Here is a 60,948-nt window from a genome sequence, read left to right on the forward strand (position 1 = left end):
TCACCTGAAAACAGGTGAGAGGAAGTGAGGGGGTACCTCACCTGAAAACAGGTGAGAGGAAGTGAGGGGGTACCTCACCTGAAAACAGGTGAGAGGAGGCGGGGGGGGGGGGGGATTGGGTACCTCACATGAAAACAGGTGAGAGGAGGCAGGAAGTATCTTACCTGAAAATAAGTGAGAGGAGGCAGGGTAACTCACCTGAAAACAGATAAGAGGAGGTGGGGGTACCTCACCTGATCATTCACAAAAGGCACAGGGGCTGCTTTCAAGCAGCTGGTTTTTTCTTAATTAAAATATAGAGGGGTATATTTTTCCTGTCATAGATGAAATATGCATTTTAGAAATTTAGGAAAATACAGAAAAAGAGAAGGAAGGGGGGAGAAACACTTAAAATCCCATCTCCCAGAAGCCACCTTTTTGATATATTTTCTTCCAGCCTTTTTTATGTGTTTTTAAATAGTCGCGTTCATACTGCACGCATGACGTTGTATCACTTTGTATTATGCATGATACTTTCCCCTTCACCCAACACTCTGAAGAGCTGTGATTTTGAGTGCCTGCCGATGACGGGTCTCGGTTTAATAATCATATCGGTTGGTTGTACGTCTAATACTTTTCGCTAACTTTTCCTCACCCACTCTCTTTTGAGGGTGCACAGTCCACAGATGGATACTGGGTGGGGAGACCTGGGTCCCCTGCTTTGGCCAGTCCAAGGCTGTGTGTCCTTAGGCAGGTCACGCCACCTCTCAGTGCCTCAGTTCCCTCCTTGTAGAATGGGGAGGAAAGCCTTGCCCTCTCTGTCTTGTGTAAACTTCATGTGAACAAAAGGACAGGAGGCGAGTGCTTGAGGAGCCATGTGCTATAGCGGGACAAGGAAGACGCTGTTGATAAGGCCCCCCTTGGGGCCTCCCTCTGGCTCTCTACCTACGTCATCCACTTCTATGACCCTGCAGAAAGAATATCAGACCAGTGTCCACAGACCTCGCCCAAAGCCCCAGCTCCTCTACTTCCTTGCTACAGGACCCCGAATAACTTGCTTTGCTTCTCTGAGCCCCAAGTGCCCTCATCTGGATAAAGGGGGGAATAAGGTCTACCTCACAAGGTTGTTGTGAGGATATGAGAGAATGTGGGCGTATGTTAGCTCCCCCAGGAGAAGGCAGGGGTCCAAGCTGGGAGGAGAAGAGCTTCTGAGTTCCTCCCTCTGCAGGGCCTGGAACCCTGAGCAGTCAACAACTTCCCAGGGCAGCTTCTTAGAGGCCACATCTTCTGGTCCGGGCCCCTGGCTCCCCCAGCACTGGACATCAAGAGATATGGTATCTATTGATTTATGGCGTGGTTATTGTCATCATTTTTTCCCACAAACAAGACACAAAGTGAAACTAGACCACCCCCCTTCTCCTGTGTGGATTTACTCCATCCCCTCATCAGAGAGGACCTGCAGCTTTGATCGAGCTGGGGGCTCCTTTCCATTACCTCCATCCCAGCCACCCCACCCCCAGCCCCGACCGGGCCACCTGGGAAACCCATTTCTGAAGCACTCTCAGCACTAGGTGATGCCTGAAAGTCGGCAATGGCACAGATATCCGAGCAGCATTCCAAGACACACCCAGCTCTTCGCCCACCATTGGGATACCCAAACAGACAGCTGGCAAAGGCAGGGGACTACGAAGCATGGGAGGCCCTGCCTAAGGAAGGGCCTGGAACAAGAGCCCTCCATGTTGCCTCTCTCTGCAGCCTACCTCAGCAATACCGAGCGCTTCCGTGAAAAGCCCATCGGCGTGGACCTACACTGAACATCAAGACCAACTCCCAATCAGCTCACAGTGGACCCCAAGGAACACGAATTGGTCTTGAGGCCCTCACAGGGAAGCCCTTAAAGCTCTGAGGGCAAGAAGAAGAGATGCCCACAGGGCAGTGCTAATCAAACTGTGGTCCAAGGACAAAAAACACCTGTATCCCTGGGGAGTCTGTTAGAAACCAAAATCGTGGTGCCCACTCCAGACCTACAGAGCCAGGATCCCGGGGGTGGGGCCCAGGAACCCACGTCAGCAAGCTCTCCGGGTGATCTGCAGGCATATTAAAGTTTGAGAAGTGCTGCCCTAGGGATCCCTTGATCCCAACCAAATCTTTTCTGCATTTAGATATGCGGATGTTTCCCACCCTGTCTCTTGACTTGTTGACGGCAAGGAAGAGTATAACAACATTTCAGAAAGGACAGAAAAGAAAAACATCACTCCCCACTCATCCCTCCAACAAAACAGTGATTTTCCTTGTCTGTGTATAAGTTCCTTCTAATCCTTTTCCACGTACAAGATACAGTTTTTCATGTCATCAGTTGCATATTTTTATAGAATACTCTTTCTCCTAACTTTACATCATAAGCATGTTTCCATGTTGCTCCTATACTCTTCATAGCTATCTATGAAGACAATGGCTATAAAACGTACCATTTAGTTCATATACATACTTACTCAGATTCCTATCGTTAACTACTTGGAATGCTTTCATTTTTCCTTATACATGTACCAAGAGGAAAAAGAAAGATAAAGACAGGTAAGAGAAACCCTTGTGCTCAAGGTGGGAGAATGAACTACGTTCATTAAATGGCACCCCTCCACCGAAGAGACACGTGCCTAAGAAGTTAATCATAACAAGGGGGGAAAACTGGTATTTCAGAGCGTCTCCCATTGCTTTACGCTGTTGAAGGATGCAAGAGGTGATCCTTGGTTAGCAGAGCACCTTAATGAGTGTTTGACTAGCCACAACTAACTTTTGAGATGGTGGATAGAAAGCTAAATTATCTGGCAAAAGAAATAAACAGACTTTCTTTTAGGGCTGGAAGCTAGCCGAGAAAAGGAAAAGCATGCAGAAGGAGAGGGCCTTAGAATTGGGTCACAAGCCAGGGCCAAAGGGAAAACATGCAGGGCAGGTGTGCTGGATTTCCTAGACAAGGGGCTGGTGGCCCGTGGTGAGTCACTGCCTGTGCTGTGTTCTGCTCTGGTCCCTTCATATTACCCCAAATCCTTAGTAAAGTCTGATACATCATGTGCTTTGTGTCGGTGGTGCGTGGGCAGAATGAAGACATCTGGGTGGTGGGTAATGAGTGAGTGAAATCTGGACAGGGACAGCAGTCCAGAACTACGCAGAATGGAAATCAGAACGAGCGACTAGAAGAAGTGTGACCCCGGAGGATGTGCAGAGGCTGATGTAAATAGTAGGACACTAGCTTTGCCAGCCCAGCATATCCATTCTTATAACATGTTTCATTTTTCCAGCTAGTTGCTCAAACGGCCACAGGTTCTTATTTAACTTAAAGACCAGTATCGTTCTGTGTCCCCTATAATTATCTGAGAATCCCAAAGGGGGCTGGTTCTGCTTCCAAACGCCAGAGGAAGAGGCCTGCAAAGCTGGCCGTTTCACTGGTGCACAGTCCTGCCACATGGCCTCACTATTGCAGGCAGGTCCCGCCATGCAGGATGGGTGACCACCCACAGTACCCTCGCCAGGCTGCGGCCAGCCCAAGAGGTGGCCGGGCCGAGCTCCCTGGGTCCACCTTCACATGCCCAGCTGCTCAGGCCCAGCACAGCCCCAAGGGTGGCTGTGTGCAGAGACCTCCCCCTCAACCCTTATGCCCTTGGTGGTCATCAACTAAGACCCCCTCCCTTCTGGGGGGACGTCTCCATCAGCATCCTAGAAGAAGAAATGGCACATCCAAAGCATTAGTTGAAAAGAGTTTAAATAAAAGGATATTTACAGAGATGGGGCAGGGTTAGGGGAAATAACAGGGGATGTTAAAACACCTAGAACAGGCCCCAGTGAGAATCCATTTCCATCTAGGTCTGACAAGGGGACAAGGAAGGAGACCCATACCAGTACTCTGTACTACAAGAACCCAGCAGGAGCTATTCCAACGGCAGAGGAGTTGTTTAGCAAGAGCCAAACCTGCTGCCAAAGTGCACCCAGTAGGAAGGGAGTTGGAGAAAGAAATACCTTGCCCTCTTGCCTCCTGCCCTCCAATGTCTTAGGTCCCCGATTGGCCAAGCACAAGCAAAACTAAAGGGCAGAGGAACTCGGTGATGCCATCCAGAAGAAGGCTTATTGCAGCACATGAAAAATACCCAGCACAACCCAGCCCTTTGGCACTCAGCATCCATCCATGAACTTGGCTTAGATGGGAAAAAATACCACGTCCCCAACACAGTGTGAACACAAAGGTCTACTAACCACCTCGTCCAGGGGTGATGCGATTCAGGCCCACTCTCACCGGGAACCTAAATTGTAGTCACTATTTGGCGAGTAAAGGGAATGATATCAGACACAGCCACTGGAGCTCCCCCTTCTGTAGCTGGTTACAAGGGCTAGCTAGGTCGATAACCAGAGTCTCAGTATTCCACCCGGCGTTCACTATGCCTTCTGCCTTCTGGAAATCCTTCAGCTATTGCAGTATTTTACCTGGTGGATTGACCCAAATATTCATTTGCAGAGGATCCAAATACTTTGTGCTCTGTCTTCATTGGGTTTCAGTGATTTCCTATGTGTGGATCCCAAAGACCACAAAGGGAGCTCGAAGGCTTCCGTGGGAAGCATTTAGAACTCTCGGGAGAGAAGAGCAGGTGTCTTAGGGAAGTTACACTCAAACGATGTCACTGAGAGGTTGTTAGAAATCAAAACCATGCCCCACAGACCTAGGGAAAGAGGATGTGGGTATGAGGAGTTCCAAGAGCGAATCCCTGGGTTCCAGGGATGGTCCTCCTTTCCCCCATTGTGTAGCAGCAAACCCATCGCCCCTTGGTAACATGGACAGATCATACTATCTGACAGCAGAGTGGACCCCTTCTCTGCCTACTGGTTCAAACGATGAGCCCCGCGAGACCACAGGACAATCTCAGCTTCCAATTTAACAGACCCAAAATTATCTTACCCACTGGAACATTTTTTTAACATGGTCACTAGGGACTTACAAACTCATCAACCCCAAAGTTACAAGGAGGGAAAACAAAAATGTCACAAGTGGGTTATTAGGTATAACAATACTAACGAAGAAATCCTTTTCATCTCCATCCCTCGTTCCTAGGTCAGTATCTTCTGGCTATGGGGAAAATGGCACCATAAACTGGCCTCTTATTTATGATTCTTTTTTCACAAGCATGAAAACTGCATATTTTATTCAAGGAAATCCCAGCTATTCTGAAATATAAAACATTTTAATGTATACATGGGAATATAAACATTAATAGTTTAAAATTTAAATTAATATTTGTTTTTCATTTTCATTTTTCATGAAAGAAATGACACCAGATTCAGAGAAAAAATAAAAAATGGCAGATTAAAAAGGAAACCCTGGAATTCCTTTCAAATGCTGAATTCAATTGAGAATGAACTGGCAATTATATCCTACACTATGCTACGAACTAGAGTTTTCACTTAATTTCCCCTTATCAAAAACAAGTCAGAAATCATCTCTCCATTTGCTTTAAGGTAGACAATGACCTTTGTAATCAATCCAAGGAGTAGTGACCTCTCCACTATCACTGCCATCCTCCTTTCCTCACCCCAGGAAGCTGTTTGATTTTGGTCACATGATTATGCATGTTGAAATGTTGGTATTTATTCATCTCCCATTTATTGATATTTCCAGAACATTTCAGGGATTTCCAGCCTTTTCTCTGCAGGGAGTAGTGTCTTGGCTCCCTTCTTTTTCTCCAGACCTAGAATGATTCCTTACACAATAACGGAGTCAGAAGCATTTATGAAGGAATAAAGGAATGAATGAGTCATCCTTCCAACCCTTCAAAATGGCCTTACCTCTTTATTTTCTGCCCTTACATGGGGGTTATAATTTTGTAATTGTCTGCTAAATCCATTCAAGATGAACAGTATGTGTTGCACAGAACGAAGCCCTAAGTTTTGACTTAAGATTATGCTACATCCCAGAGTATAGTACACATCCTCGGCCTATCCTAATTTTGGTCATTTCAACTGCTTCTGGATGATGAGGCTTGTGGCAAACCAGTGAATTTCCCGGGCATGAGCTCACTGCTCCATTTCCTTCACAAATGAGTTCTTTGATTGGAAGTAAGGTTTGTGATATACACTGAAATGAATGAAGCACCACAAATGGTGGGGAGGCAAGGAAGGCAAATTCATATCCAGAATATGTGTATCTGTTCCCATCTCCCTCCGTGATGGAAGGAGTCCAATGCAATGCACCTGCCACCAAGGCTGGCTTGTCTCCCATCACCCACCCCCAGGGATGGGTGCCATATCAGGAGCTCCACATTGGTATCATCCACTCTCAGACTGTGTACTCAGAAGTAATGGAAACTAGGTCAGCCTGAGTGAGGGGAAGCCCATGTGGTTGAGACTGTGTATGACCTCCATCCCTTCTCCTCCTTCTACCATGGCCATCTGGTTCATGGTCCACTTGAGCAAGCATTGGAATGGATAAGGTAAGAGGCTGACATCCCCAGGTTGGGTCATCTTGTCCACTGATAATAGAGCACCTCATCTGCAGTAGATGCCCCTTGTGGCATTTAGGTGGCACGTGGGTATCTGGGTAGCTGGGTAAGGGGTATGTTGGAGTTGCCTGTATGGATTTTGTATTATTTTTGCAAACATCCTATAAGTTTGAAGTTATTTCAAAATAAAAAGTTTATTTAAAAAAAAAATTCATCCCTTGGTTTCTTAAGCAAATCTAGTGCCGGGAACATTTCTGGCCCCACCTGCTCTGTGTGTGCCTCAGATTGCAGGCCCAGGTCCAGTGGGTTCTCCCTGCATCCCCAATCCCAGCAAGGACATTAAACGCACAGCAATGGCTGACATCAGCACACTCTGCTGCCAGTGAGGCCAAGTAGAGACCAATGTTGATTTTAAGTGACCTTTGCCCATGACCTCAGAGGTCTCTGGGAAAAGCTCTGCTGCATGCAGTAGGTGGTTAGCCATATTTACTTGAGGGCACTGAGGAAAAGAAGATGGCGCACACCTTGGGTTGAGCCAAAGGAAGACTCTCAAGACACACAATGTTTTGATGCTGAGTCAAGAGGAAAAGAGGTGGCCCTTGGAACACAGGCTCAAAGGACTTCAAAAAATCCAGGGACGGTTCTGAACTTCCAAATGCAGAGAACAAGTGGCTTGACTCAATCTTATCTAGACTGTAGAGGAGACCCTGATGACATCAGCGCTACACAGGATTACCACTGAAATCAGCAAAGCATTGGAAAATGTGGCCCTTGATTGCAGCTCCGGGAAACAAAGCCAGCTGTGAAAGGGCAGCTCAGCCTCTGAGCATGAGCGCGACCTTCTCCCCACCTTCTTTAAAAACTGCAAGCTGACTTAAACTGGGAAGGCATAGTCAGCCAAAGACGACACTCCCAGCCTCCCCTGCAGTGATCAAGTTCTCTCCAAAGAAAAGAAGTGTGGTGTGGGACACGAGGTGTGGGGATCAGGAAGGCTGCATAAAGGAACCTAACTCAGCTGGAAGGAGCGCCCCTCTGCCCCGCAACCCCCACATCTTGGTTTTTTCTTTCTGCCGCACATTCTGAAACTTGGATGTGCTGGCTCGAGCTCCAGCAGCCATTCTGGACCATGAGGAGACCTTGAGGATGAAAACCATGTGCTGAGGATGGCAGGGCAAAAGTAGCCTGGGTCCTTGGTGACACTGTGGGATTGCTGGACAAACGTGACAGCCTGGCCCCTAGACCGCTTTCAAGTGAGAGAAATAGGCCTCCTTGACGTTGCTGAGAAGAGAGGAGCACGTTCCATCCTTAGGGTAGGCACTGGCTGGCTCCCCGCCTGGAGCACTGCGCCCCAGATGCCCTCTGGCTCTCTTCTTCCTCCTTCAGCTCTCCAGCAGAAAAGCACCAAGAACCGAAGGCACTGGGCGGGCTCTGACCACCCTGTCTCCCACAGCACCCATGTCCCTGAATGCTCCAGGGAACTCATCACCATCTGCCGCGCCCCATCTTTTCCTTGTTTATTGTCTGCTTCCTAGAACGTAAGCTCCCTGAGGGCAGGGCTCTGGGCTCTTCTGTTCCCTGCTGCACATCCAGCGCCTAGAGCAGTACAGAGAAGGCACTGGGTAACGATGAGCCGAATGAACAAATGAATGGACAGCGTGAGCTGAGGCTCAGGCTCGGCACCCCCGGGCATCGGCATGGGGCCCAGCAGGCCCAAGGAAGGCCCCTGGGCACACTTTCCCCACGACCACCCAGGAACCAGGCCGGGGTCAGGGCTCCCGTCCACAGGGGGTGGTGAGGCGGCACGGCCGGGCCCAGGCTCCTGAGCCAGCATGCTTGCAAAGTGAGACGCACGAGTCCCGTGGCCCTTTGTGCCTGGACCCCCCAGAGCTCCAGTGTGTGCCCGGGCCCGGGGCGCTGCCCAAGTTTTACAACTGACAGCACAGCCACGGAGCCCTGGAAGCCAGCCTGCACCCCGTTTGCCCCCGTCCTTGGTCCCAGGGAAGGCGTGCCGTGTGGGGCACCGTTCTTCCTTCCCTGCCCTGGGAATGCCGGGAGGCGCTGGTGTCCGATGACAGATGCAGCCTCACCACTTAAAATGAGACGATCAATGAATGGCCATGTCCCAAGGAAGCTGACCCCAGTGGGGCGAGGACGCTACAGCCGAGAGCACGGAGACAGGACACGGTGGCTTTATTCATTACCCAAAGGGGAACCAGGCCCGAAGCCGGAGAGGGAGGCCGGGGCAGCCGCGGGGCTCAGGTGCTTCGTGCCCAGGGCAGCCGCGAGGGCCTCACGCCGGCAGGAGGGCGGGCAGCACTTTCCCAGCACACTGGCCAAAGCCGACGCGGTAGCCGTCCCCCTGGCAGTGCCCTGGAGCAGAGGAGGAAAGCGGTCAGCACCGAGTCGCTGGACCCGCGGTGCCGCTGAAATGACCAGCACGCCCTGTCCCGGAGCTGGGCAGAGCTGCAGGAGCTTGGGAGCAGCACTCGGTCCCGCCGCTGGCCCCACGAGGCGCTGCAGAGGCCCCCGCAGCTTTCCTGGCAGGGGCCCTCTTCCCTCGTGAGATTGGGTCCAAATCCCGGGACGCCGGTTAGCCCGAGCCAGGCTGCGGCCGTGAAAGCTGGGCTCCTCCACCCCCGGCTCCACGGCCGGGGACCCCGCCGGGCCTCGGTGCTCGTGTGGGAAGCGGGGCTAGTGTCAGCATGAGGTCACTAGGAGTAAACGCGCAGAACCCTCGAGAACAGCGCCTGGCCCGGAGTAAAGCGCCAACAGAGAAAAACGGAGGAATTTTGAGGAGTACGAGCCAGGCTGTAGAAATAGTAGTGGCAAAAATAGGTAGGTATTAATTCTGGGGGGTATCATCGGCTGCTGTCTGGGGCTCTACCTGCACGTTCTTGGCCACATCCATGTCCCTGAATCAATTACCAAGCACGCTAAGCACCCACTGTGTGGCTAGCACACAGTCAGACTGCAGAGAGAAGTGAGAGCTGGTCCGAGCTCTGAGGAAAGCTTGGACGGTCAGCCAGAACCCAGCGTCTGCGGGAGTCACCCACAGAGAGGCCCGGGGCTGGCTCTTCCTGCGCAGCCGGGGCTGGCTTCAGAGAGAGGGCCGTGGTGGGGTCGACGGCGGGGCGCTGAGCGTTTCCTCCGAGGAGCAAGCCTTCCACACCCGGGGCGTGGTGGGCTCCGCGCCCTTGCCTGCTGGAGGCAGCTGACTGCACCAGCGCAGAGCCAGCTTCTCTTCTGCAGGAGCTCAGCTAGGGGGCAAGGAAGCCTCGGAGGGGCGGGGTGGGGGGCTGTGTGTCACGGTCACGCACAGCGGAGGCTGGAGCTGGAGCCAGGATGGCCCCTGAGCCCAAGGCAGGCTGGCGGTGCAGGGGAGGAAGAGGGGGAGAGGGGAGGATCTGCGGCTTGCACCCCGAGTCCCTAAGACGATGGGGCACACAGCGGCTGAGAGGCACCCCGGCCTCGTGGGAAAGGCCCAGTGTCTGCTCAGCTGCTCCCGTGAGCCCCTTCTCAGTCAAGGGTCCCCGGGAAGGAGCTCGCGGCGACATCCCGGGCCACAAGGAGCCTGCACTCCTCTTACAGCTTTGCTCAGGTTAAAGGGAGACAACACAGGACACCAACGTCAGGACGGGGCGGAAGGACAGACAGCCTTAAGGCCAGAGGGTGCGCCCCGGGATGGGAAGGCCGAGCCCGCTGCCCGGGTGGGCCTCACCTGTGAGGATGACCTCATCCCCGTCCAGCAGAAACTTCCTGCTCTGCCCGTTGCCCAGCTCGATGGCCTTCGTCCCCCGCCAAGACAGCTCCAGCATGGAGCCGAAGCTCTCCGGCTCCTTCACAAGGGAAGAGGGAAAGGGAGGTGTCAGACTCAGTCCTGGCGAGCGCGTCAGCTCCGGCCTGGACGGTGCTCAGCAGGGCTGGGGCGCCTGACCCCCAGCAGCACACCCCCCCACCCAGCTTTGTTCAGCTCAGCCCTGGCCTGTGAGCCTTGGCTCATGCTTCAGTCCCCGGCACACCCCGGGGGCTGCGGCTCCTGATCTCCAGGTACGTTCAACCCCCTCCAATTGAGAAGGGACTTTCCCCCTAACGGGAGGTGCAGCGGGGACCTTGTAGGAAGTGGCAGGTCCATGCAAAGTCTTTCTCCCTTAAGGTTCTGGGACTACCGAGGGCTGACAGGGGAGAAGGAAATGGCCATAGCAGAGCGGCCACTTGACCCCAGGTGGGCGCAGTGTAAGAAGGTGACAGCCAAAAAACCACAGCCACGTTTCCCAGCAATTTCCCACGTGGCCTTCCGAGGCTACCCTGTTTAGACAGAGACACGAGCCTCCCTTTGTTCCAGTGGGTCTCTTTAGATTTGAATTTGAAAAAGATGCCTCTTCTGCACACCCGGAGACGGACGAAGCAGGAGGCGTGAGATACACCTGCCCATGCTGAAATCCCCTCCCAAGGGCAGCCGAGCGCCCTTCTGGGGGAGGACCCCATGGGCAGCCACCACGGCATGTCCTACTCACCGGCCCGCTGATGGTTCCAGAAGCCAGGAGGTCTCCGGGCCGGAGGTTGCAGCCATTGACAGAGTGGTGGGTGAGCTGCTGCAGCATCGTCCAGTACATGTACTAAGGCACAGGCCGGGCGGGAGAGGCAGGCGGGCTTACCCCAGCCGCCCCGCTGCCACGGGGCCCAGACCGTCCACGGCCCCCCCGCTAGCTCCCGGCTCCTCCGGCCAGCTCCCTCGGGGCCCTGACTGCAGTGGCCGCAGCGGCCACCTCCCCCATCACCTTCCCTTCAGGCCCACCTTCTCCAAGAAGCATGCCCTGGGCCCCCTGCTCGGTCCCTCCGCCTGCAGCAGGACCCTTTGTCTACAGGCGCACCTGCTCTGCCACCGCCCTTGAGCTGCAAGGTGCCCCAGTCTTTGTTCCCGGCATGGCAGAGGCTGCCGCGAGCAAAGCCCTCCCAGGCCGTGGAGCTAAACGGTTCCATCGGGGACGTCAGAGCAGGCCAAGGAGCGAGGGGCACTAAGGGAAGGGGCCCGGGGCGCCCTGTGGCCCCGAAGACGTTCAGCGGCAGCGCACGCTGGCGCCCTCAGGCCTGCCCCGTGAGAGCCCCACGTCGGGGAAGGACCCCTCAGCAGCGGGCCTGGCCCACCAGCCCCTCAAGGCCCCCAATTTCTTCCTACTGGCCTAAGAGCCCAGAACGATGCTCAATCAGAAGAGAGGGACTAGAGAGAACAGGAATCCTTTGATTCAGAAGCTACTTAAAAGGGGCTCAGCTGCACAGTCATCAGGGAAATGACCAGAACCACGATCCCCAGAAGGGCTAACAGGAAACGGCAGACCCCACCACCTGCTGGGAAGGGGGTGGAGACGAGAGAGGCTAATACGGGGCTGGGGGGGGGGGCAGGTATAAATTGGTACAACCACTTTGGAAAACTGTCCGGAAGTACTCCAAAGCATCTATCATCTTCATGACCCAGCAGTTCCACTCCTGGATAAATTCTCAACAGAAATTGGTACATGTGCAGCCAAAAAAAACCATGTTCTAGAATGTTCATACTAACTTGACCACAGCCATCCCCGCTGTTTGATCTATGAAGTCAGAAGACCAGTCACCCTCGTCCGGGAGAGGGCCGTGGCTGGAGGGGGCACTGGGGGCGCCTGAGGCTTGGGGATGTCCCGTCTCGGGACCTGGGTGCTGGCTGCGCAGGGATAGAGACGTCCACATTATGGAAACTCTTCAAGCTGTGCACTTACGATTCGCACATTTCTATCTACATGTGTTATGCTTCAACTAAAGGTTTACTTTTAAAAACAACAGCCACTCTGATCCATTCAGCCCACGGCAGGGCAGGGAGAGGCAGGGACTGGACCCCTTGGGGACACCCATTGTCCCCCCAGGAAATCACCAGGCACGACGAATCAGCCTCCGTCTGGAGGGGACGCTGCTCTCACGGCCAATTCCGGGAAGAGCAGAGCCACGGACGCCCAGGCCACGCCCTGGCCCGTTGCCTTACTCCAGGCAGGCCCCGTCCTCCTGCTCCCTCAGAGGCAAGCCGACCCTCTGGCCCACCTCCACGCGGCTGCTTTCCCACTTCAAACCTACCTTAAAATTGGACCTGCATATGGTGGCTGGCTGGCTCATGCCTTCGCCTAGTGGAGAGAGAAGAGAAGCAGCCCTGACAATGAACTTAATTCATTAATCAGGGAGGAAAAAGTAACTCGCCTTGCAACGGGAATCAGTGGTTTGCCTGGGCTTCCCAGCTCCACCTAGAGCCCAGGGAAAACCGAGGAGGGCTGGAGACTTAAAATCAGCTTATTTAAAAAGTCAGAGCTGGGAGGCTTCCCCAGAGACTTTCTGGTCCAGGGATGGCCTGCACGCCCAAAGCAGACAGTGTTAACTGGTCATGGCACTACACGGCATGGGGTCCAGATGCAGCCTCAGAAGCTTTCCTAACACAATGCTGCCAGCAGTCACTGATCAACTGGAGATGGTGTGCAAGTTGAGACCAGTTTGAAATCCTCGATTGAGGCTAATCTACCATTCCCCCAGGAGCCCTTTGGACAGCTGGGGCCATCTGTCCCTGCAAAGTCCTCTGATGACCGGCAGTGTGCTAGTTCATCAGGATTTATTAAACACCTACTACGTGCATGGTGCCAGGCCAGGCACCTGTACTGTTCCCCTCTGCCAGGACTGGCCTTGCTCCCTGAGTGCTGGCCTCCGCTCTACTCGCGCCAGGCCCGGCCTCAGGTATGCTCCGTCAGTCCCGGGTAAGCTCAGAGCCCCTCAAGCCTGCTCCTCCCAGACTGCACCCCCAGGTCCCAGGCAGAGCATAGGAACAACACGGGGGCTGGAGGGGGGCTGCGCCTTGGAACCCCTCGCTGTGCTCATCGCTCCCCCTTCTCATGGCCGTCTCTGGGCCCTGTGCCTGGGACATCTCCAACATCTACCCAGCCACGTGCTGCCCTGGGCTATTAGTTTCCAGGTGGGAAGGAGGAGCCAGGGGGAAAACAGGGCAGATTTGGGCTCTGAGGGGCCCCTGTGGGTGGGGGGACTGGCTGGAATGTTCCACGCTTGGATTTGGTCCCAGGCTCATCATAACCAGCTCCAAGACCGGCCTCAGTTTCCCACTACACAACCTGAAAGGGTGGGCCAGTGGAGGTGCCCAGTGGGCTCCACGCAGGGTGAGGCTGCTCCCTAAACACTTTCACTTTCCGGGGAGTGTGCTACTCCCACTGGGGGGTGTGCTGCTCCCACTGGGGGATGGGTGCTCTTGACGGAGCCTCCTGTCGGAACCACCTCTGTGAGGGGTCAAGACGCTGGAACTGACAGTGAGAAAGGGCCCAGCAGGGCCTGTGCATGGAGACAGAACACGAGGAGGCAAGAGAGCTACGAGGAGGCGAGAGAGCTACGAGGAGGCGAGAGAGCAACGAGGAGGAGAGAGAGCTACGAGGAGGCGAGAGAGCTACAAGTAGGCAAGAGCTGCACGTTCACTAGAAAAAAGCAGGCGCAAGGCCGGGGGTGCTTGGGCCGAGCCTGGTGCAAGAGGGAGAAACAAGATCTGGCTAGGGTGGGCCCAGGGGCTCTGTGTGGCTGCCAGGCAGATCCCCCAGCCCCCCTCAACGACCGCCCAAAGGGAGTGGAGACAACCCTAGAAAGAGTGCCCCCTCCCTGCTTCTGGAGGTAGGCACCGTTCCCCGACTCCACGTGATTAACTGGCTCAACCCTCACCACTCCGCCCTGAGGTCGATGCCATTATTATCCCATTTTACAGGAGGCAAACTGAGGCACGGACAGGTTGGTAACTCTCCTGAAGTCCCAAGCTGGGAAGGGGCCGAGCCGAGATTCAAACCCGAGCCCCGCCGCAGAGCCGGGCCGTCGACTGCACGCACTCTGCCGGCCCGTCTCGAGGCTCTCGGGCTGACTGCCCGGTGGCTGGAGGGCAGAGGCCGGCCCCAAAGACCCTCGACGAGCCGCCCTCCCGGGGGTGAGGGGTCACAGGTGTGTGTGAGCGGAGACCCGGGACTGGGGCGTCTGGGGGTGCAAGCAAAGGGCAGAGGAGCTGGGCTGGGCGTCGTCCAGCCCCCGGGGCCAGGGCTCCAGGATGCAGGGAAATGCCAAGGGGCCTCTCCCTGTGAGCACGAGGCGCCCCTTCCCCAACAAGCCTCGGGGCCCCCGGCAGACGCCCCCTTCCCTTTGCCGTAGCCCAGGATCCCGCTGCAATGGCACCCGGGCACGCGGCACCCCAAGCCCCAGGGCCCGCCCTCGACCCCACAGCAGTACCTTTCAGGGCAACAGACAGGTTGATGTCGAACGTGTAGGGCTGGTCATGGCAGAGATACGGCAGGGGCCTGGGGTCCTGGGAGGGCAGGGCACAGAGAGGGGCGCTGGGGGGCGGCTGAACGCAACCCACGGCATGCCACGGGCTCACCAGGCTCTGCACACCTGGGTGCCAGGGTTGGGGGGCGGCCGAACACAACCCACGGCACGGCCCGGGCTCACAGGGCTCCACGCCTGGGGTGCCAGGGCTGTTCCAGGCACTGGGTCCTTGGACAGTGGGGACAGGTGGTCAAAGGTGCCGGCCTCCAGGAGGCCCCTCGGCAGGGCCAAGGTCACAGGGCCCCTTGTCGATCCACCCTAAACTGGGTTCTGTGAACTGGGCTCCAGGGCTGCCATTCCCACGGAGCACGGTTTGGTGGCCTGGGAGGGGTGCGACACGGTGGCCCTGGCGGGATGCCGCCTCCTGCCAACGCACCTCCTGCCAGACAGCCCTGGCCTTGAAGGACTGTGAAGTTATGTTTTACCCAAGAGCTGTGCAGGGGGCAGGGGAGCTGCGGGGCAGGACGGGCGCAGTGGCCGCCGGGAGCCCAGGGCGCCCGGGGGAGCCGGCTGTGGGCGCAGGGCACCCGCGGGGCGCGGGCGGCCTTGGCGGCAGGGGCCTGCCTGGCGCTCCCTGCGGGCGTGCGCTCACCTGCACCGGGTTAGGCACGGCAAAGGGCATGAGCGCCTCCATGGGGACCACCCACGGAGAGATGGTGGTCCCGAAGCTCTTCCCCAGGAACGGCCCGAGAGGGACGTACTCCCACTTCTGAATGTCCCGAGCTGCGCGAGAAGGGCGGAGCGGGCCTCACACGGTGGCCCGGGTCTGGCCTCAAGCTCCCTCCTCCCCATGCCCAAGGAGCAAAGACCCCGCACAGGGCACAGGAGGGGGGGCACCAGGGCGTCCGAGGACCTGCGAGGTCACTCCGCCCGGTGACGGCGAGGAGAAGGAGATCCATGGACCTCCCAAAGGAGGCCCGGCCTTGCAGGGGCACTGGAGCCTCTTTCCTCTGGTGGGAGGCTCAGGGCCTGACACCCAGGCTGGGAAGCGGCTGCCTGGCTCCCGCCCACGTCCAGCAGCTAGCCTAGGTCTCTGTGCCTCAGCGCCCCCGTCTGTAAAATGGGGATAAAGAGATGGCCAGTGCCCTGTAGGGACTCAGTGGGTGGCACGTGTGAGGATGGCACAGGGCCTGGCATGTAACCCGTACTAAAGAAACACAGGCTGTGCTGTCAGCTGGGTCCCCACTAGACAGAGGAGAAGGCTGGAGCCCAGAGAGGTTGAGCAACCGCCCAGCCTCGGGGCCAGGAAGTCCGTTTCGCCCCCAAGCCCATGCTCTCAGCCACGCTGCCGCACCCCGCCTCTGATGAGCCAGGCTCGGGGAACCCCCGTTTCTGGGAAGCACCGCCCCAAACACACAGCCTCCGCCGCCCCGCCAGCCAGGAAGCAGAGCGCTCCCGGGCGAAGGGACCCCAGTTACCACTCCAGTCGTTCATAAGGACCATTCCGAAAATGTGCTCGTGGGCCTTGGAGATGGGGATGGGCTCCCCCAGCTTGTTCCCGGGGCCTACGAAGAAAGCCTGCGGGGGCGAGGTCGTTAGGCGCGAGGACGCGGGCGGAGGCCGGGCACGCCCAACGCCGGGCCGGTTTGTGTTCACCAGGGCTGCCACACAGCGTTTCTTTTTTTTTTTTTTCACTTTTAAAAATTATTACTATTTTTAAAGACACTTTCGATTATGTAAATGTTATATCGAAAAGATGGGGGATGCCTGTACACCCCGCCCCTCCCCCTCTCACACTTTCCGCATTAACAGGCTCTTTCATCGTGCGGCACGTTTGTTACCATTGATGAACACATATTGGAGCGTCGTACGAAGCGTGGTCTGTACTTTACATTACGCTTTACACTTTGCACAGTACCGTTTTATAGGCTTTGACAAAATGTAGAGCGGCCTTTATCTGTCACTGCAATGTCATGCAGGACAATTCCAACGTCCCCAATCCTCCCGATCCTTCCCTCGCGCTCCCCTCGGAACCTCTGCTGACACTGTCTCTACACCAGCGTTATAAGCTCGTCCACCGCTAGAATAACGCGTCTACTTTCGCCCATAGTTACATCCCCCCTTATGTAGGTCCATTCCTCTGTCCTGAGGATTTGGGGACGGCGATCATCTCTGGGTCACGAATGGCCGGACGGGCCCCTGGGGAAGCAGGCCTGCGCCCACCCGCGGCCCCTGCTCGCACGCCCGCCCCAGCAGCCTCCCGCCCCCCTGCGGCGCGCCCCACGCCACTCTGCGCTTGCCCCTTCTCCCCAAGCGCTCCGACAGCCACGCGGGGTTCCGAGAAAGGAAAGGGCCGAGGTCTGTGTTCAGAGAAGCCAAGAGGTGGCCTCGTCAGCAGCCACGAGCCCCCGGCCCACGCCTCAGGAAGCCCCGCACTACAGGGTCCCCAGCCCGGAGGATGCCCGGAGACCCCCGGGGGCAAGTGGGGAAAGTGACAGGACAACTGTCAAGACATGAGGAATCAGACTGACATTCACACCCCCGAGTCAGGGCTTTCCTCGCTCTGTGACGGCGTTTAAACCGTGTGCGTCTCATCACGACGGAAACAAAAGCACCCGGGGACGCCAGCTTAGCTGAGTGTCACCACCTGGCCGGGTTAGCGGCACCCCTGCCTAGGGGCTCTCCGCCCTGCGCCTCTCCACCTTTCCTCCGCCTGCACTCCCAGCCCCCAGCAGGGACCAGCAGCCCTGGGGGGGCGCACCTGCCTGTGGAGTCCTGGCTGCCTCCCGGGGGGCAGACCCCGTCCCTCACCTGGAATTAGGTGCTATTGGCTGGAGCCTGACGCCTTGCCGGGTGCCCACGCACACCCTCTAGGGCAGCAAGCCAGGCCAGCGGGGTGCCTGCCTCCCCTCGCCACTCTGGGCATGGCCCCGGGACATCCCATGGCATGGAGACGGGGACTCCCCGCTCTCCAGCCGGCCTGGATCCCTGCCACCACGGCCCTGCGGGGACCCCACAGCCATTCCCCTGCACCACAGGACCAGATCAAGGCGCCCCTGTGGGTGCCACCTGGGAAAGCCCCGACGCCTGCCCGCCTGTCACCATCCCCCCGGGCCTGGCTCCACATCGGTCATCCGACAGCCGGACGGACGCCTGCAGACATGGCCCAAGCTCCCAGAGTCCCCTCTCCCCAGCCTCCTGCCCATGGCGTTCCCGGCCCCTGGCCCCGGGGGCTGCGGGCGGCTGCCGGGAAGGAGCTGCCTGCCCCACTGGCTGTGTCCTGGTGCGTGTGGGCCGGGACGTCACCCGGGGGGGCTGCTGACAACTGCAGTGAGTCTACGGCTACCTCCAACTCCAGAGTTCAGTCTTAAAAACTGCAGTATCATCCAGCCGCCAAAAGGAACAAAATTCCAACACAGGCTACAAGGGGGAAGGACCTTGAAAACATTAAGCCAAGTGGAAAAAAGCCAGCTACACCGTGATAAATAGCGCGTGAGTTCACCCACGTGAAATTCTTGGAATAAGCCAATTCATAGAGACAAAAAGTAGATGAGAAGGCACCAGGGGCTAGGGGGAGGGGAAGGGGCTGCTGCACAGGGGGTTGAGGCTTCTGTCCCGGGGGATGAAAAGGTTCTGGTGACGGGTGGTGGCAACGGTGGCGCAACATTGTGACTATGATTAATGCTGCTGAACCGTATTCTTAAAACAGTTAAAATGGCAAATCATACATGTGTTATCACAATAATGCTTAAATGCACCCTGAAATGACCACCGTCCCGGGACAGAGGCCGATGCTTCTGATGGCCAGTGGGGACCCCGCATGGCAGCTGTGCCTCGTCCAGGGAGGCCGTTCTCCTGCCGGCACTCTCACCCAGAGCCCATGCGGGTAAGACCCCCGGGCACGGCTTACCATTTCCAACTCGATGTCCAAGAGTCTGCAGGCACCAAACACAGGAGGCTGAGCTGAAGAACAGGAGGAGGCTGTCAGGAGCAGCGGGCGGTGGCCCTGGCGGCACACCCCCCGGGGGGGGGCACTTACTGTCATTGGGTCTCATCTGTCCCACAGGCCTTCGGATCGGGGTGCCCGACACCACGACGGAGGAGGCGCGGCCGTGGTAGCCCACCGGTAAGTGCAGCCTGAATAAGAAAGACAGAGAACGCAGGGCTGTTACGCATTGCAAAGGGAATTTTAACTTTTTTCAAAAATTAAAAGCAAAAAGTTAAGAGTCAACACATATCCATGGTTCAAAAATCAAAGGGTCCTTAAGGGTAAACAGTGCAGGGGAAGTCAGACTTTCTCCCTCCCCGGCTCCTGAGCTGATGCAAAGCCACTGCAGCGGGGCACGGCGACAGTGCCCATTTACGCGGCACTGAGCACATGCCAGCACCACACGGCTGCCTTCCCAGCCTTCCTCTTTTATTTTATTTTATTTTTTTTAAAGATTTATTTTTATTTATTTTAATTCCCCTCCCCTCCCCCGGTTGTCTGTTTTCTGTGTCTTTTTGCTGCGTCTTGTTTCTTTGTCCGCTTTTATTGTCGTCAGCGGCACGGGAAGTGTGGGCAGCACCATTCCTCGGCAGGCTGCTCCCTCCTTCGCGCTGGGCGGCTCTCCTTATGGGTGCACTCCTTGCGCGTGGGGCTCTCCTACGCGGGGGACACCCCTGTGTGGCACGGCACTCCTTGCGTGCATCAGCACTGCGCATGGGCCAGCTCCATGCGGGTCAAGGAGGCCCGGGGCTTGAACCGTGGGTCTCCCATGTGGTAGACGGACGCCCTAACCACTGGGCCAAAGTCCGTTTCCCCCAGCCTTCCTCTTTTAATGCCATCTCCCCTAAAGTGCTGCACGGCAGGTGTCATCAGTCATTGGACAAACGGGGCCACGCCGGGGTGAAGTGGCGGGGCTGGGATTCAAACCCCCGCAGAGTGCTCCCACTCACTGCCGAATACATGGGACCAAAGAGCTAAGGAAGGGGTTCAGCAGAGGGGCAGCTGTAAGACCCCGCCCCCCAGTCGGCTGCATTTCTACACACCAGCCATGAACAACATGGAACTTAAGAAAACAAATTAATAACAGATACCCGATTGCAGGGGCACGCAGGAACACCTCGAGAGAAGGTAACAGAAAGGAGTGGCTGTCCTCCCCCTGCAGAAGGGACCTGGGCGTGCAGGCGGGGCGGGACACTGGCTGCTTCTGCGCTGCTGGTCCTGAAGCACCTGCTGAATTTTGGACCTTGGACATGTATTGGCTCTTTGTGTTGCTTTTAATTTTTTAAATGGTTGAAAACATATTTCACAATATTTATGATGAAAAAGGTAGAAGAGCACAATTGATTACCTACCGCCAGGGAGCCTAAGAAATAGAATGTGCTCATCCACTTACACGCCCCTCCACGTCCCTGCCTGACCTCTCCCCCTCCTTGCCCCCAGAGGGACGTGTCGCCTGGAATCTACTGCCCTTCACTCCCCCCCCCAGTTCTGCACACTTTTACTACTGCACGGTATTTTTTTAAATCTTTGTATGTAAGTGGCATTCTACTGTGTATTTCTCTTGTATTACCTAATCAAAAAATAAATTATTCTGTAAAAGTCCGAGAGAGATTTAAGTTTATTTACATGGAGAGAGAACCAAAAATTAAAAGTAAAAAAAGCAAATTGCAGAACAATACATACTATATCATTTCATTCTGTTAACAGAAGAACTAAACTCTCTGTGCGTGCATAACCTTGAGAAAAGCGTGGGAGGCGACAAATCAAAATATTGTTCAACATAATCACCTCTGGTGAGTGGGCTGGGAAACGGAATTTCCCTCTTCTCTCCCTTTTGCTTCCTTTTATTCCCTTGAAGTGTTTAAGTTACGAAATAAATATATGCAACATCATTCAGTAATTCAAACAATACAGATCAAAAGGAAGTCAGCAGTCTCTCTCCACCCAGCCACTGCCCCAAGGAAAGCAAAGTCGTTTTGCATCTACTCTTCTGTGCCCTTCTCTAGTGCTCCTGCTGGTATGTGCAAACACGGGTGTGTGCAGGCATGTAGGCACGCATGTTGCGTGTGGGCATGTGTTATGCACGCGTTTGTGTGTACGACTGCATATAGGTATGCGTGTGGGTGGCTGGCTGAACAATGTCCCCCAAAAGATGTCCCCACCGCAACCCCCAGAAAACGTGCGTGCTGCCTCCTGTGGCAAAAGGGGCTTGCAGACGTTATCGAGTTCAGGACCCCAAGGGGGGGTTAGCATCCTGGGCTGCCCAGGGGGTCCCTAGAGGTCGTCACAGGGTCCTTACAAAAGCAGGACGAGAAGGTCAGAGGAGGAAGCACCAGTCGTGGTGGCGGAAGCAAGAGCCCGGAGCAGCGCAAGGAAGGGGTCACAGCAAGGGCTGCGGGTGAGCTCTAGAAGCCAGGAGGGCCAGGGCACAGACCCACCCTGGAGCCCCCGAGGGACCAGCCCTGCCGGCCTGGCTTTGGCCCGGTGAGACTGTGGACCAGTCTCCACAGCCTCCAGGGCCGTAAGAAAATACACCCGGGTTGGTTTAGGCCATTGAGTTTGTTAGAGCAGCTACTAATACTAAGGTGTGTGGGCATGTGGGGTGTACATGTTAATAAAATATATACATAGTATAATATAAATATATATGTTGATTTTTTCTTTGTCTTTTTATAAACATGAGAACTCATTATATATTACCATGCAATTTGCTTATTTCACTTAACATTAAATCACACACATCTCTCCTGATCTGTATCATTCGTATCATTCCCTGCAAAGCAGGGAAGCGGATTTGGCTCAATGGATAGGGCGTCCGCCTACCATATGGGAGGTTCAGGGTTCAAACCCAGGGCCTCCTGACCCGTGTGGAGCTGGCCCATGCGCAGTGCTGATGCGCGCAAGGAGTGCCCTGCCACGCAGGGGTGTCCCCCGCCTAGGGGAGCCCCACACGCAAGGAGTGCGCCCTGTAAGGAGAGCCGCCCCACTCAAAAAGAGCACAGCCTGCCCAGGAATGGCACCGCACACATGGAGAACTGATGTAGCAAGATGACACAACAAAAAGAGACATAGATTCCCGGTGCCACTGACAAGAATGCTAGGAGTCACAGAAGAACACTCAGCGAATGGACACAGAGAACAGACAACTGGGGGTGGGATGGGGAGAGAAATAAATAAATAATAAATTTAAAAAAAGAAAAAGCTGCAAAGCAAGCATTCCTGATCACGAATGGGCTATAATTTACTCAGCTGCCCCTCCACATTCCAACGGCTTCCAGCTTTGGGCTGCCATAAACACTGGAATACTAAAACCTTGAGACTTTATTTATGCAGGACAAACACAAACAGTAGACTGAGGATCAAAACGGACGTCCACTCAAGGTTTTACTTCTGTCCTTTCTGGAGTTCTCCGTGGTGTCTGGACTACACAAGCATATGTTGGACGTCGCTAGGGGAGGCCTGTCTGGCTCACTCTGCGGAAAGCAATGGGGCTCCCCCACTGGGTTTGCAGTCGGCACCCACTCTCCCTGGCCCCGCCTCTCTCCTCACTTCCCTGCCTTTCGAGCACTCGGTCTGAGACCCTGGTGACAGCCAGCTCCCTGGGTAGCCCCACGACGGACACCGGAGGGGACAGGCTGCAGGTGGCTGCAGAGGGGCCGGCGCCAGGTTGGAGCCCCTGTCCTGCGAGCGCAGCCTCGCCGCGTGACACCTCGGGGTCCCAGCTCCCTCTTCCCTTCTTCCTTCTTCTGCTTTGTTCCAACGTAGCTGGAGCAGACCCCGTGTTCGGACCCCGGCCTCCATCTCTCAAAGAGGGCGACACCTGCGCCCACCCAGCCGCAGTGGGCGGCTGGCGGGCCTGGGCCGGGGTGGGCTTGCACCTGTGGCCGGGCGGCCCAAGTGACTCCCCACCCAGGGGCCAACGGGACGGAGGGGCCACATCACGCCTGGGGTCCATTCCGCTCCCATATGGCGGGGTGGACGGTTACGGCTGGGGCGACCCCACAGAGCCACTTAGAGAGTTAAATGGAGGTAGGGGGAAGCGGATTTGGCTCAATGGATAGGGCGTCCGCCTACCACATGGGAGGTCCACAGTTCAAACCCCGGGCCTCCTTGACCCGTGTGGAGCTGGCCCACGTGCAGTGCTGATGCACGCAAGGAATGCCGTGCCACGCAGGGGTGTCCCCGCGTAGGAGAGCCCCACAGGCAAGGAGCGCACCCCATAAGGAGAGCTACCCAGAGCGAAAAAAGTGCAGCCTGCCCAGGAATGGCACCACACACACAGAGAGCTGACACAACAAGACAACGCAACAAAAAGAGACACAGATTCCCGTGCAGCTGACAACAACAGAAGCAGACAAAGAAGACGCAGCAAATAGACACAGAGAACAGACAACCAGCACAGGGGGGTGGGGGGGAGAGAAATAAATAAATCTTTTAAAAATAAATGGAGGTAGGGGACCCCGTTTGGGGAACTCCACAGCACCGGGCACACGTGAGGACACTCGTTCCTCAGAAAAGTCCAGTTTTAAGGCTCCGAGAGCAGGAAGCCCGCGGCGCACAGGGACAGCACGTGGAAGCGCTGTAGCACCCGGGGGTCCCGCTCTGATCCTGCTGTCTGGGGGGGAGCACTGAAGCTCAGAGAGGCCAAGTGACTTGTCCCCAGGCCCCCAGCAGGTCGAGGGCCGGGCTGAGCCAGCAGCCACGCCGGCTTCCACTCCATTCCTGGGGACAGTGACCCATGACCCCTGGGGGCTTTGCCCTTAACCTGACGGGGACCCGGCCGCCACGGGGGACCATCGCGCTGCCGGCGGGGGGGCATCGGGCTCGCGCCAGCGCCTGACCCAGTACGCACCAGTTTGGCATCAGCGCATTCTCTTGGCCCCTGAACATGACTCCGACGTTTGTCGCGTGCTGCCGAGAGGAATAGAAGTCCGTGTAGTCTCCTGCAGGGGGAGGGAGACAGCACACAGCCCTTCGTGGATGACAGACGGGCACGGGCGGTTCCGAGGGCCAGGGCGAGGGGGCGGCACGACGCAGGGGCTGTGCGGGCAGGGCCGGCAGCGAGCACACGGCGTCCCCTCCGCCCCGAGCTTGGCCCGCGGGGGCTGTCCCGCCAACACAGCACCGAGGGCAAGACGAGGGACCGCTGGCGAGAAACCAGCCAGACGAGGAGCCGCCGCTGCTAGACGTTACGACTGACACTTCCTTCCCCTCTGCCAATGCCCGAGGGCTTGTGCCGCCTCGGTTCCCGCAGGCTGTCCTTGCCAGCCGGCCCCCTGGCCGACCTCTCTCTGCGCCCAAGTCCTGTGAACCCAGGAGGCCTCCCTCTCCCTCACCAACTGGGCCTCTCCCTTCCCCAAATCGCCTGGGCTGCACACGGCCCGGGCAGGTGCCACCTTCCACCAGGGCCTGGTTATGTCTCTGCATCTAGACTCCTTGGCTAGAATTGCCCGTTTCGGGGCAGCCATAGTGCAGCCCTCATTTTGTTTTGACTTTTTCTCTTTCCCTCAGTGCTAAGAACAAAGCCCTGTACTTCGCGGGTTCTGCTAAGTGTGAGTCCTGGTTATGGTGAATGCAGCTGGTGTGCAAGTGTAGGCGCCCATCTCCTGCGACAGAGGAAGCCCTGGTCTAGGAAAGAGAGCTCTGTAGAGCTCACCAACAGTTCCCTTGGTTTATCCTGTCAGTTGCTGACAAGGTATAACTAGACGACACAGGAAAAACCAGTTGAAAAACCAGCTGGCCTGTGGATCTTCCCAAATCCCCATGCCACAGTAAAGCCGGGTAGGCCAGAACAAGCAGCCTGCAAAGTGGTGAAGGATGGGGAGAGAAAGAAGAGCCTGCAGGCCGACTGGACCAAGGGGGTGGACTGAGCATGAGATCCTGCCTCCCAACAACAGTCCCCAAGCAGAGAAATAAGAGCCAAGATAGTTTTCAAAAAAATAAATCCATAACAAGAAAACAGGAAAGGACACCGTCAGCCCACCCGAAATGGGAGGAATCCCCAACAGATTTGCCAAAAATTACCACAGCCATAAACGTGCACAGGAGAGGAGTGCTGGGCAGCGAGAGGGGCAGAGCGAGAGCAGAGCATCAGCTCTTGTCTCCACTGCCCACCACATACCCAGCTTTTTCCAAGCAGCAGGCAGCAAAGGCCTTTGCCGCAGGCTGAAAAACTGGGCCAGAGAAGCGGCACAATGCCACCAGAGGCTGGCAGTCTTCAGGAGAAGACACAGACAGAAAACAAACTCCTAGAGCCCCCTACCAGGAGGCCAGTCCTGCCCCTGTACCTGGGGGCCTGCTACAGACGGGTAACCTAATAAGGGGGGATTTTATACGCAACTATGAGCACACAACCCAGAATCACCAAGCATCCAGCAACAGCCTCACCATGAGAGAGGTGCTAATTCAACCCAGGAAAGAACTGACACCCAAGGAAATAGAACTAATAGAGAAGCCAGAAGGAGTCTTAAAAGAAGATACTTTAATATCCTTAAAAAGAGAGGACGTTGCATCCATGAATCAAAGAACAGGTTGTTTTGTGAAAAAATAATTTCAGATCTTGAAAATGAGAAAAGGAATGATGAGAATGTATACATGTGTGACTCAGGGAAACTGTCTAAGCCTGCCTCTGTTCCTGCCATTTGACGCTGGACATATGGTCCCCTCTGCCTTCTCTAGAGTGGAAAGCATGTAAGAAAGAAAATCAACTTGCAAGTACCTACAAAAAAGAAATAAATAATAATGCTGTGTCCCAGCTCTTCCCTTATAAACAGAAATGTGGAAGAAAACAAGCAAGTCTTTTATAGCATGAAGTCATGGGCCTTGGAGCCAGAAGAGGCCTGGTTTAAAACTATGCCTTCAGGTAGAAAATACATTTTTCCCACTTCATAGATGAACGAATAAGGTCCAAAGATATTATGCGACTTGCCTAAACCTGTATTTGAATTCTGATTCTGCCTTTTCTGGCTGTGTGGGTCTTGGGCTAATCCCTTCACTCTTTCCTGGGCCTTGGTATATAAACTGGGAAGAATAGTGCCAATAGCAGGGATATGAAAGTAAAGGAAACAATATACTATGTGGGCACATAGTAGGCCCACAATAAGATACCTTCCCTTGGCCCTACTGGGAGTCACTATTGCCCTGCCATGGTTAACTCAACTCAATTTTTCATTAGAGAGGCTCAAAGCAGAGCCAAAGACTGACTCTTTTTCAAATAAGGAAACACATAAAAATGTGTTTTGCTAACTGTGAAGTGCAGGGCAAATGTATCTCACTCTAGCACATGCCCTGGAATAACACGGTGCGACATTTTGGGATTGACCAAACACGCCAGCAGGGGCCCAGGCCAGGGGTGGCGTGGCATCTCAGAGCACTCCTGCCAAATTAAAATGTTTTAAGTCTCTGCCTCCTTGTTTTGTTTTTGTTTGGTTTTCCCAGTATACATGTACGAGCCTATTACGATCCCTCGAAGGGGCTTGGAAACGAGTAAAAGAAAGGACGCTCTGAGAGAAAGGAAACGAGAGGGCAGGGGTGGGAAGGGGCCTCCTTGGTCAGGCAGCAGGCGGGTGCAGAGCAGGGGAGGGTGGAGGATTCTATTCTCTCGGGTTTTGAGTTGCACTATGGGAACAGCATTCCAGCCATGTCTAATCCTTAAGCCCTGACACGAGAGTCGGCAGACACTGAACACACGTCTGCCTCTCTTTCGGAAGTTGATTATCCACAGCAAGGCTTCCGGGGATGGCCCAGGGCCCGAGCCCAAGATTCGGGGCAGAGACAGCAGGCACCGGCTTCCCGAGGGGGCGGCAGCGCCAGGCGGCCTCTTGGCACGGTGGTGCCCAGGCCAGCTCCCCAGGCAAGGTCTCCCCACGAGGCTGCTGGACAAGGACAGAGGGACGCGCCTTTCTCCTCTGTTTCAGGCTGAGAGTTCCAGCAACTCCAACTTCCTGGTGGAAACTCCCATCAGACACGCTGCCAAGGGCTCAGGGCAGGACCCTCCACTGCCCTCTGGCCTCGTCCTCAAAACTGCTGGCTCTGGATTGAGCTCAGATCCTCTTGGGGAGGGAGCGTGCTCTGCCATGCAGGGAGCCACGGGGCAAACGTGGCGAGGGCTCTGGGCTTCCCGCGCAGCCCAGGTGAGGGCTGGGCCTGGTGCTGAGTGTTCAGTCCTGGGAGGTGACAGCGCAGAGTCCACTGTCCATTCCCTCCCCCGACCAGGCACCTTGCCCAGCAAGCGGCTTCTCCAACCAGTCTCAGCGCAGAGACCCCGCACTCACCGATGGTGGCTGGAAGGTGCATCGTAGCAGAAGCCTGGGAGGTGAACGCACTGAAACACAGAACCAAGGACTTCAGGGCCAAGCGAGTGGAAAGCCGAGTCCTTCCTCCGGCAACCCACCTGCAGGTTCAGATCAGGCCCGCCCCAGAATCCCGCCCGACATCCTCCAGCCGGCAGCTCCTGGCTGGAGGAGGGCCGGAGCTAAAGCTGAGACTGCCCCTTCTCCACGTCTACATTTCTACTCCGAGTCTGGACACCAGTTGAGGGACAGATGACACCAATGAGCAGAGGGAATAAGAGAGCGGGCCAAGGGGCCTGACCTGGGCTGGGCAGCACCCGTCCAGGTACAAAGCGGATCCTGGCCCCCCCACCGCCACCACCACCAATAGGCAGCCCAGGCAGGGGCAGGTCTGGCTCAGGCCAGCCAGGGCAGGCAGGCGGTGACTTCGAACGGCCTGGCCGCTGCACTGTCCTCATCTCCCTTGCCGGGCCCTCCCCTCCCCGCAATGCCCATGTGCTCCTCACCGCTGGCGAAGCGCTGCGTCGTCGCGGAGCCTGGCTTGGCTGGCAGACAGCAAGCTCTTCAAGAACGCTCTCGCCTCCTTCCAGGCTGCCTGGCCCAGGCCCATGAAGCTGTTGAGGGTTGGCTAGGACCGAAACAGGGAGGAAGAGCGCACGTGGGAAGGCCCTGGGGTGACCCCTCCTGCCAGCGGGAGGCTGTGCAGGCCAGAGAGCTCTCGTCCATGACAGCTGCCCCCGGTAAACTGGGCCTGGCCCGCAGCTGGAGAAGGCTACCCTGCTCCAGGCTGCGTGGGGGTCTCACGGCCTAAGCCGATCCCCTTCATGCCCATTATAAAGAGATTGCTTAGCCAGGATCCTAAACGGCAATGCTCGGGCCCCAGCTCCACTGTCCCAGCCGCGGGGCCCTGGTAGCACCGCGCCTCGTTTCAGCTGCTCGGGTCCTCGTTCATCTAACGAGGACTGTGATTCCTGGGCCAGAGGGTCATTATGAGGACTAAAGGAGCGAGTGTGTGCATCGTCCCCGGCCCAGTGCCTGGCAGACAGGGGGTGCTCCATCAGCATCATGCTCCTTCCTGACCCACGAAACAGGAAGAGTCACATCAAAGTACCTGACCATTTACAGAGAAAAAAATCCACATCTACCCCACAAATGCATGTATTTCAGGCTACTCCTAAACAGAGGCAAGAAGCGGATGCTTGGGGCCATGGTCCCTTCGTCCCAGCCTATACCTAGGGCCTGGGGGACAGAGCTCATGGTTCCCTCCCTCAGAGGACCCAGCACAGAGCTCAGAAGAGCAGAGGCTCAAGGAGCTTAACAAAGAAATTGGGCTGTTGAAGAGCCCATCCCAGAGGCAACTGGGAAAGGCCCAGCACTGCAGAGACTGACCCCGACTTCAGAGCAGACCATTTCATCTAAAGGCATTCCTCCATGCACCTGGGAATCACCTGATGGCCAGAAGTCACCTCAGGGAGCCCCAAGGCCACCTCCTGCCAGCGTGTCTGTCCCAGAACAACCCCAGTCTTATGCAACTGAGAGCTCTGAAACCAAATGCACTAAATCTATCAGAAGCAGAGGGCAGAGAGCATTTCCTTGGAGGCATTTGCAATAAACGCCGCTGAAATCAAGGCTATTCCACATCATAATGTCCTACCTGGTCAAAGACATCCTGGTGTCTAGAGAGGACTGGCCCCGTGAACAGGTGCTTGATGGCACTGAGGTCCAGGACCTGCTCGCCAATGGCCACGCCGATCCTCGGTCTTGGCTAGGAGGAAGACGGTGTGGTCAGCACTGGGAAAACTCTTTGGGGGTAGAGCTTGGTTCGTTTACACAGGAAGCCATCTATTTAAGTACCATGGGGTTTTTGGTGACCAAGTTAGAGGCATGAGATGCTTCAGAGTCCCGTTGCCCCCAAAGAATCTTTGAATTACCAGCAAAAACTGGCAGAGCCCACTTCCTCAGAGTGCCACAAAGAGTTAAAGATGGCAGTAACTGGACGAGCACCAAGTAGAGAAACACAACTGTAAAAAGGTAGACGCTCCTGGTACCCCTCTGACCCCTCCTCCACCCAGGCCCCTGTGCACTGAGTCGGGTGCACTCTCACTGTGGGCTCTTCTGGATGGAGCAGAGTAACCACTGTGTGCCTACTGGGTGCCTCTATGTCAGTGCCAGTCTACAGAGAGGTAGCACGAAAGACTGAACAGGACACCTGTCCCTGGCTTTCCATGTCAGAACTTGCCCTGCATACAGAAGCTGCTGTGGACAGCTAACGCAGCATAAGACACAATCAAATCAAAGCTGCCAGGGCAAAGGCCTACTGGCTTCAAGACATAAAACAGAGCACCCTGGAGGGAGGATCTGTTTCACAGGGAGTAGAGGGGCACTCCCATTCCCAGTACAGGTGAATTCTTAAGGCTGTAAGCCCACGCCCAGGCAAGACGCATGCTCAGCAAAGACAGTGACCCACCCACCCCCACCCCCCCCCACCCCCCCACCCCCCCCCCCCCCCGCTTTTGCCTCAGGCTGATCTTCTTGATAGGAGAGCTAAATTCTAAAGGAGACTACCCTTCAACGTCAACGTAGAGCCAATTTGCAAAGACTGTGAAAGGGTTTTTTGCACTGATTTGGTGCTTTATGTTATCACCTGGCACTCAAGGAAATCTATCATATCACTAGCTGGATACAAACAAAGGAAAAGACAGTTCAAAGACTAAATTCTATTTTAATATTTTGTATAGTATACAACAAAAAATTGTAAGCCTTCAGTGGAGGAAGGAATTGCAGCCGTGGTAGAAATAGCACACGGAAAACGGACTTGGCCCAGTGGTTAGGGCGTCCGTCTACCACATGGGAGGTCTGCAGTTCAAACTCCAGGCCTCCTTGACCCGTGTGGAGCTGGCCCATGTGCAGTGCTGATGTGCGCAAGGAGTGCCCTGCCACGCAGGGGTGTCCCCCCGTGTAGGGGAGCCCCACGCGCAAGGAGTGCGCCCCATAAGGAGAGCCGCCCAACGTGAAAGAAGGTGCAGCCTACCCAGGAATACTGCCACACACACGGAGAGCTGACACAACAAGATGACGCAAGAAAAAGACACAGATTCCTGTGTCGCTGACAACAACAGAGGCGAACAAGGAAACAAGACGCAGCAAATAGACACAGAGAACAGACAACCGAGGTGGGGGGGGAGAGGAGAGAAATAAATAAATTTTAAAAAAGAAATAGCACAAGAGCTAGACATGGAGCCTGAAGGTGTGACTGAATTACTGCCATCTTGTGATAAAGCATTCATAGATGAGGAGTTGCTTCTTATGGATGGACAAAGAAAGTTGGAATCTACTCCTGGTGAAAATGCTGTGAACATTGTTGAAATGACAACAAAGGATTTAGAATATTACAAAAACGTATTTGATAAAGCTGCAGCAGGGTTTGAGAGAATTGACTCCAATTTTGCAAGAAGTACTGCTGTGGGTAAAATGTTACCAAGCAGTATCACATGCTACAGAAATCTTCATGAAAGGAAGAGTCCATTGAAGTGGCAAACTTCACTGTTGTTGTCTTATTTTAAGAAATGGCCCCGACTACCCCAATCTTCAGCAATAGCCACCCTCATCAGTCAGCAGCCATCAACATGGAGGCAAGACCCACCACCAGCAAAAAAACTGATGACTCACTGAAGGTACAGATGACACTTAGTATTTTTTTTGCAATTTTTTTTTCAAGAGGTACCATGAACTGAACCCAGGACCTCATACTTGGAAAGCAAGTGTTCAACCACTGAGTTACATCTACTCCCCAGTGAGAGTTGTTTTTTTTTCATTTGTTTGTTTGTTTTGTTTTGTTTTTAGGAGGTACTGGGGATCAAACCCAGGACCTCATACATAGGAAACAGGCGCTCAACCACTTGAGCTACATCCGCTCTCCTAAAAGTGTTTTTTACTTAAGATATGTACATTGTTTTTTATACATCATGCTATTACACACAATAGATTACAGCATAATGTAAATATAACTTTTATATGCACAGGGAAGCCAAAAAGTTTTTGTGACTCACTTTATTACAATATTCACTTTACTCTGGTAGTCTGGAATGGACCCTGCAATACCTCTGAGGTAGACCTGTATAGAGTGACCATTATGACCCCATCTGTGCAGCACAACAGTGGCAGATGATGAGCACGCCGTCTGCAAATCTCTTATGGCGGGCTAGACGCAGGGTAGACGTGCATCCACACAACGAGCAGGACTGAGCAGCTGCCACGCGGCAGTAGAGCAAAGCTGCCAAGGCACCGGGGAGAGAGCAGCGGCTTGATTCATGCGCTCAAGAGGCAAAGGAAACGACAGGGTACGTCGATGGGCAGGAACCTTGGCCAGGTGCAGTGGGGAGGCTTTCAGAGAGGGAGTTAGGGTAGAAGTGACATGCAAGCTCAGTCCTGCAGGGCAGGAAGGCACCAGGCGTTCCAGACTGAAGGACCGACATGTGCAAAGGCACCAAGGCAGGAAACTGCTCTTGGCGTGTTCCAAGAAGGAAAGGCAGCCTGCCCGGCTGGAAAGCAGCAGAGGCCCCGGGGGCCGAGGGGCAGAAGGCCGCTGCCCTCTAGATCCCGCTGGGAAAGCAAGTCCAGCACCCTACCAGGATATTCCTGCCTCTGACAAGCATTCCCTTCTCCTGGATGTGCCCTGCAGCTATGGGGAGGACACAGAGGCTGGGGGCAAAGTGCTAGAGGGGGCTCTGGTTGGCTGATGGCAGGTTAAGGTCTAACACGCCCCCCCGTTTTTTTTGTCCATCTGGGGACAGTCCTTGCAACATCGGGTCAGGGCTGGCAGTTGTGGCCTCAGGCAGGGCTGCCAAAGGCCAGCCAGCTGGGGCCAATGACCAACCGGGATGGAAACCTCCCCAGGAAGGGGCCGACTGCCAGCAGCCCCACTTAGCAAACATTTCCTGAACACGGTTAGGTGCAAGATTCTGGGGTTCTGGGGTTCACGGAGATGACTCAGGAGTTTCCCTACAAAGCTGAAAGCAGAAATCCATACCAAAATATAGATAACTATGTTAATAAATATATATAAATTATACACACACGCCCCATAACAAATCTAAGGTAATCTGCTTTCCCACTCAGAGACTCACTTATTATATATTTGCTGCTAAACCTCCAGTGTTCAAAGATTTCTTTCTATCCATTAGACTACATTCACTAAGTGACAAATTCCTGCCCCAGCGGGCTGCTTCCCATCAGCACGGGAAGCCAGGGAGCAGGCAAGGAGATGAATAGAGCTTAGCATCTGGAGGCGGATAGAGCTTAGCATCTTAGATCCTGCTGCTCTGCCAACCAGGAGGTGCACGTTGCTAAAATTGCCGGGGTTAGTGAACGTTTCCTGGGTTCTAAGGCTAGCTAGGGTCTAGCCGGCGAGACGAAGAGCCAGCCTTCACCTGGGGGGGAGGGGGGGAGAACATGCCAGCAGCTTTGTGGTTCAACTTCTCAGTAACGATAATCCTACTGATCTGCTTTTTGAGAGGGAGATTTACGTATTCCATTCTGCATTTGGTTCTCAAACCACCGTGCGGAAACTGAGGTGGAGAGGCTGAAGAACTTGCTCAGTTAGAAAGTCTGGGATTCGAACCCACGTGCACGAGCCGCGAATGGCTCATTAAGCGGGTCTGCACACGCCGCCCGGCGACCCCCTCCACCCACTCCCAAGGGCAGGCTCCAAACGACAAATGGCAGCAGGGGTCTCTGACAGAGGCACCTAGCAAGGGACAGGGTGGCCCGGCGAGCTGGAGGGCCGGGTCGGGCGCTGGGAGGTGGGAGGAGTGCGCGGAGGCTGCAGGCGGAGGGGGCAGGGTGAGCGGGCGCCCTGCACCCCCTCCCGGAGTCGGGAAACCGAAGCGCGGGTGCTCACGTTGCCTGGGGTGGAGAAGACGCCGTAGGGCAAGTTGTGAATGGGGAAGTCGGAATTCTCGGCCACCGGGATGAAGGACATGCTGGCAGGCGTGCAACAGGGCGGCGGGCGGACTGGGCTCGCGGGGAAGGCGCGCGCCCGCAGGCCCCCGGCACGCCCCCGGCACGCCCCCGGCACGCCCCCGGCACGCCCCCGGCACGCCCCCGGCACGCCCCCGGCACGCCCCCGGCACGCCCCGGCACGCCCCCGGCACGCCCCCGGCACGCCCCCGGCACGCCCCCGGCACGCCCCCGGCACGCCCCCGGCCCCGCAGGGCTGCCACGCCCCCGGCACGCCCCCCAGGCCCGCCCCCGGCCCCGCGGGGCTGGGACCTTGAGGCCAGGGGCCTGGTGGCTCGGGCTCCGCGTTGGGCGCGCGGGCCTCTGCCGCCCCCTCTGCGGCCGCCGCCCTCAGTGGGCCCCTCCCGGGCCCGCCTCGCGGAGGGGGACTTGGGCCCGGCCGCCGGCACAGGGCCCCTGATGTACGCAGGGCAAAGTCGAGCTCGGCCTCCGCGGCCTGCGGCTCTCCAGCCCAGCGGCACGCCTGCCCGCGGCGCGGCGCGCGCCTTCTCCCCACGCCTTCCTGCGCTGGGCGAAGCTCCGCAGCCGTGTCCCCTCTGCCTCTGAAAACCAGGCTGATCCATCCAGCTGTGACCCGTCCGCTTGTGCGTTGAGAAAGGGGACAGTGAGGCCTATTTGGAAACAATGTTCTAAGAACGATGACTCTGAGCACGATGATTCACCAGGTTATTTCACATCCTAGTGTTGAAATGACGCCACTGACTTGCTGTTTGACCTTGACAAGTTACTTAACCACTCTGTGCCTTAGTATCCCTCTCTGTAATGTATAATGCCCATAATAATAGATCCGACTCCACAGAGTTGATACGAGACGTGAATGAATATTTGAAAAGCGCTTAGAAGAGTGCCTGGCACACAGAAACTATATATACATTCAGAAAAAAAGAAAGGAGGAGAGGAAACGCAAGAGAGGGGAGCGATTTACATCCTAATTCTCCTTTCAGTGCAGGTGGTTACTGCTGAGTGGACTAAGCTTGTCTGGATTTGAGACCTGCCTCTGACACTAAGGTGTTTAACCGTGGGCAAGACATGCTCTCCAAATATCAGTTTCCTCATCTGTGAAATGGGGGTAATAATAATAATAGCTACTCTCTAGGATTGCAGTGGTGATCAAACAATGCTTAGCACAGTTAGTAATCGATTCGCTTTTTCTGTTTGTTTGTTTAGCAACATCCAACCGAAACGCCAGCTACTCTTTTGCTTCTGAGGTTTGCTTTTCCTTGTGAAGGAGTCATCATCAAAAAAAGGAGAGATGACTATGAAGGTAAAATGATCTTGAATGACTAAAAATAAAATGCAAATTTCTTAGAAATCTAACGAAACTATTCACAAGAAAAAAGTTCTATAAAACTATAAAAGGTGTAGAGTGCACAATAGTTATCAAGATATGAACCAGTATTTGACGCACTTTGTTCCGATACATTTGCTTTGGGCATTTCCCTTGACATTAGAGTCAAAAGTTAACAAATGTTAAATAAAAAATAAGGAAATAAAAGTTACTGAAGTGATGGACACACAAGCAGAGCTGACTAAAAATAAATTTGAAAACCAATTTGAGCCAAAATCCTAGAAATTATTTTTAAAGAACATTTTCAGGCTGCAGACCATCCCAGGACTGGTAAAAATAACCCTTTCCCTTCAAAGACATTTTTTAAATGAACAATAATCATAAACAGACAGAAAGTCCGCAAAGTAAATAAGTAATTCCTTGGCCTGGAATGTTCTGGTCAGTCTCTCCTCTTACCGGCTGCCCTCCTAAATCAATTGAAATTATCCTCGAGCAGGTCCTCCCTCTCTCCCTTTCTCTGTTTCCCTCATCACCTCTAGAACAACTGCCTTTTCACCAAGGTCTGCAGTGACCGTGTATACTCAATAACCTGTAATTAAGACTTTGAGTGAGTTGTGTTATTAAAAGAAAAGGAAAAGAAAGAACAATGTTAGCGCCGATTCCAGGTGCTGTCTGTACCACGCGTGTGCACTCGGCTAAAACTTTTTGAGAGCCCGTGTTGCAGCCGGGAACGTGAGAGCCTCTTGTGTGCCTGCGTGCTGCGGACACAAAGAGCCAGATGAGGTCAGAGCCTGGCAGAGTCAGCAGGCTGGGCGAGGGTTCCCAGGCCTTGAGGAATGGCACGGCACACGCCAAGTTCCAGAGGCTGGAGGCCGGCGGGATGACGGGGCATGTGGTGACCAGAAAGAGGCTCAGTCTGGGCCAACCGCCTGGCCTCATCTCCCACCTCTGCCAAGGGCCGACCCCCTGGGAGAGGGCAAGGCCCCGGCAGGTGGTCTGCCTTGTTCTGGTCGGTTCCAAAAGGGGGGAAAGAAGAAGGCAGTGTCTCCGCTCTATTCTGCGGCATTATCGTCCTTTCAGGCGGCACCTGTTACCCATCTCACTCTACCTCCCCTTCAGGGGCAAGGTACAAGGTGATGAATTATTTACCAGTTCTGTGCTAACCCTGCCCTCCTCCCCTTCAAGGCAGGAACATCTTTATTATTGTGAGTGCAGCTTTGTCAACATCTACCAAAACACCTGGCACGAAAGAGGTGCTCCATAAATATTTAAGTAATTAATATAAAACTGTTGACTGGAAAGAAATTGATCAATAAAGAGCCCAGTGTTCGTCGGGCCAAGGCGTGCTGATGCAAAATCCAGAAGTCTGTTAGCTCTCATAAAGGGTATTTATTTGGGGTCAGAGCTCACAATACCAGGCCATAAAGCATAAGTTACTTCCCTCACCGAAGTCTATTTTCACATGTCGGAGCAAGATGGCTGCCGACGTCTGCGAGGGTTCAGGCTTCCTGGGTTCCTCTCTTCCTGGGTCTTCTTTCCGGGCTCAGGGTTCCTCTCTTCCTGGGGCTGGCTTCTCTTTCCTCTGTGTGCTGACTTCCCAGGGTTCCAGCTTAAGACTTCAGCATCAAACGCCAACATCAAAAACTTCCAGCACCAAAAAGCTCCAAATCTGTCCTTTGCCATGCCTTTTATCTGTGAGTCCCCACCCACCAAGGGGCAGGGACTCAATGCCCTAATGACGTGGCCCAATCAAAGCCCTAATCATAATTTAATCATGCCCAGGCACAGACCAGTTTACAAACATAATCTGATATCTATTTTTGGAATTCATAACTATATCAAACTGCTACACACCACCCTCTGAGTTCCAAAAAGATATTACAATATTAAAACAAGCCTTAAATCAGTAACAGTGCAAGTACTAAATCACATCACAATCAATTTAAAGAAATATAGTTTGTCTTGGGGCAAAGTCCTGTCTGCTATAAACCTCTGAAACTTACAAAACAATTCATCCACTTCCAATACATAAATGGACAAAGGATAAACATTTTCATTACGATAAGGAGAAATTGGGAGGGAAACATGAGTCATGAGTCCTTTACAGTTCAGTAAACCTGCAGGGCATCCTCCATTCGATTTCAAACTCTTGAGAGTCATTCTTAAGATGATGGTTTCTTCTCCTTGGTGCCTAATGGAACCCATCCTTTCCACATGCTTGCCTAATGACCATTTTCTTGGTTCCACCTTCATCAAGCATCTGGGTATTGACCCAAGCTCCAGTCCTCACCCTCAAAGAGCATTGGGGTGTTTGCCACACCTTACTCCAACTCTGGGTTAGAGACTTAACCCCCCAAGTACAGTCAGGTGAGGGCAACATCCTCCCTAACCTTTGGCATATAGGCTCAACCCTCTCAGAGCAATGAGTTGACCCACCTGGCCTTTCCTATTCCATGGGGGACAGGCGCACCCCTCTCAGAGCTATAGGGTGCTGACCTTAACCGCCCAAATCCTTGAGGAATGTGTTCCACCCTCTCTGTACCCTGGGGTGGCAAAACTCTCCCTGAACATCAGGTGGGAACATCCACCCTCTTCAACTGCTGGGGCAGACTCACGCTCTCTGTACACATGGGTGGGGTTCCTCTCTTGGCCCAGATCTCAGCTTCCATGGTTTTCCTCTTAAAGATGTTTCCCCTTCAGTGTCTCCTTTCCATGTCCTTTTTAATCGAAGCTGACAGTGGTTTTGTTCACACAGCTCTCTCAAAAACCTTGTTAGTTTAGCATGCAGGAAGCAGGGGTCCAAGCCATCTGACACTAAGATTTTCCACAAGTCTTTCTGAGATAGCTGCATCTTTAATCCTGATTTACAAGTTCCAAGTTTAGTTAAGTCCTCCAGTGGGGCACTTTCACCTGGAAGCTTGATTTCCAGAGGCTTGGACTTTCAGAATCAGTTCCTGTTTTCTTTGTGCCTGACGTTCAGTCCTCAGTATATCTCTATCTCATCTAGCATTTTGCTATAAGCTGCAAGCAGCAGCCAAGCCACATTCCCTGGATTTACTTTGGAAATTTCTTCAGCTAAATGCCCAGGATCACCATTTTCAAATTCTGCCTTCCATAAAACACTGTGAGTTACTCTTGCTAAGTTCTCTGCAACTTTAAAACATGGATCGCCTTTCCTCCAGTTTCCAATAATAGGTTCATTATTTTCTTCTAAGGCATCATAAAAAGTCTCTTTAGCACCCATATTGTTATCAACAGTCTCTTCAAAATGATCTAGGCCTTTTCCATCAACCATTTTACAATTCCTCCAAAAAATACCCCTTACCCACTTATAACACTGTTCCAGCTTTTCAGTAATTGGAAAAGAACTACCCTACTTCTGGTACCAAATTCTGTATTAGTCAGCCAAAGGGTTGCTGATGCAAAATACCAGAAGTCTGTTGGATCTCCTAAAGGGTATTTATTTGGGGCAGGAGCTTACAGATACCAGGCCATAAAAAATAAGTTACTTCCCTCACCAAAGTCTCTTTTCACGTATTGGATCAAGATGGCTGCTGATGTCTGTGACAGTTCAGGCTTCCTGGGTTCTCTCTTCCCAATTCTTGCTTCTCTCTGGGTTCAGTGTCTTCCCAGGGCTTGCTTCTCTCCAAGCGCAATGTTCCTCTCTTCCTGGGGCTGGCTTCTCTTTCCTCTGTGAGCTTACTTCCCAGGGCTCCAGCTTAAGGCTTCAGCATCAAACTCCAACATCAGCAGGCGCATCCCTGCAAGATGGTGGCATCTGGGGTGGGCTGGCTAAAGCGAGCTGCATCAGTCCTGCTGCTGCAGAGTCCACACCTGCCACTCTGTGAGCTGTCCCCTGCCCGTCTCTATCACAAGAGGGTTGTTGATCATTACAAAAACTCTAGAAATGTGGGGTCCCTTGACAAGACATCTAAAAATATTGGAACTGGACTGGTGGGGACTCCAACTTGTGTAATGAAATTACAGATTCGAGTGGATGAAAAAGGGAAAATTGTGGATGCCAGATTTAAAACATTTGGCTGTGGTTCTGCGATTGCCTCCGGCTCGTTAGCCCCTGAATGAGTAACAGGGAAAATGGTTGAAGAAGCCTTGACCATCAAAAACATAGATATCGCCAAGAAACTCTCCCTTCCTCCTGTGAAACTGCTCTGCTCCATGCTGGTTGAAGATGCAATCAAGGCTGCCCTGGCTGATTACAGACTGAAACAAGAACCCAAGAAAGAAGAGACAAAGAAGCAGTGAGCCCTTGGCAAAGCCTCCGGCCAATCACACCGGCTACTTCCCCACCCGCGGTGCAGTCGCCTTAGATGTCCAGTAGCCCCGCATGTTACAGAAAAGGAGCTGTGAAATGTGCACAATATTTGCTGTTCATATTATGGCTCTAATTAGCAAGTGAAATACACAGTTTAATTGTTCTGAATCCTGCAGTGTCTTTCAGCCCACTTTCATCGCCTTAACCCATTTATTGTATATTTTGAATTGTGTGCGGCCTCAGAACTGAAATCAATAATTTAGTCTCAAGTGCTTGGTAGCCTTTGAAGTGCATGAATACCTCATCTTACCCAATTCTGATTTGGGGAAGGTTACCAGGATGCCTTGGGATGATTATTTGATAGAACCAATCATTGTACATAAAACAAATCTGCATATATATACTATAATGAATAAAAGAATGTAAGACAAAAAAAAGCCTGCAGCATCAAAGACTCCAAATCTGTCCTTTGCCATGCTTTTATCTGTGAGTCCCAACCCACCAAGGGGCAGGGACGCAACACCCTACTGACGTGGCCCAGTTAAAGCCCTAATCATAATTTAATCATGCGCAGGTACAGACCAGTTTACAAACATAATCCAATATCTATTTTTGGAATTCATAACTATATCATACTGTATCTATGATAGGCCCGGGGGATACTACAGCAAGGTAGCATCTTTGATTCCTTGTAATGAGTGAAATAGATGTGGCTCAACCAATTGGGCTGCCACCTACCATATAAGAGGTCCAGGGTTCGAAGCCCGGGGCCTCCTGGTGAGGGTGAGCTGGCCCACGTGGCGTGCTGGCCCACGCGGGAATGTCACCCCGTGCAGGAGCACCTCCCTGCGTGAGAACGCCGCCCAGTGCGGGAAAGCCCCCCACGCAGGAGTGCCTGCTGACGCAGAGAGCTGGTGCAGCAAGATGATGCAACAAAAGATACAGAGAGAAACCAAGAAGACATAGCAGAACAGGGAGGTGAGGTAGTGCAAGAGAGTACTCGCCTCTCTCCCACTCCAGAAGGTCCCAGGATGGTTTCCTGGAGCTGCCTAATGAGAATAATATGAGCAGACACAGAAGAACACGCAGCAAATAGACACAGAGAGCAGACAATGGGGGGAACGGTGGGGGGGAAGGGGGGGAGAAATAAAATAAATCTTTAAAAAAAAAAATTCCTTGTAATGGGGTGTGTGATATACAAGGGATAATCGGCCAGAAGCTTCTATTGAACACAGACAAGCTAACTGAAGTCTGGATGATGAAAGCCATGTAAAGAGAAAACTGAGAGAGATGGGGCAGCTCTGTGTGTGGGAATATGGTTGAAGGGGGAATAAGATTTCAGAGTTTCAAAATAGACTTGCCAACCCACTAATTATATATAGTGACTGGAAATGCCAAAGCTGTTCTCTGTTCGGAAAACATTTGAAATCACTTGCAAGTACATTATATTTTCTTTTTTACCCCTTTGGTTTTTTTTATGGGGGTGGGGGGTAGGGTGGGGCAGGCATATACATTGCAGCAATTTAAAACATTGCTAAGGAAAAACTATTCCCCGTAATCCCACTAACCTAGCAGTCTTCACGTTTCCATGCCATTCTTTCATCCATTTGCACATACATGAACCTTTCATTTTTGTAAACTTTACATAGATGCACTTTCTCTGTCTTTCCTACATTATTCTCCTGGACTTTTTTCCTTGTGGCCAAATAGGCTTCATTGCTGTCATCTTCGTTGACTGAAGCCCCTGCCGTGGCGTATTCTGTAGGAATGGCCGTGTTGGGTACATGTTTTCAGGGACAGCCTCCTCCTCGATTATCGTGGGGCTTTCCAGCCCCTCCACCCCTCAGGGCCGCTGGGGGCCTCGGGAGTAGGGCCGGTGCCTGCCTCTAACCTAACGCTCAGCAGCCCAGGGGCCGGGGTGCCCAGGCGTGCCCCACACTCCTCCACAAGACCGTTGGGAGAGGGCCTGCTGGATTCAGGGCCCTGCGCCCCTCCAAGGACCCTGAGGAGCTGGCAGCTGCCGTTCAGATGAGCAGGACGTGGGCCCTGTTGGGGCTTGTCTTGCAACGCTGAGTCCCACCCACTCCCCTTCCCACCCTGTAAGGCTCCCAGGCACTGGGATTGCTGGAGTTGGGCCTTTGCCCACTAGATTTTGAGTTCCTTTGAGAGAACGGGGGTCACTTGTGCTTGCATATGTTTTACAGCCTTCTGGTGCTAAAATGCATGATAGACTCACCAAACATACCATGCACACTCCAAAATGGAAAGAGGAAGCTCCTGATCCCGGGCCTAGGACAGAAGGCGTGACTTCACTGCAGTGCTCTTTTCCTTCACTACGGGGGAGCAGACCCAGGCAAACCATCTCAGCAAGACTGGTTTCTTTGCAATACCAAGTTTCTTCTTCCTTCCCTCTTTCCTTCTTTCTTTAGTCTGCTTCAAATCATTTTGGGTACTACAATACCCATGTTTTGATGGAATATCGCCTCAAATCCATCTGAGATTTCAACTGGATCTAAAAAACTCAAACAATACACAGCCCATTAAATAAACAGCATTTTAAAGAACGTACCATTGACTCATAATAATGTGTATCAAATGGTGAGCTTTCATTATCATTATCAAAACTCAAACGACTTTTCAGATTCTTCCTCCCTATGATTGCAACAAGACACTTCAAAATTTATTTTGCTTTCTCATAAGTGAATATGTATGCAAAAGTTTCTCCTGTTTCCTCGTTCAAACATCCAGTGCCTTCTTCAGCTACAGCTATGGGTCCCCCTGTTCCAGAAATAAAAAGAAATTTGGGTGCTTATGATGTACTCTTTATTCAACCTGTTTGGCATTGCTGGATGGATAAGTCCCAGTGCCTCCCTGCCCCAACATCGCCTCACTCTACCCTTCATTCATTGACAGCTCTTCTAGACCTCTCTCCTGCCTCTTTTCTAAGACACCAAGGTTGAGTGCACTCACCCCTTGCCTAAGGCTTCCGGCCCGAAGCCCTGCTCCTCACCATCTGCCTTCCCTCCTCATTATCCCAGAGCTCCCCACCCACCCCCGCGATGGGCAGCCCACCAGGGACTTTGAAGCTTTGTGTATCCACCTCACCTGAGCTCCCTCTCGAGGAAAGGGCCCACATCTGCTCTGCCCTCCGAACTTCCTGTGGCACCTACCCAGGCGAGGGTGGAAAGAGTGCCGCAACCCGGGACACAACATGCAGGACCAAGGCTTGATGGAGAGGCCCAGACCACCACTGCAGGTGCCCACCCCAAGGCGAGTGGCCTGTTCCCTGGGACAGGAGAGCTACCCTCACGGATTTGGAATCCTCAGTTTCAGGGAAAGGGACTCAGTTTTCCCAGGTTGAACACAGGTCTGGACAGAGAAGACTGCCTTGCACATTGTCATTGGGGAAATGGACACAAGTCAGCCAGCCCCGAGTTTAAGACGCAATCAGCAGAACCTAGAAGTGCCTTCACCACATACCTTACCACCCCAGCTGCGTGGATTGAAAGCTGTTCCTGCAGCCCAGCAGCCACCGGCAGAGCAGAGCGCTTGCAGAGCCCTCCCCACGCCATCCCTTTAGCAGCCCACCAGCTCTGCAAGGATGCCCGTCTTCCCCTTCCTTGCCTGGAAAAGTCAGCCTTGGGGGCCCAGCACACCTGTCTGCTCTCACGGCGCCATGACTCTATCACTGGCATTGCCTCAATGCTGTTTACTTGCATTTCCCCCCTGTAATCGTGAGGCCCTGTGAGTCTGGGAACAATCTCCATCTCCCCAGTGCCCAGCAGACTACTTGGTACATAATGGGTTAAATGTTTTTGTTACAGGGAAGGTCTTCCCAGGCCAGGACCACATCTTCGTGGCCTCTGTGCCAGGCAGGAGATCCAAAGTATCTGTCAGTCCTCTAGACGGTCACTATCCACGATGTTGAAAGTCCTCTGGATTTGTGGCGCCAAGATGGAACCGCCAGCCTTATGTGACTACTGAACCTTGGAGTGTGGCTGCTGTGATTGAAGAATCAAAGCTGGGGTTTTAAAAACGTTTTATTGTAGTAATATGTGCAACTCCAAACGTCCCATTTCAACCACTTTCAAGTATACAACTCAGTTGTATTCATTACATTCACGATATTGGGCTACCATCACCAATATCCACTTGTCCCAACTTTTCCATCACCCCAGACAGAAACTCTGCACCCATTCAGCAATAACACCATTTTTCCCCAACCCACCCCCCAGCCCCTGGGAACCTATAATCTACTTTCTGTCTCTAAAAATTTGCTTCTTCTAGGCATTTCATATAAGTGAACCTGGCTTGTTTCACTCAACCTGATGTCAAGTTTCTTTTGTGTTGTCCCATGTATCAGGACTTCATTCATCTTTAAGGCTGAATGATATTTCATTGTTTTGCAGCACATTTTGTTTATCCATTCATCTCTTGATGGACACTTGGGTTGCTTCTAACTTTAGGCTATTGTAAATAATGCTGCTATGAACATTGGTGTACCAATATCTGTTCAAGTTCCTCTTTTAACTAATTTGTGTATAGACCTAGAAGTGGGATTGCTGCATTATATGGTAATTCTATACTTTACTTCCTGAGGAAGTGCCAAACTGTCTTCCACAGTGGCTGTACCATTTTACAATGCCACCCGCATTGTAGAAGTGTCCTATTTCTCTGCATCTTCATCAGCACTTATTATTTCCTGGGTTTTTAAAAATAACAGTTACCTGTTTTAGTTTGCTAAAGGCAGCCAGTGAAAAATGCCAGAAATGGATTGGCTTTCACTATGGGAATTAATTAAGTAAAGTCTTAGAAAGTTCCAAGACTGTGAAAATGTTCAAATCAAGGCATCATCAGAGATGCTGCCTTACCCAAAGTCGGCTGCTGGTGATTCTGGACTCCTGCCCTGTGGCAAGGCGCAATGGTGGCTGCTCTCTGCTTTCTAGTCCCGCTCACTTTCTCTCTGAGCTCAGCTGTGGACGATAAGGCAATGGCGCATCTCTCCCCAGGCCTCATCTCTCCAGCTTTGGGCTGCTCCATGTTTCCAGTCACCAGCCTCTCTCTCAGCCTCTTGGGTCTCTGTCTCTCTGCAGCCGTAGGCGCTCCTGGAGTCCTCCCTCAGGTGGCAGGGTGAAATGGGAGCTCTCATTCTCCGTGTGTCTCTGCTTATATAAGACTCAGCTTATATAAGACTCCAGGGACAGGATTAGGAGCCCCTGGGCCCTTACCTAAAGCCATCTAATCAAAACTGACCTACTCAACGGCCCCTTAACTGAAGCTAACTAAAAGTGTCCTACATACAATAGGCTTACACGTACAGGAATGGGTTACCATAAGAATATAATTTTCTGGGGTCTGCAAAAGACTCAAACCAGCATATTCTACCCTCTGGACCCCAAAACTACATGTTCTTTCCATATGCAAATACATTCATTCCAATACCGTATTTCAAAAGCCTTAAATCGGGAAGCAGATTTGGCTCGACTGATAGAGCGTCTGCCTACCACATAGGAAGTCCAAGGTTCAAATCCAGGGCCTCTTGACCCGTGTTGTGAGCTGGCCCATGCGCAGTGCTGATGCATGCAAGGAGTGCCCTGCCACGCAGGGGTGTCCCCCACATAGGGGAGGCCCACATGCAAGGAGTGTACCCCTCAAGGAGAGCCACCCCATGCAAAAAAAGTGCAGCCTGCCTGGGAGTGGCACTGCATACATGGAAAGCTGGCGCAGCAAGATGATGCAACAAAAAGAGACACAGATTCCTGGTGCCGCTGACAAGAATGAGGACAAACTCTCATCAAAATCAGCTATAGGGGGAAGCGGACTTGGCCCAATGGTTAGGGCGTCTGTCTACCACATGGGAGGTCCGCGGTTCAAACCCCCCGCCTCCTTGACCCATGTGCAGCTGGCCCATGCACAGTGCTTATGTGTGCAAGGAGTGCCCTGCCATGCAGGGGTATCCCCCTGCACGTGCAAGGAGTGTGCCCCGTAAGGAGTGCTGCCCAGCGCAAAAGAAAGTGCAGCCTGCCCAAGAATGGTGCCGCACACACGGAGAGCTGACATAACAATATGACACAACAAAAAGAAACACAGATTCCCATGCCGTTAACAACAACAGAAGTGGACAAAGAAGAAGACACAGCAAATAGACACAGAGAACAGACAACAGGGGTGGGCGGGGGGAAGGGGAGAGAAATAAATAAATAAATAAATCTTTTTAAAAAAATAAGTTATAGGCATGTAGTCTGTCTTGGGGCAAAACTCCTCTCTTGATGTGGGCCTGTGAAACTTAGAAAGCGAGTTATCTGCTTCCAGTATACAAAGGAGGGACAGACATAGAATAAATGTTCTCATTACCATTGAAGGAATTGGAAGGAAAACAGGGGTCATGGGTCCCAAACAGTACCAAAAAAACCTACAGGGTATAGTCCTTTCGATTTTGAAGTCTGAGAGTCGGCTGTAGAATGATGGCTGTTTCTCCAGGGGCTTCATGGGGCGGGAGCCCACCGTCCAGGGGCTTGCTCAGCAGCAGCCTCCCGGCTCCACCCTCATCCAGCATCTGGGTGGTGACCGAGCTCTAGCCTCACCCCCAAGCACACTGGGGCAATGGCCAGACTCCCCCAATCTCCGGGACAGAATAGTGGGGTGCTCACCTAACTCTCCTCAACCCCCGGGGAGTGGCGCCCCACCTTCTCTGGAGCCTGGGGCGGCAGCACTCTTCCTGAACAGTAGGGGGAAGGCCCGCCCTCCTCAAAGACCCGGCAAACTCACCCCTTCTGCACAAACATGTGGGGTCCCCTTCTTGGCCTGAGAAGATGTCTTAAGTCCAGACCTCAGCTTCCATGGTTTTGCTCTTGAATTTGTTTTCCTTTCAATCTCTCCCTTTTCTGTCCCTTTTAGTCCAGGCTGGCAATAGTTCCATTCATACTGATCTCGCAAAAAAACTTGTTGGTTTAGTGTGCAGGAAGCGGGCGCCCAAACCATCAGCAGTAGGACTTTCCGCAGATCCTTCTGGAGAGCTGCACATCCCATCCTGACTTGCAGGGAAGTGACTGGCTGGTCCCATGCTCAGTTAAGTCCTCCCATAGGACATTACCTTCTGGGAACTCATTTCCCAGAAGCTCAGAATTTGCCCAGCTATCAGTTTCTTGTTTCTTTGTGCCCAGCAGTTCAGTTCTCAACGTATCCCTTTTCCCTTTGCATTTTGCTATAAACTGCAAGGAGAAGCCAGACTGCATTTTCCACATTTATTTTGGAAATCTCAGCCAAATGTCCAAGCTCATCACTTTTGAATTCTGCCTTCCTTCTAACATTAGGAGTTAATTTTGCCAAGTTCTCTGTAACTTTTTTTTTCTATAAAGATTTATCTTATTTTATTTATCCCCCCCACCACCACCACCACCTGCACTCACTGTCCGCTTTCTGTATCCATTCATTGAGCATTCTTCTGTGTCTGCTTGTCTTCTCCTCTTCTCTTGAGGAGGTACCGGGAAATGATCCTGGGACCTCCAACGTGGGAGAGAGGCACCCAATTGCTTGAGCCACCTCAGGTCCCTGGTTTGTTGTATCTCTCATTGTCTTTCCTCTGTGTCTGTTTGTGGTTGTTATTGTGTATCTTGTTGCATCATTTTGCAGCACAAGCTAGCTCTCCATGGTGCAGGCCAGCTTCGCCTTAACCAGGAGGCCCCGAACCTGGGAACCCCCATATGGTAGATAGGAGCCCAGTCGCCTGAGCCACATCCACTTCCTTCTCTGCAACTTTAAAACAGGATTACCTTTCCTCCAGTTTCCAGCAATACACCCATCATTTCCTTCTAAGTCATCATCAGAAGGACCTTAAGCATCCATATTCTACCAACAGTCTCTTCAAAGCAGTCTAAGCTTATTCTATCAAGCATCTCACAATTCCTCCAGAATCTTCCCCTTACCCATTTGTAAAACTGTTCCAACATTTTTGGTATTCACATAGCAGCACCCTACTCTTCCAGTGCCAAGCTATATTCGGGTTCTCTAGGGAAACAACACTGACAAAAGATATCAATAAATACATGAGCATTTCTAAAATGTCTCTTGCAGCTATGGGGGTACATGAGTCCAAGTTCCATAGGGCATGTTGCATGCCAGGACTCTGATGAAGGTCTTACTGTATGAAGTAGAGGTGGAAATTCTCCCTTCTGACTTCTGAAATCATTGCTTCTCCTTCAAAGGCCTTCAACTGATCTCTCATTGCTGAAGGCACTCTCCTCAGTTAATTGTAGATGTAATCAGCCATAAATGCAATCAACTCAATGATGATTGAAGTCCACAAAATGTCCTTGCAGTACAATTAACCTGTGCTTGCTTGACCAAACAACTGGGCACTGTTACCTGGCCAAGTTGACACATTTGCCTAACCATCACACCATGCTAGATGGTATGAAGTCGTATTTAATTGTGGGTTTAACTTGCATTTCCTAGATGGCCCTGATGTTAAACACCCTTTCACATGCTTATTGGCCATTTGTCTATCTTTTGAGAAATGTCTGTACAAGTCCTTTGCCCGTTTTTAAATTGGGTTGTCTTTGTGTTATTAAGTTGTAAGACTTCTTTATATATTAATATACAAAACCATTATGAGAGGTATCATTTTCAAATGTTTTCTCCCATTCTATAGTTTGTTCTTTCAATTTCCTAATGGTATCCTTAGAAGAACAAGGTTTTAATTATGATTTTTCTTTTGTTGCTCAGGTTTTTGCTGATAGATCTAAGAATTCTTTCCCAAATTCAAGGTCATAGACATTTACCCTTTTGTTTTCATCTAAGATTTTTATACTTTTTGCTCTTACATTTAGGTCTTTAATTCATTTTAAGTTAATCTTTATATTTGATATACTGTGTAGGAGGTAAGGCTCCAACGTCATTCTTTTGCATGGGACTATCCAGCGGTCAGTTTCAGTAGTCCCTGTCTGTCTAGGAACTTGTCCATTTCCTCTTAGTTATCTAATTTGCTGTTGTACAATGGTTCATAGTATTCCTTTATAATTATTTTTATCTGAAGATTGGTAGTAATGCCCTCTTTCTCATTTCTGATTCTAGTAATCTGACTCTTCTCTTTTTCTCTTGGTCAAACTAACTAAAGTTTTGTCAATTTGTTGATCTTTTCAAAGAACCAGCTTTTGGTTTCATTGATTTCTCTATTGTTCTCTATTCTCTATTTCATTAATTTTCACTCTAATCTTTATTATTGTGGCATATCATGTGGCCTTTTCTCCCCCCAACCTTTCCAGCTCTTTCCCCCTCCCCAAATTGCAGCAGCCTTCCTGAGTAGTTAAGAAGACAAAGCCTGGGACTTGTTGTGAACTGGTGACTGATCAGTGAGTCTTGTAACACTGCATTCCTTAGGAGTCCTGGTGCCCCTAACATGCCTTCCCCATCTGCACATGGACATGCATTATAAAAGGCTCCCCTCTTTTTTCCAAAGATTTATTTTATGTATTTATTTCTCCCAACCCCCTTGTTGTTTGCACCTGCTGCATGCTTTTTAAGAGGCACTGGGAACTGAACCTGGGACCTCCCATGTGGGAGGAAGGCACCTAATCACTGGAGCCACTTCCACTCCCTGCTTTTTTTTGCCCTCATTATGTTTTTCCTCCTTGTGTCTCTTGTTGCATCATCTTGTTGTATCACTTTGCCATGCCTGTCCATCACATCCGCTCACTGTCTTTCTCATCTTCTTTAGGAGGCACCAGGAACTGAGCCTAGGACCTCTCATGTGGTAGGTAGGAGCTCACATCTGCTTCCCAAGGCCTCTCTCTTTTTGCAGCAGAAGCGGATGATTGAGCTCAGAAAATACTGTCTCTCCTCCTATGTAAGCCCCCCAAGCAAATGCTCATTACTCACCAAGCTGGACTTGTCTGAGTCTTTCTTTGGTCTGATCTATCCTCCTCAGTCTGGTAGGAAGCTGTCATTTTTACACAGTTCCTTGCCATACTCAGGATAATTATTTCCTTCCTTGTATTTGTTTTAGATTCAGTTCTTTTCGAAGTGCCTTAGGGTAGAAGATTGGATTACTGATTTGAGATCTTTCTTCTTTCTTACTATATGCTTTTATAGCTATGAATTCCTTCTAAGCACCACTTTAGCAGCTTTTTCTTTGACCCATTGGTTACTTAGGAGTGTGTTGTTAAATTTCCACATTTACGAGTTTCCCAAATTTTCCCCTGATTCTGATTTCTTATTTCATTCCATTGATTTTATTATTTCTATATTCTTAAGTTTATTGAGGTTTGTTTTATGCCTTGGCATGTGGTCTCTCCTGGAGAATGATCCAAGGGCACTTCAGAAGAATGTATAATTTATTGTATTAGGGAGCAATGTTCTGTAGCTTTTAGGTCTAGACGGTTCAAAGTGTTGTTCAAGTCTTCTGTTTCCTTACTGTTCTTTTGTCTAGTCATTCTATCCATTTTTAAAAGTTGGGTATCGAAGTTTCCAACTATAGAGTTGAATTGTCTATTTCTACCTTCATTTCTGCCAAGTATTTTTGTTTCTCTGCTACTAGGTGCATACATATGACTTATTTTTCACCCCATTACTTTCAGTCTACTCATGTCTTTGAATCTAAAGTGTGTCTTCTGTAGGCCACCTGCAGTTGGATCATGTTTAAGTCTAGGCTCACAATCTCCACCTCTTTGACTGGATTGTTAAATCCATTCAAAGCATCTCTGACAGACCTGGAGCGGTTAATGTCTGCGACTAAGTTTCCCACCACAGACGCGAGAAAAAGAAGGTCCTTGTGCTTTCTGTCTGTCTGGTTGTGGCAGCCAAGACTGAATGGGGGAATATAGGAAATTCTAAAAAAAAAAAAAACCTCTATTCACACTAGATATTGATATAGTTGGACTTACGCCTGCCATTTTACATTTTCTTTTCCATGTCTTGTGTCTTTTTTGTTCCTTTGTACTCCTTTACTACTTTCTTTTGCACTGAGTAAATGTTTTCTAAAGTGGCATTTTTTAAAATTATTTTTTCACCATATTTCAAAGTTTTTTTTAGCGGTGACACTGGTATGTTCCATATATATCTTTTAGTTTTGTAATACTACCCCCACTCCTGCTCTGAGATGGCTCCCTGGTCTGTTTGCTCATTGTTTGTTTTTTTTTGCTCATTTTTTTTCTTTTGCTCCTTGTAGCAGTTTGATATTGTTTATGAATTCCAAAAATAGATATTGGATTATGTTTGTGAACTGGTCTGTTCCCCTGGGCATATTAGATTGTATTGGATTCAGAGGTTTCACTTTTACTTGATTAAATAATGATGAAGGCTTTGATTGAGCCATGTCAGGAGGACATCACATCCTCACCCCCTTGGTTGGTGGGGACCCACAGAGAAAAATAACACAGTTGAGGAGTTACTTGGAGTTTTTGGTGCAGGAACTCTAGGAAGTAAACACACAGGAGAAGGACACAGAGGAATAGAGATGGCAGAGGCCCTGGGAAGAGAGAGAGCTTGACAGCCTACACTGACCTTGTGGAAAGAATAGAGCAGCTGAGCCTGGAAAGAATCCAGCCCCAGGGAGAGAGACAAAGCCTGAAGGCGATGCGACCACAGAGCCTTAGGAGGAAGAGGGAGGCTGAACCCTCACAGAGACTGGCAGCCATCTTGCTCCCAATACGTGGCAACAGACTTTGGTGAAGAAGTAATTTACTCTTTATGACCTTCAACTCTAAGTTTCTACCCCTTAATAAATACCCTTTATAAAAGCCAACAGATTTCTGGTACTTTGCATCAGCACTCCTTTGGCTGACTCATCTGTTTTCTTCTTTAGGAGGCACTGGGAACTGAACTCAAGTGCTGGAGCCACATCTGCTCCCTGCTCATTTGTTTTTGCTCATTGTCTGATTGTCTGTTCACTGTTTGCTGGTTGCCATGCTCATTGTTTTTGCTTGCTGCTTTTCCTCATTGTCTGCTCACTGTTTTTGCTCATCTGCTTGTTGTTTTTGTTTGTTTGTTTTGCTCAATGTCTGTTCATTGTTTCTTTGTCTTCTTTAGGAGACACCAGGAACTGAACCTCGGACTTCCCATGTGGGAGGTGGGTGCTCAACTGCTTGAGCCAGATCCGCCCCCCTCCATATACATCTTAACCCATCCAAATCAGCTTCAGATATATACTAGCATAATTGCAATAAAATATAGAAACATTACTTCTATGTAGATCTATACCTTCCTACCCCCTTTTTTAAAAGCAGTTTCATTGAAATGTATTCACATACCATACGAACTATCCAAAGTATATAATCAGTGGCTTTTAGTATAATCACAGTGTTGTGCATTCACCACAAAAAATTTTAGAACAATTTCATTATTCCAGAAAGAAACTCTCCATATCCCTTAGCAATCACCTCTCAATCCCTCTACCTTTCCCTAATCCTACAAAACCACTAATCTAATTTCATCTTTATAAATTGATTTATATTTACATTTTATATAAATAGAATCATACAATAGGTAGTACTTTGTGTCTGTTTCCTTTCACCTACCATAATGTGTGTTTTGTTTTGTTTTTTGTCTGATATTAACATCTGGTAACATTAACATTCATTTGTTCAGGTTCAGAGGAAAACTGTCATATATGCAATATTAGCCATATTCATACTTCATATGAGGTTTTACTATGTTATACACTCCCGTGTTACATTCTTAAGCTTTCTTTCTAGTAATATACATGACCTTAGATTTTCCTTTCAACCACTATCTACCCCATCGAATAGCACTGCTAGTTATGAGCATTATGCTGTGCTTTCACGTTTTCTATTCATTTCCAGTGATTAACACAATCGTTTTTACCAATTCTGCACAAGCTAACTCTCAGCTTTCCACTCTATAACCTCTTTCTCCTTTTCTGGTGACCCATACTCAAGTTAGTAAGTCCATAATATTACACAATATATTTAGTTCATAATAGCACAATGACACCATATTTGTCCTTTTGGGTCTGGCTTGCTTCACTCAGCAAAGTGTCCTCTAGGTTCATCCATGTTGTCATAAACTTCATGACTTCACTTCTTCTTACAGCTGCATAATATTCCATCATGTACATATGCCAGTTTGTTTATCCACTTGTCAGTTGATGGACACCTGAGTTGTTTCCATCTTTTGGCTAATTGTGAATAATGCCATTATGAACATCAGTGTACAGGTGTCTATTCATGTCACTGCTATCAATTCTTCTGGGTATATACACAGTAGAAGTATTGCCAGGTGTCATGATAAATCTATATTCAACTTCTTTAGGAACTGCCAAACAGTCCTCCACAGTGGCTGTACCATTCTACATTCCCACCAACAGTGAATAAGTGCTCTTAGCTCTCCACATCGTCTTGAACACTTATAGCTCAGTCTTTTTTAATAGTGGCCATTCTGATAGGTGTGAACTGATATCTCATTGTAGCTTTGATTTATTTTCCCTAATAGCTAGTGATGTTGAACATTTTTTTCCTGTGTTTTTTCACCATTTGCATTTCTTCTTTGCACAAATGTCTATTCAAGCCCTTTGTCCAGTTTTTAATTGGGTCATTTGTCTTTTTATTGTTGGCTTATAACATCTCTTTATATATCATAGATATAAAAAAACATTGGCTATATGATTTTAAAGTATTTTCCCATTAAGTCAGCTGCCTTTTCCTCCTTTTGACAAAGTCTTTTGAGGTGCAAGACTGTTTAATTTTGAGGAGATCCCATATATGTATTTTTTTCTTTTGTTGCTTGTGCATTGGGTGTAAGATACCAGAAACCACCGCCTACCACAAGATCTTTAAGATGTTTCCTTATAGTTTAGTATAGTAATTTTAAAGTCCTGGCTTTTATATTTAGGTCTTTGATCCATTTTGAGTTGATTCTTGAATGGGGAGTAATACAGGGGTCCTGTATCATTCTTTTGGTTATGGATAGTCAGTTCTCCCAGCACCATTTCTTGAAGGGACTGGTTTGGCCCATTAGCATGGACTTGGTAAGTTTGCTGAAAACCAGTTGGCCAAAAGATGTGTATTTATTTCTGGACTCTCAGTTCTATTCCATTGATTGATATATCTATCTTTGTGCCAAAACCATGCTGTTTTGACCATTGTAGCTTTGTAATACATTTGAAGGTCAGGCAGTGAAAGTCCTCCTACATTGCTCATCTTTTTTATAATGCTCTTGGCTATTTGGGTATACTTTCCCTTCCAAATAAATTTGGTAATTGACTTTTCTATTTCTGTTGGAATTTTGATTGGGATTGCATTTGAATCTATAAATCAGTTTGGGTTTGATTGACATCTTCACAATATTTAGTCTTCCAATCCATGAGCATGGAGTGTCTTTTATTTGTTTAAGTCTCTGGTTCCTTTTAGTATTGTTTTGCAGTTTTCTGAATATAGGTCCTGTACATATTTGGGTAAATTTATTTCTAGGTATCTGAGTCTTTTTCTTGCTATTTTAAATGGAATTTTTTTCCTGATTTCCTCCTCAGATTGTTCAATAATTATGTACAGAAACATTATGGATTTTTCCAAGTTGATCCTGTAGCCTGCCTCTTTGCTGAACTCATTTATTAGTTAGAGCAGCTTTGTCATAGACATATCAGAATTTTCTCAATATAGGATCATGTCAATCATAAATAGTGAAACTTTTACTTCCTCTTTTCCTATTTGGATGCCTTTTTTCTTCTTCTTCTTCTTCTTGTCTTATTGCTCTATCCAGAACTTCTAGCACAATATTGAATTTTTTTTCTTTGTTAGTCTAGGTAAGGTGACAGTGGGCATCCTTGCCTTGTTCCCGATCTTAGAAGGAAAGCTTTCAACCTTTCCCTATTGAATACAATGTTGCCTGTGGGTTTTTCATATATGCCCTTTATCATATCAAGGAATTTCCCTTATTCCTATCTTTTGATGTGTTTTTATTAAGAAAGGATGCTGGATTTTGTCAAATGCATATTCTCATCAGTGAGCTAAAGGCTTCAGGTTTGCAACTTAAACAATGCATGAATAATGTGAAAGTTTCTATGTGTGCTCTGAAAGAAAATCTTGTTTCTTGCAGTCACAGACTTGAGGTCTCTGAAAACCAGACTCAGAGTCTCATTGTACAAGTAGCAGAGTTACAAAGGAAACTAAAATCTCAATCTTACAGGATGTCTGCTGTTAAACTAAAGGCACTGCTTGCAGAGGAATGGAACCCTAAGGATTGGGATGGAGACATATAGGTTGATGATGATATGAGTGGGGACATTAGAACCTTATATTCTGCTGGCACTTTGCCAGCTAAACCTGTGATGGCCTGCCTTGTGGAGACCACAAAATGTTAAGCTTGTGTCACCCAGCTTCCAGCCTGCCCTAGGGAGTCTTAACCCCCTCCCAGCCCTGAGGCAAGTACCAGCCAAACTCTAGCATACACTGCCCAACCTCCACACTGCCCTGAGGAATCTGCCTTCCAACCCCTGCCTGAAGAGATTATTCTCCCCACATGAAAAGATAAAGGAATGCCCTGAGGTCAGTAGCTTGCAAGGCATTTCTAATCCTTCTTACCACCCTCATACACATCTTCTCTTTGAGACCTATTACTTAACTAAAATCACAACAAACTCCCAAAAGTGAAGTACAAAGTATGAACCATGGGGAAGTATGTTATCCTCTGAAAGAACTGCAAGAGTTTTCCAACATACATAGATGAAAATCTGGGGAATATGTGTGGGAATGGATACGAAGGGTATGAGATAATGGTGGAAGGAATATAAAGTTGGATCAGGCTGAATTTCTTGATATGAGCCCACTAAGCAGAAATTCTGAAGTCAAAACTATAGCTTTGAAGCAGGCTAATAAGATAGGGAATTAATAGATGGATCTGGAACCTGGCAGAGAGTCCACGTGGACATCAGTAACCCCCAAAATGTCTGCTGGAAAATCCTCACCCCCAAGATTCTGCTATTCAGAACAAAACTTCTGGAAGCAAAGAAAAGCCCTGGATGTTCCCTAGGGGCTTTATCATTGGGTCCTCACTGAGGGATTGATGGTTGGGGTAATCAATCAAAACAGCAAACAGCTGGAACCCCTCCCCTGCCATTAGCAAAGGAGTGGAATAATTAATAATTTATAAAGCAGACCACGAGGCCTGAGCTCTCTCTCATTCTGCTCTCTTGCCTCTGGATCCATTCCTGTTCTCTGTGCGCTGCTGTCACCATTTGTCCTCTGCATGTGGCCACACAAGTAAGCCTGGGGATTTATAATCTATAATGGGGAACTGTAATCTGTAAACTCTTTATCCCTTTTCAATCCCTTCCTCTCTCCCTGGGACCCCTGCTCTGTTACTTTCTCCCATTTCTCTTTCCTCCTTACCTGAATAAATTAGTGGCCTAACTCACCTGGCATGCTCTTGAAATTAATTTCTGCAGCATAGCCAAGAACCTAGACAAAATCCAGTAACAGCTTGAGGGGTTAGAAAGGGCTCTAACGGTTTGTTTGGGTGTGACTGAAACATGGACCAAAACATGGACCTCACATGTCTGAGGTTGAGATGCCCGATTTTCAGTATACAGTAGAAGGAATTCAAGGACAGATTGGGATGCTAGAATGAATTTATCATTTAAGACCTGTCCACCTACCACAGAAATGACCAGAGGACACGCCTTTAGCCAGAACTGTGAGAAATAAATTTGTAAGACTAACTCCATTTTCCTTGAAGAAAATGCTTGCTCATCTCTATAGTCCAGATATTATTATAGGAACTGCTATAATGGAACTAGAATCTGTAAATATTATGGGGATGATCAGATCATGGGCTGATAAAAAGTCAAGTATCAGCAGTTAATCACCAAAGACAAGGTGGGCATGGCTACCACAATGAAAGGCAGACTCAAAACAGCACTCAAAATAGTCTGAGTCACATAGAGCTATGGCACTGGCTAACAGATCATGGGGTACCTAGAAGTGAAATACTTGGACAGTCTACTAAATTCCTACTTGATCTATATAAGCAGAAGAATTCTAGGTCCAGTGAACAAAACCCTAACTTGAATTACAGACACAGAGAATCATGGACCCTTAATCATCCCAGACTTAAGACAGTTTACAGACTCCTTGAATGAGGAGAAGGCCAGGTCCCCTTGGAGAAGGATGCTGCTAAACTGCCAAAAATTTATACTGTTAATCTTCCTCCTAGCTTTCCTCAAGGAGACCTACAGCCCTTTACCAACTGCATTGGGGAAAAGGAAATGACCAGACATTTTAGAGATTATTAGACACTGGCTCAGAAGTGACATTAATTCCAGGAGACCCAAAACGTCACTGTGGTCCACAAGTCAGAGTAGGCGCTTATGGAGGTCAGGTGATTAATGGAGTGTTAGCTCAGGTCCATCTCACAGTTGGTCCAGTGGGTCCCTGAACCCATTCTGTGGTTATTTCCCCAGTGCCAGAATGCATAATTGGAATAGACATACTCAGTAACTGTCAGAGTCCCTACATTGAATCCCTGACTTGTGGAGTGAAGGCTATTATGGAAGGAAAGGCCAAGTGGAAGCCCCTAGAACTGCCCCGACCTAGCAAATAGTAAACCAAAACAATACTGATTCCTGAAAGGATTGCAGACATCAGTACCACCATCAAGGATTTGAAGGATGCAGGGGTGGTGATTCCCACCACATCCCCATTCAACTCTCCTATTTGGTTTGTGAAGAAAACAGATTGATCTTGGAGGATGAGAGTAGATTATCATGGACTTAACCAGGTGATGACTCTAATTGCATCTACTGCGCCAGAGGTGTTATCATTGCTTGAGCAAATCAGCACATCCCCTGGTACCTGGTATGCAACTATTGATCTGGCAAATGCTTTTTTTCTCAATTGCCATTAGTAAGGACCACCAGAAATAGTTCACATTCAGCTGGCAAGGCCAGCAATATACCTTCACTGTCCTGCCTCAGGGGTATATCAACTCTCCAGCCCTATGTCATAATTTTGTCTGCAGCAACCATGATCATCTCTTCTTCCCACAAGCCATCACACTGGTCCATTATATTGATGATCTCATGTTGACAGGACCTAGTGAGCAAGAAGTAGCAATGACTGTAGACTTAGTGAAAAGGCATTTGCATGATAGGATGGGAGATAAGTCCAATAAAAATACAGGGGACTTCCATCTTGGTGAAATTTCTAGGTGTCCAGCAGTATGGGGTATTTCGAGATATGCATATGCCTTCTAGAGTAAAGGACAAGCTGTTGCATCTGGCCCCTCCTATGACCAAAAATGAGGCACAATGCTTAGTTTGTCTCTTCAAAGACACTTCCTCATTTGGGTGTGCTAATCCAGCCCATTTACCAACAGATCAGAAAAGATGCTAGTTTTGATTGGGGACTGGAATAAGAAGAGGCTCTGCACTACCACTTGGGCCATATGATCCAGCAGTTCCAATGGTGCTGGAAGTTTCCATGGCAAATAGAGATGCTGTCTGGAGCATTTGGCAGGCCTATATGGGAGAATCACAAAGCAGACCCTTAAGATTTCAGAGCAAAGCCCTGTCATCCTCTGCAGACAACTATTTTCCTTTTGAGAAAGAGCTTTTGGCCTGTTACTGGGCCTTAGTAGATCCTGAACACTTAACCATGGGCTACCAAGTTACCATGAGACCTGAGTTGCTTATCATGAGCAGGGTATTCTGACTCACCACACCTAAAGTTGGGTGTGCACAGTAGCACTCCATAATAAAGTGGAAGTTGTTTATATGAGATAGGGCTCAAGCAGGTCCTGAAGGCATGACATGAGAAAGTAGCCCAAATGCCTATGATCACCTCCCCTGCCATGTTACCTTCTCTTTTCCAGCCCACAGCTATGGCCTCTTGGGGAGTCCCTTACAATCAGTTGACTGAGGAAGATAAAACTTGGGCCTGGCTTACAGATGCTCCTGTATGATAGTAGGTACCACCTGAAAGCAGATGCTGCAGCATTGCAGCCCCTTTCTGGGATATCCCTGAAAAACAGTGGTGAGGGCAAATTGTCCCAGTGAGCAGAACTTCAAGCAGTGCACCTGGTTGTTCATTTTACTTGAAAGAAGAAATGATCAGAGGTTTGTACATTGATTCATGGACTGTTGCCGATGGTTTGGCTGGATGGTCAGGGACTTGGAAGGAACATGATTGGAAAATTGGTGACAAAGAGGTCTGGGGAAGAGGTATGTGGATAGACCTTTTTGAGTGGGCAAAAAACTTGAAAATATTTGTGTTCCACATGAATGCTTACCAGAGGGTGACTTCAGCAGAAGAAAACTTTAATAATCAAGTGGATAAGATGACCTGCTCTGTGGCTAATGCTCAGGCTCTTTCCCCAGCCACTCCTGTCATTGCCCAATGGACTCATGAACAAAGTGGCCATGGAAGTAGGGATGGAGGTTATGCCTGTGTTCAGCAACATGGACTTCCCTCCTCACGAATGCTGACTTGGTTAGAGCCACTGCTGAGTGCCCACTCTGCCAGCAGCAGAGACCCACACTCAACCCCTGATATGGCACCATTCACTGAGGTGACCAGCTTGCTACCTGGTGGCAGGTTCATTACATTGTACCACTTCCTTCATGGAAGAGACAGTGATTTCTTTTAACTGGAATAGGCATATACTCTGGATATAGGTTTGCATTACCGGCTTGCAATGCTTCTTCCAAAACTACCATCTGTTGGCTTCCATACAGCATTGCTTCTGATCAAGGAACCCATTTCACAGCAAATGATGTGTGGGAACGGGCACATGCCCATAGAATTCACTGGTCTTGCCATGTTCCCGATCACCCTGAAGTAGCTGGGTTGATAGAACAGTGGAATGGCCTTTTGAAGACTCAATTACAGCACCAACTAGGTGGCATTACCTTGCAGGGCTGGGGCAGTGTTCTCCAGGAGGCTGTGTATGCTCTAAATCAGCATGCACTCTATGGTGCTGTTTCTCCCATAACTAGGATTCATGGGCCCAGGAATCAAGGGGTGGAAATGGGAGTGGCACCACTCACTATTACCTAGCGATCCACTAGGAAAATTTTTGCTTCCTGTCCCTGCAACGTTAAGCTCTGCTCATCTACAGGTCTTAGTTCCAAAAGCGGGAGTGCTTCCTTCAGGAAACACAACACTGATTCCATTGAACTGGAAGTTAAGACTGCCACCTGGCCACTTTGGGATCTTTATTCCATTGAATTAACAGGCAAAAAGGGAATTACTGTACTGGCTGGGGTGAATGAACCTGACTATCAAGGGGAAATGGAGCTGCACCTATATTATGGGGGTAAAGAAGAGTTTGCCTGGAATACAGGAGGTCCTCTAGGGCATCTCCTAGACTGCCATGCCCATTGATTAAAGTCAATGGAAAATTGCAACAACCCAATCCAAGCAGGACTATCAATGGCCCAGAATCTTCAGGAATCAAAATTTGGGTCACCCAACCAGGTAAAGAATTACTGCCAGCTGAGGTGCTTGCTGAGGATAACAAGAACATGGAATGGGTAGTGGAAGAAGGTAGTGATAAATATGAACTTCGACCACATGACCAGTTACAGAAACAAGGATGTAATAGTTATGAATATTTCTTCCTTGCTTTGTCATGAGTATGATTATATATGTAAATAAAATGAATATCTATGTTTTCTTCCCTAACTTTCCCCCTTATCATATGATATAAGTTATATTACTTTTATGTCATAATATTTAAGGATGTCAAGTTTAAGAGTGAATATTACCCAAGTACTTGCACCCCATTCTGTAAAGAATTAATGTGTTTTCAGTTGTATGCAGGACAGTTGAATATTGTTAGGCAGAAATATATGTATGTATGTCTGTTATTGCTTTTATTTAGAGACTAAGTATGGTTTAAGGTGATGTGTATGAGTGCCAAATTGACAAGGGATGGGCTATGATGGTTAGGCTAATGTGTCAACCCAGCCAGGCAATTGTGCCCAGTTGTTTGGTCAAGCCAAGCATTGGGCCAATTGCAGTACAAGGACATTTATGGACTTTGGTCATCAGTGAGTTCATTGCATAGGGGCTGATGATATTTTCCATCAACCAAGGAGATTGCCATCAGCAATGAGTGATGTTTTATCCAATCAGTTGAATGCCTTAAAAGAGGAAGTGATTTCAGCATTCAGAGAGTATTTCCAGCTCAACTTTGGACAGCCAGCGTCTCCTGGGAACTCATCAAGGACTTTCATTGGAGCCCCTAGTTTGCAGCCTGCCTGCAGAATTTGGACTTGTGCATCCCCATGGTCACATGAGAGAATTTTATAAAACCTCATACTATTTACAGATATCTCCTATTGATTCTGTTTCCCTAGAGAACCCTAATACAGGCATATATGACATTTCTTCTTGGTGGATTTTCCCTTTTATTAACACATTATAGCCTTCTGTATCACTTATAAGTTTTTGCATTTCAAGTCTACTTTGCCCAATATTAGTATAACTACCTCTGCTCTCTTTCAGTACTATTTGAGTAGAGTACCTTTTTCCAACCTTTTACTTTTGGTCGGTTTGTATCCCTGGGACTAAGGTAAATCTCTTGTAGGCAGCATATGGATAATTCATGTCTTTCTATCCATTCTGTCATCCGGTATCTTTTGATTGGGAAGTTTAATCCATTCACATTCAGTGATATTACTGTAAATGCATTATTTACTCCTACTATTTTGTTCTTTCATTTTCATATGTCATATCTTATTTTTATCTGTCTTTTTACTTTTTTGGCTATCTTTTCTACTATTCTTGCTTTCTACACTCTCTTCCAAGCCTCTCTCTCCTGTCTTGTTCTTTTGGGCTATAGGGTTCCCTTTAATATTTCCTGCAAAGGCAGATTCTTTTTTATGAATTCTCTTAGTTTTGGTTTATATATGAATATTTTATTCATATTTGAAAGACACTTTTTCTGGATAAAGAGTTCTCAGCTGGCATTTTTCTCTTTCAGTATCTTAATTGTATGCTACCACTGTCTTTGCACCTCCATGATTTCTGATGAGAAATCCACACTAAGTCTTACTGGATGTTCCTTGTATGTAATGGTTTGCTTCTCCCTTGCTGCTCTTAGAATTTTTTCCTTATCTTTGATGTGTGACATTCTGTGTAGTATGTGACTTGGAGTATGTCTCTCCAGATTTATTCTGATTGGGGTATGCTGCACTTCTTGGACATGTAAGTTCATTTCTTTCATCAGAGTTGGGAAATTTTCAGCCATCATTTCCTCAAATATTCTTTCTTCCCCTTTTCCCTTCTCTTCTTCTAGAACTCCCATGACAAGTCTGATGTTGTGTTTCATATTATCATTCAACTCCCTGAGCAATTGCTCAGTTTTTT

General features: G+C 50.2%; 1 protein-coding gene, 1 long non-coding RNA gene and 1 pseudogene across 2 annotated transcripts; 2 read left to right on the forward strand and 1 right to left on the reverse strand.

Moving 5' to 3' along the window:
• Positions 1 to 8,631: 8,631 nt before the first annotated feature.
• Positions 8,632 to 33,086, reverse strand: FAH (fumarylacetoacetate hydrolase). Its single transcript, XM_058294760.2, has 14 exons — positions 32,950 to 33,086; positions 28,705 to 28,815; positions 27,557 to 27,678; positions 27,033 to 27,082; positions 23,612 to 23,702; positions 18,811 to 18,908; positions 18,682 to 18,734; positions 16,250 to 16,349; positions 15,424 to 15,554; positions 14,736 to 14,811; positions 12,558 to 12,604; positions 10,973 to 11,074; positions 10,177 to 10,294; positions 8,632 to 8,828 (listed from the first exon to the last, which is right to left on the reverse strand). Exons 1-14 carry the CDS (start codon positions 33,028 to 33,030, stop codon positions 8,749 to 8,751), a joined length of 1,260 nt encoding a protein of 419 aa, XP_058150743.1. The 5' UTR covers positions 33,031 to 33,086; the 3' UTR covers positions 8,632 to 8,748.
• Positions 33,087 to 33,313: 227 nt separating this feature from the next.
• Positions 33,314 to 41,190, forward strand: LOC101431846 (uncharacterized). The gene is made up of 3 exons (XR_189080.4): positions 33,314 to 33,733; positions 34,236 to 34,332; positions 40,834 to 41,190. It is a non-coding gene; the product is annotated as an uncharacterized lncRNA (long non-coding RNA).
• LOC101431421 (iron-sulfur cluster assembly enzyme ISCU pseudogene) lies at positions 38,125 to 38,797 on the forward strand (annotated as a pseudogene).
• Positions 41,191 to 60,948: the final 19,758 nt, after the last annotated feature.

Source organism: Dasypus novemcinctus, chromosome 3 (genome assembly GCF_030445035.2).
Source record: "Dasypus novemcinctus isolate mDasNov1 chromosome 3, mDasNov1.1.hap2, whole genome shotgun sequence".
In the NCBI taxonomy this organism is placed as follows: Eukaryota; Metazoa; Chordata; class Mammalia; order Cingulata; family Dasypodidae; genus Dasypus; species Dasypus novemcinctus.

Excerpts from the sequence above, each read along its gene's own strand:
- FAH (XM_058294760.2), bottom strand. The coding sequence starts at position 33,030 with ATGTCCTTCATCCCGGTGGCCGAGAATTCCGACTTCCCCATTCACAAC. Across the intron at positions 27,679-28,704 it reads ACCAGGATGTCTTTGACCAG|CCAACCCTCAACAGCTTCAT; the intron begins GTAGGACATTAT and ends TTTCGGTCCTAG. Across the intron at positions 18,735-18,810 it reads ACAGATGAGACCCAATGACA|CTCAGCCTCCTGTGTTTGGT; the intron begins GTAAGTGCCCCC and ends CCTGTTCTTCAG.